Raw genomic sequence first — 60,948 nt, forward strand, 5'->3', positions numbered from 1 at the left:
AGCCCTATATACATTTTGGCCATTTGAAAATAGCCGATCTGCAAGCTCACAATGCGTCGCGATGTGATGCATTGTGAGCTTGTAGATCTGCTATTTTCAAAAGATTTGTATACATTTGAAAACTTGTGAAATGGAACATTCTGCATAATGAGTACTTTCTACTTTTAAGTCCATTTTGATACTGTTGTACTTTTACTTTTAAGTCAATTTTGTATTCCTGACTTTTACTTGTAACAGAGTTACATTGCAGGATTGATACTTTTACTTAAGTAATACATGTGAGTACTTTTTCCACCACGGATCAAATCAATATCATAAACGACACAGAGTCACATACAAAATTGACGGGCTTATTTGTTTATTTTTGGAACACAGTTCTTATATGACTCAATCTAAGATTTGCCTATAAGGTTTCCAATACAAAAAAGAACTGTGTGTCCCAGGGGTAGTGGGAGTGAAGTCAGGACTTCAGTACTCTATTGAATCATCAAACAGTCAGATCATAATGATTGAAGACACCAACAGAGCATGACAAACAAATCATACAAAGGTATATTTTAAATGATCTTTTTTGCGGTCGGGCATTGTATCTACATTATCACACACACAGAGAAGGGCTACATGAGAAAACATCTTGCAACAGACTACGTTATAGCTTCTGGGACTCGTGAAAACACACACACACACACACGTTACAAAACAATGCAATAAAATAACTTTTTGATAGAGAATACACCGCTCCTTTCTCATTTACATTTGTTTTGAATAATTATATAAATTCTCTTCTGGACTGTCTAAAGTATGGGCGTGTACACAGTGAAATCCTGATGCTAATTATAACTCTGAACGAGTACAAATTGACCCATAAAGGGTCCATTTTAATGGACACTCCTGGTGTGTAACTGGCAGTATAACTAGAAAAAACTATGACAATAGCAAATTACAGGCTAAATAATGACCGCCTGCCTATAATTTATATGCTGTCATACTACAGTTTAATAACCCTGCTGAAAAAACCAGCACAAACCAGCTTATGGTGGTTGCTGGTTTTAGCTGGTTTTAGCTGGTATTAGCTGGTCTTAGCTGGTCTTAAGCTGGTTTAGATGGCATACCAGGCTGGACAAGCTGGTCAGGCTGGTCAGGCTGGTTTGCCAGTGTAGTTGGTTAGCTGGTCACTAAGCTGGATTCTGCTGGTCTTTGCTGGTCAGCCAGCTGGCTGGCTGGACTGACCAGCAAAGCCAAGCTGGTAGCTGGTCTTTGCTGGTCAAATGGGTGGACTGCCCAGCAAAGACCAGCTTACCAGCTAGACTTAGCTGGTCAGATGGCTGGACACTGGACAGACCAGGCAGGAAAGACCAGCTTAGCAGCTGGTCAAGTTTGGTTAGATCAGTGGTTCTCAACATGTGGATCGGGACTCCCAGGGGGGTCCCCACGTGATTTGGGGGTGGTCCCCAGATGACAGTGAAGTGATAATTTAAGGACCTTTAAGACCTTTTTAATGCTTATTTGCATGTCATGTAAATGTGTATTTTTTGTAAACACTGAATAATTCCAGTAAAGTATATTTAAAAAAAAAGAAAAGAAAAGTGTTGAGAACCACTGGGTTAGATCACTGTTTCCCAAACAGTTGGTTGGGACCTATTTGTCCCAGGAAAGGTCCCTTTTTTTCCCGTTTCCTACAAAAATATATTATATTATTCTTTCAAAAGATTTCCCACCCACAAATCTAAAATCTTCATAAATAAATAAAATATATTTAAGATTTCTCAAAATAATTTAATTAATAAATAGAAAAGAAGAAATTCCATCAATTAATAAATAAAAAACACACACAGTGAAAATAGCAGATCTACAAGCCCGGGACGCGTTGTGAGCCTTCAGATCTGCTATTTTAACTGTTTGGATCCGGGGAGACATCATACCTGCCAACATTAGACTTTGAAGATTTTCTTCAGTTACAATTGCCCCAACCAGTATATATACAGCATATTATTATTATTATATCATCATTATTATTTTTATTTCTTGTCCTTTTCTTGTGATGTGACACAAATAATATATGTAATAATAATAATTATTATTATTATTAATATTAGTTTTAAAAGGGGTAATAATAATAATAATAATAATAATAATAATAATAATAATAATAATAATAATAAATTATTATTATTATTATTATTATTATTATGACAACATGCATCCAATGACTTATTTACTTAATATGGCAAATGGCAAATAATATGCTAGATTGATTCTAAATAACACTTGGTGACCAAAATGAACAGATCTAAAGATCTACATCTTGTCGCAATTCGACACGTTGTGAGCTTGTAGATCTGTTGTTTGTTTTTTACAAGCAATGCATTCTGGGCCATGAGCAGTGTTGCCATATCTGCTTATTATAAGCGACTTTGGTCTTGTTTTTCTGTAAAGTTGCTTGTAAATATTGGTAGTTGCGGGTTGCTTTTTTGGGGGGGCTTGTTTCTAAAGTGTAGTTATTTGGGCTTGCTTCCATTTAAAACATTTGTTTAAACCAGTTCTCAAACATTTGCATGTCAAGGTCAAGGTCTTTTTTCAAATTAAAGGGGAAATCCACCCATTTTCAATATTTAACTATGTCATTAATATAGCATAAAGGAGTTGTGTGGAAATAAGAAAAAATTAAAAAAAAAATTAACATTGCAAAAAAATGTAACATTGCAAAAAAATTAACATTGCAAATTACACCATGATGAGTCATCACAGTGTAATTTGCAATGTTAATTTTTTTGCAATGTTACATTTTTTTGCAATGTAAATTTTTTTTTTAATTTTTTCTTATTTCCACACAACTCCTTTATGCTATATTAATGACATAGTTAAATATTGAAAATGGGTGGATTTCCCCTTTAATGTATTTTTTCCGCAGACCCCCATCTGTTTCAAATAATATTCCAAATATTTCACCTTTTCTTTTTGAAAACGGCAGATCTACAAGCTCACAACGTGTCGCAAATGCGACGCACGGTGAGCTTGTAGATCGGCTATTTTCAAAGAGCCAATGTGTGGTTTAAAGTGCAGACTTGTTTTCATAGACCTGGCTCCTTATTTCTCTCACACAATCTGGCAACACTGGCTGAGCGCTCGAGAGATTGGCTCGCGACGCACGCAGCGGGAAGATGGGAAGACTGTCTAAAGAAAGTTAGACAAATTGTGTTGCTTTGGATTCATCAAAAGAATTATAAACATAAAAATTTTAGGTGAGTGTTGACACACAGAAATACTATTTATGTAGGCTTTTTAGCCTACTATTACTGTATTGAAGTGCGTAGGCTGCATGTCTGGATCAGAGTGTAGAAAAGAGAGTAACGACACGCTTTGATCTCGCCGCAAAGCGGGCTCCTATGGGCTATAGTTCCAAACATTGGAACTATCTCATTGAGATAGACAGAGCACTTCCGCATTCCATTCTTACAATGGGAGTCGACGCTAGTGTCAGAACTCTCTTTAAGGCTCTGGTCTGGATGTTTTTGAAGTCAATCACAAGTCATCATGACCCAACTCTATGGTCAGGACACATTGTTTAGTTATTTAATTTGTCTTGATAAAGGGATTATGACAATAATTACAAGAAATGATAGTGGGATATACAATATAATTTATGATATAGGCTACTGTCTGTACTGTGTGTGTGTGTGTGTGTGTGTGTGTGTGTGTGTGTGTGTGTGTGTGTGTGTGTGTGGACACACGCTTTCAGTGATGAAGCTACAGAGTGTTTTAATAGCCTATCCCGTGAACTCTGAACATTAATGATTCGCTTATCTCTCTCTCTGTGTGTGTGTGTGTGTGTGTGTGTGTGTGTGTGTGTGTGTGTGTGTGTGTGTGTGTGTGAGAGAGAGAGAGAAAAAAGAACCCAGGAAGAGAGAACCATTATGTGTTTTGCCACCCCCCTCCCACAAAGAGAAGAAAACAGTTTGAAGGTAAAGTGATATTGTTTTGTTAAATGTTAAAGTAATCATTACTTGTTCAGTAACAGGGATCTCCCAGACTCTCCACCTATTTAGTAAGCCGAAAATGCATGTCCAGGAATACCAAATTTAACCAATCAGAACTCATACAGGATACAGGATAAATAAGTGCAATTGGAAGTGATGACACAAAGAAGTGGGCATACAAAATTTGAAACTGAATTGTCTACTTAATTAAAGAGATGGAGAGACCCCTGCTTTAACCCATTTAGACCAGGAACGCATCTGTGTAATTTTTTTGATTTCTTTGGCTATTCAAAAATAGCAGATCTACAAGCTCATAGCGCGACACCGAGTGGCGCGCTATGAGCTAGTATTTTTTAAAGCGAACATTTGTACCTCAAATCTTTTTCCTTTTATGTTCAAAAATACTTTTAGGATTTAGAGAACATTTTTAGAATCGGCCTCAGGTCTTAATGGGTTAAAGCTGCACTATGTAACTTTCCTCTTCTTCAAGTGCTGTAACCTTTTACCATTGAGCTAATAGAGCCTGCCTGCTTGCTCAGGTGATACATTGAATCTTGACAATGAATCAATCTTGACAAAGAGATCAAAATTCATGTCAGATCCTGTCTGTGTCTAGGTGAGAGCAGGGAGACGAAATACAACCACCCCAATTGTATAAGTTATATAGTATTATTTGTATTAACATACTCTAACATACAGATTGTATACGTTATATTGTATTAATATACTCTACGATACAGATTGCATAAAATTACATTTTATTCCACTTAAACTTTCTAACAAAAAAACATCTTGTTTTATCCAAAATATATCACTTGCACTACCTTTACACTCTGACTCGTCTGAATACGGTGGAGATGCTGTTGTACCCCAAGCTATCCACGACGAAATGTCAAGTACAGTCGTACCCAGAAGAAGGCCAAAGAGTTGGACCTGGACCTACAGCATCTTAAAACTAAGTAAGCAATGACAAATTTTAACGAAACATTTGCATGAGTTTGCTCTTCTCTTTTTGTATATATCTATATGTTGGTTATTTGTTCTCATGTTCTTTTTTACTTAGATCTTGACCACAAATGTTAAAAAAAAAACATTATATAGAAAGCATGTTATATGGAGTGGACAGATGCTAGGTTCATTATTAAACTGGTATCCTACTAAGGCATACATCAATTCAGTTTTTATTTTTTATTTTTCCGTACCCTGTTCATGCTTTAAGATGCAACAAATTAGAGATTGCAAAACAGAAACTGGAGGAAGGGCCCCAATATAGCTCTGCAGCAAAGCCTGACGTCCCTGCTGCAGATAAGCAAACCAGTGAGAGCATAGGTGTTTAGACAGTGATACTGTTCTATGGAAAATGGTGACAATGTGTACAATATAAGTACTGTGATACTGCCAAAAGGAGCTTAAATATGATTCTCTACATTTTCAGTTGCAACTCCCTCCGTTTCCTCTTCCCCTGAGTCAGACGATTTGGCATCGACACCTGGGATGTTTGACACCAACGGTGACGAGGTATTGAAGAAACATACTGTGTAGGACAGTGGTTCTTAAAAATAGGGTCCCCAGGGGGTTCCACAGTGTCCCCAGCTAAATAAGAAACAGTTAAGCACAAAAGCACTATTTCAAAAATAGGCAACGTGTCATGATGCATCGTGAGCTTGTAGATCAGCTATGTTTAGCTATTTCTGAACTATTTTTGAACAGTTTTGCCTATGGCATGCACAAAATAGGGATGCCAGGCATAAAGGGTTATTACCAGCTAGAATGTAATCCAATGACAATGTACTGTATAATAATTAATTTAACTCTCCCCACCTACAGTATAGACAGTTGTAGAATTCTGTACTAAATCTAATCCAACAATTAACATCTTCTCTATTGGAGGTCCATGGCACCAACTCTTTTACAAATGGGGTCAACATTTGGGGGTCCTTGACATGAAAATGTCATTTCTTTACAGTAAACTCTGTTTGAAGTGTGCCTGCTTTTGTCCAAAATGAAAGTCTGGGAAATGTCATGGTAAAATGTGTTTTAATTTCTAAAACATGTCTTGTTTTCTTCTGTTTCAGGTCCACATTGGCTCTGGTGTGTGGCTCCAAAAGGAGATCTGGAAGATGGTGGCAGCAAACACCAAGGACTCCCTGTTCATGAAGGAGCTTGCTGTTGCCATTTGGGGAACAAGAACCTGAAGACCATGAGCCTTACAAACAAAGAATGCCCCACTAGCAAGGGCGAGGTCAAACCCTCCTGACCCTAGGACTCAGAGGTATGTTTACTGAGGGGTGGGGGTGGGGGGGGTTTCATTATGACTTGATCTCATAATTCAATCTGTTTTGGCTCTGTGCATGACTGTAGTTCTCTTTTCCAGAAGGTGGAATTCCTGTTAGCGTTACTGTTCATACCTTCATTTGGTTGTCTCAGTGGCATCAATTTCAACCAGAAACACATATAGAGATGTTGGGTGTTTCCAATGTATATCTGCTGCCGAGCCAATCAACTGAAGCTATGAAAAACTGAACGGGAAATGGGAATGTCACCTTCTGGAAAACAGAACTACAGTCATGCACAGAAGCCTATTATTAGTTTATTATGCAAGTCTTATTAGTTTATTATGCAAGCCTTATTAAGCTTATTAATCAATCATAAAAGAAAATACTCTATTGTAATAAAATAATCGATTTTAGGGCTGAAAAAATGCCGATCTACAAGCTTGCAACTTGTTGGACAACTTGTTGTCCATTGTAGCCATCTGGCTTATTGCCTGCCCACTGCCCACCCACCTTTTCCATTCAAATGCATTTTCCATAACTGAAACAGGGGTTTAAAAAACCACTTCACTCCATTTTCAATTCATCTTCATATAAGTGGTCCTCACTAATACACATTTTAAGATGGCACCATTTATGTCTACTCACTCTGTGTTTCATTGATGGTTCGTGGACAGTTTAGAAACCTGCCTACCTTTGACATCATCGGTAGGCAGGTTTGGTCATTTTGAACAACATTTTTAACTTTTTTATTTGTTAATTATTAATGCAAGAACAATGGCTTCTACTTCTGGCATGCAAACTTTCCAGGCAGAGACAAACTGTAGTTTCTATTAGCTTGGCATTTCCATTGGTGATGTCACTGGTAGGCAGGTTTCTGAACGAGTAGACAGAAATATTGCCATTGTATAATGAACATTAGCGAGGACCAGTTATATGAAGATAAGGTTGAAAATGGGTGAAGTTTAAGTTACATTAAAGGATCTACACCATGAATTAAAAAAAAAATTTGATATTTAATATCATATGGTGTATGTCCCTCTGAGCCTAAATCATCACTCAGATATACTCATCCCAAGTCAATTGTCTCTGGCTTATACAGCACTTTCAGCTGCAATACCAAAACGTCCTCTTGGGCAGGGGGGGGGGCTACTGAGCAATTCTGTCTGTTAATAAAAAAAAATATTTAAAAAAAAAATAAAAAAAAAAATAAATAAATAAAAAAAATTCTGCATAAAAAGAAGCATCTAAGAAAAATACAAAATCGGAAAAAAAACACTTTGAACATTTTTGAACAATTCCACCAAGTGTTTGAGGTGCCTGTTTCACCCACTTCCGGGGGGCGGAGCCAAAATCCGAGCCCGAAGTATTTGTTCGTAGACCCCCACTTAGGGGGGGTAGAAAAAGTTTCGGAGCGATTCGGGCACTTTTCATTTAACATTGGGTTTGCCATCATTAATGTTTGTGACATCAGAAACATTTCCATTCTGAGATCGCCTGTTCAGACACGCCCATTCTGGAAATCCATGAAATGAGAAGGAATGACTGAATTTGGGGTACAAGAGACACTGGGGACCCCAAAAAATACAAAAAACCAAGAAAAAAGTGATTTTCATGGTGTAGACCCTTTAAGTTATTCTCAAAACATCACAATTCATACAACTCACCCCATGCATGTCTAAGCTAATAATATTTGTTTTATTGGTGGGGGTTCTTGTTTGTTTTCTTTCAGACTGTTTCCATTGGTGGCTGGAGGGGCAGATCATTAATGGGGAAGATCTCACAAAGAGGAAGAAGGCCATGGGGAGATACATTTCAGAAAAAAATCCAGGACATCAATAGAAAGGACAAGAAATTGTGTGTCTGTGTATGGGGGGGGTGATATGGGGGTAATGCGTTATAGCGCCACCAGCAGGCCGATTTTTGCAAAAACATTTTTGGCTACAACTCTTGCAGATGTTTTCCAAACATCACACAAATCGGCATACAATATCTCCATAGTCATGTGATCAAGACAGATCTGTCAGATTTTTCATATTCTCTCACTCTTTTCCAGTCATTTGAACACTGTGTGTGTGTGTGTGTGGTGTGTGTGTGTGTGTTCCTCAGGTTGAAGTTTATGAATGTATTTGTTTATTTACATAATTATTTGTTATTTGAATGTTTTTTAGGTTTTTTATAAGAGTTTAATAAATTATTGTTATTTATTAAATTGATTCATGATTATTTATTCCTTTGTGGATTTTGCTCACTTTTATATAGGCTACTGTTTTTTAAATATACCACGTGCTGTGGGCACCTGGCTGAAATTCACCATGATCATGCATCCTCTCCAGCAAAGTTGGTCACTGCATATCAGAATACACTTGAATACACATAAATACCAGATAGCAGCTTAAACCAGCTTAAACCAGCTACCAGCTTAAACCAGCTAAACCATCACAAATACCAGCTACCAGCTTAAACCAGCTACCAGCTTAAACCAGCTAAACCATCAAAAATACCAGCTACCAGCTTAAACCAGCTACCAGTTTAAACCAGCAAAACCTACCACCTTAAGCTGGTCAACCACCAAGACCAGCTTAAGGTGTGTTTTGGACGTCCAAAACACACCTTAAAGGTATCATGACATTCATTTTCACTTTTTTTATTTTCAATGTTTTATTTGGGGTTTTATGACCTCAATTACACCCAAAAAACCTGAACTTAGAACATTCAGTGGATTTTCTGTGGTCTGGGGTTTTCTGAATAATTAAGCTGAAAAGTAATCTGAGCTTGGCCCTTCGACAGTGAGGTCACAGTCGATTAATCCCGCCCACTCTCCTCCTCGCCCCTCCCCTCCCCTATCCTTTCCTTTGGGGGGGGCGGAGCAGAGGCGATGATTGACAGGCAAAATCCCTCACCAGCGACACCCGCAGGCAAAGATTTCTTTTTTCATTGCAGTTGAAAAGGCTTTAGAAATGTGAGAGAAAAACACCTGCCATGGATCACTGGAATGGAATTTTCACTTAAAACTTTTTGTACACTTTTGAAGGACCAGGACAAAGACTTTGAATGTGGTGTAAAAGTGAATGTCATTAAACCTTTAAGGTGGTCAACCACCAAGACCAGCTAAAACCAGCTGGTCCAGCTTAGGCTGGTCTAAGCTGTTTTTTTCAGCAGGGAAATCAGACTTAAAGGTGCTGTAAGTGATATTTTGTCTGGTTAAAACTGTTTCTTTGTTAAAAAGTTAAGGATTTATATTCCGATAGTAATCATTGAGTGTTTGTTCAGTAACAGGGGTCTCCTTGCCTCTCCAGCTCTTTAATATACATACATACAAATTTCAGGTGGGTTACAAATTTCATCCAATCAAGAGAGAGTACCCATTTATCAGCCTCAATTTTATATCGTTCCAGTTCCAGTACTGTTACTGAACCAACACTCTATAGCAATGATCACAATATAGAGCAACTGTATGTAACACTTACTTTAAAAATATCACTCACAACTTTAATAAGTGCATTGTGGTCAATGGACTTGGCTGAGCACCGAAGGGAAGAGGAGAACATCTTAGAAATTAATATTGTCACCAGAAACCTTGTATCTCCATGTTTCATCTTGTTTATGTTTTGTTTTGTTTCATGAATTAATGCTACTTAGTCTTATGACAGTGTTGCTCAATAGGAGTTTTTGTAATATTTTGAAGGTGAAAGTGGTTTAGTGTGCCTGTGGATTTTATTTATTTTATCAAACCAATAAAAAGTATTAACAAGAGCTTGTGGCTAAATATGAACTACATCGGATCCATTGGAACACAGGTTCTATTTTTTCCATTTCCTGAAAAGTAACGGTTTTGTACATACAAGGTTTCCACCTGACAGCGACGATATTCTAACAAACACATACAAACATAGTACAGGAAGTATGTAGCTGTATGTCCCCTCAAACTGGACTTAAAAGTGCAACGCACGACTTTCAGTAGAATAATTAACATATCGTCGCTGTCGGGCAGAAACCTCGTATCTCCATATTTAAACATTTCATTCTTTTCCCTTTTTTTGTGAATTAATGCCCTCGCAAAAGTAGCAAAATTCGACAATTTTTTATTTATTTTTTTAGAAGTGAAAGTGGTTAAAGGTAGTGTAAGTGATTTGCAAAGTTTCAAATAATTGCAAAATGGGTATATGTTCTGATAGTGCTCGTTACTATAGAGTGTCCTGTCCATATAAAGAGTCTCCATGTCTCTCCAGCTCTTTATAAAACAGAAAATGTATTTTGTAGTTTTTTTTTTTTTTTTTGTAGTTTCATTTCCAATTTTATCCAACCAGGACAGAGAACTCAATCAGGACACAGATTAAACAAGTGAAATTGGAAGTGATGACACTAAGAAATGAGCATGCAAAATTTGAACTGAAAACTATACAAATTAAGCTTAAAAATGGGTACTTTCTCCTGATTGGCTGAGATTTTGACACCTACCGAAAAATGTATTTTCTGTTTATTAAAGAGCTGGAGAGACAGGGAGACATCTGTTACTGAAAAAACACTCTATAGCAATGATTACTATCAGAATATAGTATTTTAACCTTTTAAAAAAATACTTTTTGTTTTAACCAAAAAATATCACTTACCCTACCTTTAAGTGTGTGTGGGTTTTATAAATATTGAGCCAATGAAAAGTATTGGTGGTCTTGCGACTAAATAATAACTATATTGGATCCATTGGAACACATGTTTGTTTTTCCCTCCATTTCCTGAAAAGTAACAGTTTTGGACATACAAGGTTTGCACCTGACAGCGGCGATAAGGAACTAAACAGTCTCCTTTCAGAAATTAGTTTATCAAACTCACATCTCCTCATCTGTATTGCAGAGGTCACTTTCTGAAAGCACCATAATAAATAGGCTGGCCAAACAAAACAAGAACAAAGTCAAAGTAAATCCCATCATGTTTCTGCAATTTCTACAAAATACAATGTTAAGGAATGCAGTCAATAGTATTCTGTCAATAGCAGAGGCATAAATAGCCTAGGTATAAAATAGGTTAATGTATGTTTTATAATCTAATCATTTATATCTAGAAAGTAACTAGTAACTAAAGTTTTCAAATAATTGTAGTGGAGTAAAAGTACAATATTTGCCTCTGAGATGTAGTGGAGTAAAAGTAAAAGTAAAGACAATTGGAAATACTCCAGTAAAGTAAAAGTACCTCAAATTGTACTCAAGTACAGTACTTGAGTAAATGTACTTAGTTACTTTACACCACTGGTCCTCACTTATGCTCATTCTAAGCACCATGTCTGTCTACTCACTCTGTGTCTCATTGGTGGGCTGGGGACACTTCAGAAACCTGCCTACCAGTGACATCATCGATGGGGATTCCAAGTTAATAGAAACTACAGCCTTTCTGTAAAGTTAGCATTCTGATTCATGGAGCATTGGAGTTTGGAAGCACTCGTTGGAAATGACTCAATGGTCCTGCGTACCACCTGTTTCTAAATGTCACATAATGCAGGAGGCAGCAGGACTTTGAGTTATTGAAAACGAGCGCTTCCAAACTCTGACACAAAATAATCACCTGCACAGAATGTATTGACATACTATATATATATATATATATATATATATATATATATATATATATATATATATATATATATATATATATATATATATATATATATGTGTGTGTGTGTGTGTGTGTGTGTGTGTGTGTGTGTGTGTGTGTGTGTGTGTGTACATTATTAGTGACGGGCTTAAAAGAGCCTCTTGTACAATGTCAATGAGGAGCATATTTTAAATTATCAATTTCAATGGAGAAATTATTTTTGACCAGCTAGATTGCCCTTTAAGCATACTGCCACGGGTAACGGCGACCCCCGTCACCGCAACGGGGACCCCCGTTACTGCCGCGGGTAACGGCAACCCCCGTCACCGCAATGGGGACCCCCGGGCCCGTTGCCGTCGCGGGTAACGGCGACCCCCCGGGACCCCCGTTACTCCCGTCACGTGGACGGCACTGCAGATATATAGCCTACATAGATGGATTCCATGTAATCTCAACATTGCATGCATGGCCCATATAATAGCATTGTAGATTAGTAGGCGATATTCACTTAAATGTTTAAACCTAACATAATTATATATTTATGGACTATATATATAAATTGTATATATTTTTGGACGACTTGTGCATTTAATTTGTTGGCAATACTTTGCCACGCTTCCTCCCTGGATCTATTTATTGCGGCCATGTTTCCTTTCTTGCTTATTATACATTTTACTTTCTCGTATGATTCCGGGGAGACGTCAAATTTCTCTTTTGGGTCTTGAGTCTTGAGACTTAAGACCCAAAAGAGAAATTTGATGTCTCCCCGTCCCCGGGATCCTCTGTCTTGACTCAAGACTCTTTTGGGTCTTGAGTCTCAAGGCCCTAAATGTAATTCCTGGGAACGCCACTGTTCCATGAGCTGCTGCAGTGCTGCTGTTCAGCCACAGAGAAGAGCGCCGCTCTGGTTTTGGGCTCCATGATTGGTTTTGATTGATTGATGTAGTTTATTTAGTAAGACATGAGAATAGTACATGACAGTACATAACAGTACATGGAAGTACAAATTCACAATACAAGGTCTACTAAACTGGAAACCCTCATTAAGCACTAAGCTTGTTTAAGATGAGAACCCCATGCACACAAATCATGATGAAATATAAGAGGCAGGCAGATATACACACTACTATACAGAATGTCATACAATCAGCTTTCAGGTTACTGGTATGACGAGAGAAAAAAAAAATATATATATATACAAAAGAGGAAAATGAAGGAGGGGGGGGGTCAAGTTCAAGGATTCTGCTATCGACTTTCATGGTCTTTTATAGGAATACGCGTTCATGGAACGGAACCAGGCGACTGTAAACCCTATACATCAGCTATTTGAAAATAGCTGATCTACAAGCTTGTTGATCAGCTAGTTTCAACCAATCAGACCCTTGAACTAAGCTAAACACTCTAAGGAGCATGATGATCAGTGAGTATGTTTATGAATCATTACATTTGTCTAACATGGACTGTTGTTAGCTTTAAGCCCAAGCTGCAGGTTACAGACAGCCCAGTATTCCAGTGGGGCAAGGCAGCCTACTGTAAGTCTTAAACAAAATATATAAAACATAACCCTAACCCTCAACAGTGGGATAAAATCAATATGGTAACGTCCTATGCAAATGAGCCATGCGGTCGAATGTAAACAATCGCTAGTGCAGTCTGGATCTGTCATGACCATCATGGATGAACTTCAACCTGGTGTTTGCACTTTCTCTATTTTTGACCTGTTCATTCATCTACATAAACGTTCTGATTTCAAATATAAAGTTTTTGACCCTGGCGAGGGTGGGAAAGTGTGACTTCTGCTTATTATGCGGCTGCTCTATCCATAGCTCAGTCGGAAGAGCTCTTGACTTGACTTCAGACCACACTATAGATGTAAAAATTACCTTGGCACTATACTTACTGTCAAAGCTTTTATGACAAGCATTCTTATATTGCCAATGCATTACATACATTATGATACAAAATAATAATACATGTTCTGAATCAGAACAATAATACAAACAAGACAAACATAAGCAAAATTACATTAGTCTATTAGTAGACTTATAGTATTCACCCATTGTCTCTGTCTCTGTGTGTGTGTGTGTGTGTGTGTGTGTGTCTGTCTCTCTCTCTCTCTCTCTCTCTCTCTCTCTCTCTCTCTCTCTCTGTGTGTGTGTGTGTGTCTCTCTCTCTGTGTATGTGTGTGTGTGTGTGTGTGTGTGTGTGTGTGTGTGTGTGTGTGTGTGTGTGTGTGTGTGTGTGTGTCTCTCTCTCTCTCTCTCTCTCTCTCTCTCTCTCTCTCTCTCTCTCTCTCTCTCTCTCTCTCTCTCTCTCTCTCTCTCTCTATATATATATATCTGTCTCCATGTCTCTCTATCTGTCTCTGTGTCTCTCTATGTCTGTCTGTCTGTCTGTCTGTCTGTCTGTCGGTAAAAAATAATTGGCTACTCTAAATTTAAACAATAAATAAATAATAATTCACAAAAGGAAGATTATATCATGAATGTATCAACAATCTATCATTATCTACACATTAAGACATGTTGAATCACACTTCTGTTGTCAGTGCTTTTATACTTTCACCATAATTCACACAATGAAGATTTAAAATGTTAAAATAGGACGTTAAATATTGTAAGCAGAATGACTGATGGTAGATTGAACCATGCATTGAACTGCATGGTTTTACTGCCACCTTGTGGATAAACACGTTAACTACAGTCTGGGGCATTATGGTATAGCAGTGATTCTCAAAGTGATCCAGGGGTCCTTGGAAGGGGGTCCCTGAGGGTCCCCAGCTAAATGTGTTAATATAGGGGGGTCCCTAGCACAAGGTCTTTTCTATGGGGGTCCCTGGCACAAGGTCTTTACTATGGGGGTCCCTGGCACAAGGTCTTTTCTATGGGGGTCCCTGGCAAAAGGTCTTTACTATGGGGGTCCCTGGCACAAGGTCTTTACTATGGGGGTCCCTGGCACAAGGTCTTTACTATGGGGGTCCCTGGCACAAGGTCTTTTCAAATGAGGGTCTTCGGCAGTGGTGGAAAAAGTAATCACATTTTTTACTCAAGTAAAAGTATCAATACTGTAATGTAGAAATATTCTGTTACAAGTAAAAATCCGGATTTTTAATTCAGTAAAAGTACCAAAGCATTGGTATCAAAATGTACTCAGTATACAGAATGTCCCATTTCAAAAGTTTTCAAATGTATAAAAGTATTTTGAAAATAACAGATCTACAAGCTCACAATGTGTCGCATCGCGATGCATTGTGAGCTTGTAGATCGGCGATTTTCAAATGGCCTAAATGTATAGGGCTGAAGTGGTTAATGTGTGTTTTATAATAATAATCAAAATCTACAAAAAGTAACAAGTTATTAAAGTTTTCAAGTAATTGTAGTGGAGTAAAAGTACAATATTTAACTCTGAGATGTAGTGGAGTAAAAGTAAAAGTATTGGAAATTGGAAATACTCAGTAAAGTAGGCTACAAATGCCTCAAAATTGGACTAACGTACAATACTTAAGTAAATGTACTTAGTTACTTACTTTACACCACTTGAAATGATCATTTTGATCATTGGTTGTGATTTTTGTGTCTAGAATTTAGAAACATGATCTCAAGGTTCTGAAACTATAGAGTCAAAGAGATGGAAACATAATCATTATATTCACCCTGTGTGTGTGTGTGTGTGTGTGTGTGTGTGTGTGTGTGTGTGTGTGTGTGTGTGTGTGTGTGTGTGTGTGTGTGTGTGTGTGTGTGTGTGTGTGTGTGTGTGTGTGTGTGTGTGTGTGTGTGTGTGTGTGTGTGTGTGTGTGTGTGTGTGTGTGTGTGTGTGTGTGTGTGTGTGTGCGTGCGTGCGTGCATGCTCGTATAGCAGCAATTTTGCATGTAGAATATAAATATTAATATATTGTCTGTCGGGCGGAAACCTCAATATGGCCAAAACTGTTACTTTTCAGCATAAACATTCTAGAATAGCAAAAACAGCAGATCGACAAAGCCCAACATAATTTGGCAAGACACATCACCTAAAAAGGCGTCCGCCCACTTCGCGCAGATAGCTACGCAAGATGCGAGACTATGCAGATACGGGAAGTAAACCGAGATGGTGTGTCTTGCCGATTTTTGTTGCGCGAGTCTTGTTTGTTTTTTCAGGACTTTCAAAAAGCGTTAAGCATTGGTTCTCAAAGTGGGGTCCCGGGACCCCCAGGGGTCCTTGGGGGGGTTCCAGGGGGTCCCCAGCAAAATGTTATTATTAAATATGGCTCTTTTATTGCTACTTTTAACTTTTTAATGGATCCTATGTAAGTAAAGCCTGATAAAAGTGTCAAACTCCCAAAATCCACCAGAATACTGGAAATTACATCTACTCTGTTCAAAAAGTCCTGGGGGGGGGACCCCAGCGTGGTCAAGAGCCCCCCCCCCCCTGGGAAAAAATATCCTGTTATCGGACGGTCTGAGGTTGGCAGGTATGGTCAAGAACCAGGGGGATTTGAACCTACAACCTTCGGATCATGTAGACACTGTTCTAACTCAGTGAGCTATCATGCCAAACTCAGTTTTCCTTCTGTTTTAAGTAACAACAAACAATGATACAAACAAAATGCTTACAACATATTCCATTGCATTTATTTTAATGGCAGCCCTACTGGAGAAAAATGCAACAGCCATCACTGCCTGCAACTCACCCTGTCATTTTCGCATGCACGCCCACCCACCACACACACACACACACACACACACACACACACACACACACACACACACACACACACACACACACACACACACACACACACACACACACACACACACACACACACACACACACACACACACAGCCCTGAGGAAGGGTCAGGCTCAGCTAAGCTTGATTCATTGCAGCCAGTCCCACTGCGGCCACCCACTATCAAAGTCCAAATGATTACATCGACTGGCTTTAATGACGATTTAACCTGGCAAAAAGCCACAACGCTAAAGGGACTGAAAGAGAAAAGTTAAAATCATTGTATGGAAACTATTTACAGAGTCCCCCTGCAATCATGGAAAACCTAGAAAAGGCATGGAAGTTTAAAACTATAGTTTCCAGTTATTTATTATTAAAAAAAAGGTTTTGTACAATCAGCCGAATCAACAAGAAGCCCAAACCTCAAATGGCCTGATTATAAAATGCCATATTACATTTTTATTCTAATCTGTTGAACCCTGCATTCACTGTATTATACTTGCCTGTGTAAAAAGAATATTTTAATAAGCAGATAACAAAGATAATGCCAAATTGACAAGGTGTCTACCGGGTTATAGGGTAGACTCTACCCTATAACTCAATACTCAGAATCAATACTTTAAAAGATGGAATATTTGAACACAGACACAACAATATTATTAATGGCATTTGTGTTATGTTATTTGAAAATAACCGATCTACAAGCTGACGACAGGTGGCAATGTGAAGCGCTGTGTGCTTGCAGATCTGTATTTTCAAAACAATCTCGAAAACATATAATATTTTCAGACGGGTGTCTGCGGCCAAATGCATTTTAATTTGGGGGTCCTTGACATGAAGAAGTTTCACAACCTCTGTAGCCTAGGCCTACTAGTAAAGAATGCTAGCTCACCGTTTAGTGCCAGGCTGAGTTGCACTGCACTGCACTGAAGTGTGTCTGGAACAGAAGTAGCCTACCAGTGGTGGAAGAAGTATACTCAGATATTTTACTTAAGTGAAAGTAGCAATACCACAATATAAAAATACTCTGCTACAAGTAAAATGTTCAACACGTTACTTGAGTAAAAGTACAAAAGTATTGGCATCAAACTATACTTAAAGTAACAAAAGTAAAAGTACTAAAATGTTTGAAAATAGCCGATCTACAAGCTCACAATGCGTCATGATGCGACGCGTTGGGAGCTTGTAGATCGGATATTTTCAAATAGCCTATGTACGTATAAACTAGGGCTCCAGTGGTCAATGTACGTTATAAAATATTATAATCTATATCCGCAAAGTAACTAGTAACTAAAGTTTTCGAATAATTGTAGTGGAGTAAAAGTACAATATTTGCCTCTGAGATATAGTGGATTAGAAGTAAAAGTACTGAAAACTGGAAATAGTAAAACAATTGTACTTAAGTGCAGTACTTGAGTTCCACCACTGAGAAGTACCACAACTCTGACACACTTACTACAGGAGCTTGCATGCCCATGGCTACCAGGCCTAGAGACAGTTACGCAAGTGGCCTTATTTATATCAGCTCCAACGGAGCGTCTCTTATTCTCATGTGACTCCCATTGCGTTGGCAACCCCCAAGAGTTGGCTGTGGCCCTGTCTCCCACATGCACCTGCTCGTGCTTGTCACCTCTCCATCGTCATCTCTCTAGGGTAGTGGTTATCATCAACACAGGGTCCAGGGACCCTCAGGGGTCTTTGAGGGGGTTCCAAGGAGTTCCCAGCTAAAACGTTAGGAAGTAGGGACCAAATGGACCCCTATGGATCTGTAACTCTTAGAGTTGGGGTCCCAGAGATTAAAACGTCATAATACAAAAATAAAATCATAAATTGGGGGTCCATTGCCCAATAATGCATATCAAACTGGGGGTCCTAGAAAAAACTAAAACAACAACAGTCCATTAGTGACAGTCCTGTCAATCTGTGGGATTGTTCAAATGGGCAAAGTAGTTCCACAAGGAGAAGACCACCATAAACACATAGTGAAGTCCATTTGGGTCAACTGTTACACTCTCAGAGCTAAATTCACACTGAGGATTTTACTGTGTGTACTCAGACAGTATAAAGGATTAGAAACGTTTACTACTGTTAGGATAAGTATTTGTTGACAAAACGATAATGCTTATTATATAAACCAAAGCCTCTGAGGAATGATGAACTTCATGTTTTACACATGAAGTCTTTATTGAGACATGCACTGGCTTCCTGAGTAAAAATATGGAACTTAAGCAGAAAAGCATTATTTTCACTAATAAAGTCATGCAGTCCATCATTGGGGAAAATTGACCATAAATATCTAAGTAGTAGTGCACTACATCATACATGCAGACAGTGACGTTCACAGCTAGGTTGCTAATAAAATGCAATTTCATGCAGTGACAAGTTGGGCAAACAGCTATTAAGTCAAAACCGAAGCGGTCACTGGCCTTCAACACAAAAAAGTGTTCATGTAGTTCTGAAATGTTATAAAAAGTGACTCTTGTAGGTCTGAGGTAAATGAACAGTCAGGATTTACATAGTAAAGCTTCCCTCTCCCCACCTCTTCCAAAACATAGCGCCAACCTTCCAGTAGTCCAAGTATTTCAGTGGTAGTGAAAGCAAGCCAATCCGAAAACTGTGTGGTGCCAATACATTTACCTCGACACTCAAGTAGGCTGTCATCATCTACTTTGGCATTATGTGGCAGCCTGACCCAACCAATGCTTAATTTATACACCGTAGTTAGTACAACAAAATATAAATCAGCCCTCAATATGTTTGACAATGAGGCAGCCAGTGCCACTAATGGGGCCGGAGTTACATACCTTTTAAAAACAAATGTTTATATCATGTAATGCTTTATCATCTTTAATTCTATATAGTATCTACTTCCATTTTTGTTTTGTTTTGAAAAAAATGCATTAGCTTATGCATAGCTATGGTGGGAAAATGGATTTTGTCCTTGAGAAGTTTTCCATTCCCTCACTCTGTAGTGTAGGTCAACGAGCTGTTGGCTCGCTTTTATTAGCACTTCATTAACATTCATTAATTGCTTCCCTTCTCCTGGGCGCAGCCACAATCGAAACTGGAACTGATAGAAAATAGATGGAAGAGGAGGACCCGCCTGCTGCTCCAGTTTTAATGCTTAATTTATATAGCAGCTCTGCAAGCTCATGACACACCGCGATGTGGCAGCGTTGAGAGCTTGTAGATCAGCTATTTTCCGATCAGGCTCACACATGCTTGGATGGCTGTCTAGTTCCAACATGTTCTCACCTTCCCACCCGCCTTCTGTGCGCCATGCAGAACACGACAAGCATGTAGAGGAGACACTTCACCACCCTAAATAACATTACCAGGCCAGAGCAACTTTAAAGAAGTAGACGTAAATTTTATTTACTTGTTCTGTACATAAAGGGTCCATACCAGCACGGGTGTTAACCATGGGAAATATTAACACATGTAAATGGTATAAGAAAATAAAAAGGCACAATTTTTCCATTCTTAAGTAAAAGACAACACAGAGGCTTTCCTAGAACATGAGAAAAAACAAAGAGCACTGTAATACTGTTAATGCCTTTACAAAACATATCTGAAGCATGATGGAAGCAGTCCACCTTGAGAGCGAAATATTCAGGGTGTATTGCTTAATTAGTGGGGTTTGTGAGGGTTGACAAGGAAAAAAAAAAAACCCAGACTGGTTTGATTTCACAGACCAGGTGGCATTAGAACAGGTCAAACTTTTATTTTAATAAGGAAATAAGAAATGACATAAAGCAGCATTTGGCCAGGAAGAACCATCGTCTCCCAGACCAAGAGGTCATGCACAGAGGCAACCAGCAGGCATTCGTTTCCCTTTTGAAAAAGTCACCTTTCGGTCAACGTTCATTTATCCAACAACAGTTTTATTTTAACAAAAATGCTTGAATCAACAGCTGGCTACAAAAAAAAACAAAAAGAACAGAAACCTACCCACCCCCTCCCCAAAAAGAAGAAACAAAACTGGGATGCGACTGAAGGCTGAACATTTGCCCATATTCACAAGGCCACCATTTTACTCTTACGTAATACTCGTCATCATAACCCAGCCCATCCGCCCCGCCCCGCCCCCCCCCCCCACACACACACACACACACACACACACACACACACACCCCTATGACGTAAGAGTGAAATGGCCGGTGTGTGAATATGGTCAATGGTACGTATAACTCAGAGTGAAAGGCTGAGCAGGGCCTTGAAAGGAAAGCACTTAAGGACAAGACGCAAGAGGAAGGGCAAGTGATGAGGTTCAAGGGTTAAAGGGCCATCCACACCAAGAAAGAGCTATAAATAAATTGTTCAAATAATCATTTAAACCTTAGTGATTGCCGAGTTCACACCAACTATGACGACAGTGGTGAACGATATCGTTGGGATCACTTTCAGAGCGATTTGATTAACAATAGAAACATTGACAGCCAGTCAAATCCATCCAAATGTATAGGGCTTTCAACGTTTACAAGTTTAATGTATATAGAATGTCATCATTTATCAGTGTGGATGCTCACATCATCATTGGCATGGACGGCCCCTTTACACAGTAGAATCCTCAGTGTTCTTTTAGCTATTTTCATAGTGCAGCAGAGACCCGGGATGCACATCGGCACATGCTGTTCCATCCGCTGCTTCCAAATATGCAGATGATCCAATCGTTTCTAAACGAGTATGACTGGAAAAGCTTGACACTTCACCGTGGTGTGCTGGAATATCAATTAAAAACATTTGTAAATAAAAAATAAAATCTCTCAGGCATCACTCGTGCATATCAAATTCACACAACCTCATGTGTGAAAAATGCATTATTTGAAAGCAACATGGGATGACGGGATCTCATTAGCTGGCTGCAACCTTTGCCCTCCTCCCCTGACCTATATCATTGGATGCTGGGGATGTGTACAATGTGTGAAATCCCACTAAGCCTGATTTATACTTCGTCGTACGATGGTCACGTGCACCAAATATAGAAGATCTGCCAGGTAATTTTCGGTGCGCACCAATATAAATCAAGCATTAGCCCCTCCCCACGTCCACTAATATAAGCTAGCAGCGCTAAACAGATGCTTGCGGGAGGCCATGTCATCACGATTACGGCTGCTTACCGATTATTGAATACCTGCTTGAAGCATAGCATCTTCTTGTGTGTGCAAGAAATCCAAATATTTGTCATCTTTGACTTGCCGCACTCTGGAACCAAAAGCATATTGAGCTCCAAGCCATGTTCTTATTGGCAAATGTGTAGACATAGCCAAGTGCCCTAAAATGGTTCATCTTGAGTGTTCATTTAACTTTGAAATGGTCCATTCTACTATACTTCTGCTTACTGACAGAATTTGTTTTTAAATAAGACTTCCATCTGCACTGCTGATCATATGGCACAAATAATACAAAGATGAAATCACATACCGGCCGTTTCACATATCGTCTTGGGAAGAGATAAATATGACAATGAAGTCTGTTTCGGAGGCGGTGATTGGATAGGCTCTATGACACAGGTTCTCAAAGTCGGGTCCGGGTACCACCAGGCGAGTTTGTACAAATGGAACCAAATGGACCCGTAAAGGGTTCCATTTGTACACTCTCAGAGTTAAATTAACACTTAGAATTGTACAGTGTAGATTGGGGTCCCAAAGACAATGGTTCCATTTTCCATTTCTCAGAGTTACAGATCTGTAAGGATCCATTTGGACCCCTGGTGGGGCCCGGACCCGACGTCGAAAAACCGTGCTCTGATGATGTCATGTCCATTATGGCGTACCACCCCTCTTCAGCCTCCGTCTCTGGCCCAAGTCCGTTTCTGTCAGTCATGCGACACTGCAGACATTAAACTCTGTTGACCTGAATTCCTCACGGCCAAGTAAAACGTGTGCATGCGTGTGGCAATATTTTAAGTAGAACAGTGACTCGATTGTTTGGAGAAATAACAGTTGACACAGGCTGATTAGCTCCTCATTGCCTCAGTGGTATCCTTAGTCTAAAGGGATATTGCCTTTTTCCACAGTTTGTCGTTCAAAAGAAATCCTCAAAACCAACACAAAAATCACACCAATGCTTTCAAAATCCCCTCAAATTTAAAATGCAACAAAAGATCCGGTTGTGATGCCATGTGGCAAGATCCACGATGAAGGTATGTACCTACCACACACACACTCTCACACACACACGCGCGCGCGCGCACACACACACACACACACACACACACACACACAATGCCCAATGATCTGGAAATGGAAGGACACTAAGGCAAAAAAAACACTGCCCAGCCTAGAACCAGGATGAGGAAGAGGGTACCGAGGGAGAGGTGAGGGTCAGGTTTTAGTTGGGAACCAAAGTCCAAAGCTGTAAACAGTCAGAAAGCCTCGCGATGGTTGGCGGGACAATATAAAAGGGGCATTATCGTGGTACAGCCCCCAAGCAGGCAAGCACGTAACCGTGGTGACTCCGGCGGTGGGGCGGTAACAGCCAGCGGGTTGGGGTGTAGGTTGACACTGAAGAGAAGTCCAGGTCCAGGTCAGTCACTCTCATCTGGATTCTGGGGGTCCAGTATTTTGACATGGGTGAAGGGGAACAGACCCCTTCGGCCGTTCACCTCTCCCTCCCACTGACCGCTCATGTTCCTTTGCAAAACCGTGACAATATCGCCGACCTGGGGAAAGGAGGACAGGGACAGAGTCACTTGAATGCCCATGACGGCTACAATAGAAGCATCTTCCATATAATGTTGGGAAATATGACAGTCCTATGGTAAAAATAATTATAACCACAACTATGGATTTTTTTTTTAAATATACAAAATGGCAATAACAGCCTCAAACTCTTCTTCAAATGTTTTGAACGCAGTTCCACACATTTAAACTATACTTTTACAAAGCTCAGGGTAACCATGTTAAAAAAAAATTTAAAAAGCTATTGGCTCGACCATCCAAAAGCTTCTTTTTACACAGATCCAAATGATAAAACTAAACTACTTTTAGTTTCAGTTGTATGGAATTAAAGTCGGAGTCATTCAGGATCACAAATACAAAATAATGCTGTCAACTCTTGCCAGGAATTAATCAATACACAGGCTCTGATCTAAGTCTCTCTCTATAGTCAAGTGCACACTGCACACCTGGCTCTAAACAATGTGATGAGGTACAGTAGCTAAGGGTTATTGAGAGCAACTGTTGTGAGCAGGTAACAACTATGTTTTGTTGTGAGGGTAGTGTACTAGGCCTGTCACAATTATTACATAATCAGTTTTTTTATTTTGGAAAATGTTCATACATTTTAAAACATTTCAAAAAAATATTTCCACTACTTTTAAAATATTAATACAATAAATGTGTCAGTAATTTATTTGTGCATTAAATGTGTTCAATCTGCCCAGTGCAACTTTTGTTTATGAAGCCTAAAAGCCAAACAGAAAATGGAACACATTTAGGCAATGTGTTCCATTGTTCAATACCAAACACACAAATGTCAGGTGACAACCCTAGAGGGTACACAAAGTGGTTCAGAGAAGGTGTACAGAACACCTTCCCTTAACCACTCCCCTTCTATGTGCACACTCGGCACTAATCAAATCAATAGTTATCAGTATAGACTTCCCCTCCATTTAAACTTAGTCCATAACATCCTGCCAGAATGGGTTCAAAAATAATAAACGTCATCTGTAAGATTTCCATTTCATTTCACACATAACTATAGTTTTAACAGCTGACAGAAGAGGAGAACGTCGACTTTGCTCAGATGCTTTGCGACATTGTGTGTGACCGCAATCTGGTTGGACCATATGCTCTTCATCAGGATTAAGAAGAGAAATGTTGGCATTGACGTAGAACGTGATTAAAACCTGAATGTGGAGGACACACTATTTGTAGCTTAAAGTTCAGAACACGGCCTCAAGGACATTCTTTATCTGTGATGATAATCCTTTGTCCCTTACTGAAACAGGGGAGAAGACCATTAACTATATGAATCCTAGCGTCCCCATTCTGGGGAGAACGTTTTTGGTGAAAATAGCCTATCCACAAGCTCGCGACACGTTGCGAGCTTGTAGAGGCTATTTTCGGTTAGGAGACCAACTATAAAGCCCTGGGGGACCCCAGGCAACCATAGGGTTTAAGTGGTTAAAGCCTGAGTTATACAACATTGTACGATGATGTGGAATAAAGAAAATAGCTGATCTACAAGCTCACAACTCGCCGACTTGACTTATTATGGCGTCGTTCAGCGGAGTATACATTGAGCATCAGTCACAATAGGAGTCTGTGGAACAACAATATGCATCTGTGGAAAAGGTCTGGTGGAGGAAGTATGATGATCTCTGCTTGACAATATTATCATAATGAGATTAGATAAGTGTGTCAAAGGTCGGGGGAAGGCATGATCCACTTCACACAAATATAGGTATGATGAAAAATATGAAAGAAAGGGCTGCTTTGTAAGGGCTATACAATTAATAGCTCAGACACACATGAAGAAACGGCATTGTTCAAATTCCTTGCAATAATTAGTAAAATCCCCACAGAAGATAGAAGGCTGGTAGTCAGTGAGGGTAGGTGGTATGTAGGTACTGTATGGGCAATGTTGCTATGCAAAATCACAACTATGTGAATTATTATGATAAATTACATTTAGCCTTGCCTGATAAAGCTTACCTTTAGCAGAAAGCTAAGTTCAGGCCCAAACGGCCTACATATCAAACTCTGGTGAGAGAACTTGACTTCTCCAGTTGGAAATAGCCTCTTTCATATGTCAAATCAATAATTCATTTGAGCTTATGCTTCCTAAACCCAAGAGCCCATGCCACTACAATGCAGGGTTTTGGCTTTAGGCCATGATCTGCTCTGAGCCACTGACAGAGAGAATGTTGGGGAAGTTACTTTTAAAATGCATACATTTAATAGATTACTCATTACTTTCAATTATAAGTAATATGGAACAACACTTACTGTGCCAAGTAATGTTATATAGCTTGTGTCACAGAAAACCCTCAAATGAAGCAGCCTCGAATTAAGCACTATAAAGAACAGCTTCTGAAAGTAATGCATTACTTGACACAGCAAGGGATTTTCTCCAAAGGTTTGCCTTACTATGACATGCCCAGAACTGAGGCGCGAGGGTTCGTGTGGTTTATGTGTTACCCACAACACTGCAAACAGATGAAACATATGAAAGACATGGGGGGGAAGTGTGTGCTACACCATAACAACCAAAAACACAAAATCGTCATGCCATGTGGAACATGCCATAGTACTACTGTTGCTTCAATTTAACCCATAAAGACCGGGAACTCATCTGTCATTTTTTTTATTTCTTTGGCAATTCAAAAATAGCAGATATACAAGCTTGTAGATCTGCTATTTTTGAAAAATCGTGAAAATGTGTGCAAATCTTTGAATATATATATATTTTTAAAGCGAACATTTGTAACTCAAATCTTTGGTGGAGGTCCCTGGAACAAAATATTTTATTTAGGTCCGTGTCCAAATACATATAATTTTGGGTGGTCCTTGACATGAAAAGGTTTGAGAACCACCGATATTTTCAAAAAATAAAAGATTTAGAAGACAATTTGTAGAATCGGCCTCGGGTCTTAATGGGTTAAAACGGCAACTGAACACTAGGCCAGTGGTTCTCTGCTGTGCTGCCTTTGGCGACCGAATTTCCCTTGCGGGATCAATAAAGGTCTTATCTTCTCAAAGTGTGGGTTGAGGCACCCAGGGGGCCAATGAGGGGGGAAATAAAATAAAATCATAAAAAGGTTTATGAAACACATTTGTCACATTAACCACTTTCATCTTGGTGTTCCTATTTTGGGTAAGTCATTATTGTAAAAACTCTACCCGAGCTGGTGAACACATCTGAGACCATTCTATTTATACTTTTATGTTCAAATGGTGACAAACATTAACTACATGAACCCTAGCGTCCCTATTCTGCGGTAACATTTGGCGAAAATCAGATCTACATGCTCACAATTTTGTGACAAATTTGTGAGCTTGTAGATCAGCTATTGTCCAAGCGATTTGGTGTAGACTAGGGAGTTAAGACCCAAGTATAGACCCTTGGGGGACCTCGATCAACAGAGAACATAGGGTGTATGTCCAAGTCCTAGATGTTACATTGTGAGTTGTGTACATTCAAATGGTGGGGGAAGTCCTACAGAGATACGCAACCCACTGTGGGTTCATGGACGACGCACAGGCTGACGCTAACTGAAAGAAGATGTGGTTAGGGGTTTCTTTAGAAGTCAATCTCTCAGGCTACAGCTAACCAAGCAGCAAATTTAGGGGAACTTTGAGTGTGAGTCAATGTGAGGAAATAGCCCCCCCTCCCCATCCACCAATTAACTAGATTTCATTTAAAAATAATTACAATTCTGTGTTCATTGATCAAGTGTAGAGATGGACCGACTTTCAGAGCTGTGTACTGCTCACAGCAGTTCAAATTCCCATGTTAGATTTGAACAAATGACCTCCAGTTTAGTAGAGTGAGGCCTCAACCCTACAATCTCAGTGGTTTATGAAGGAAAGAGGCATCCCAAGCCAATGGTGTAAACTCCACCCGGTTTTGGTTCTGCGTCACAACAGGAAACGTGCCACGGAAGTTTGCATCATCCAAGCATATGGTCTCCTGAAAGCCTAACTTCAATGATCTCATGGCAACTAGAGCTGTCACGATCATGACATTTTGGTTGATGATTCATTGTTGCACAAATAAAATTGTTATAACGATTTAACTGTGTTCTTTTTTTTGCAATGGACATTGGAACACCTACTGTAAATCAAACTAAATATCCGTTCTTTCAGGCTTTGTAAACAATTGCATAGGACAGAAATGACAAATAACTTATATTGCTCTGTGCAATATACTGTACACAGAAATGACTGACAAGCAGCATGCACTGCTTTGGTCGAATTACTATCATAAAACACCCTCGACCCTCCCATTAACCAATTTTAATATAGGCTTGAGCCGTAGTCACACCACTAATCAAATATATATTTTTGCAATTGATTGTGCATTCCCCCTAAAGTCACAGATTATGCTGGTCTCGATATTCTTTTTTTGACAGCCCTAAAACCAACCCACGCTACAAGTTTAATAAAATAGCACTCGAGCAGGAGATATTTTCCACGCAAACAGCAATTTCATATAATCTGGGAGATTGTGCTGCATCAAATTTTCCAAAAACATTAAGAGGCAATTAAATACAGTACTATAGTTAAAAGCTACAAAGTGCCTTTACAAGATTTACGCTAGAGGCCAAGTGCTACCAAAATCAGCAGGGTTTGTCCTGCAATCTGTCATATTATGAGATCTTGTGTGCAAAGTTGTCATTTTGGCTAGAGGAACGGCCAGGTGGTCTCACAAAATCAACTCTGTACCCACTGTCATGAGATAATCGCAACACTTGGGTGTACTATTGGCCTACACAAGACAGAAAATCCTGGTTTTCATTTAGGCCATCAATTTAGGTCTGACACCAATGTACCCCTGCTCTCATTGAATAGTGACAAATACCCCCAAATAACCGAAAGGGAACTAAATGATTATAGTATCCAAGTCATGCTCCCTGATTTACCCTTCAAGTCTCCATAAAATGTAATTGTTAATACTGTCAAAGACAACATTTAATAAAAAAAATCACCAATGGGCTCGCTCATAACATAGTACCCCTCCCCGTAATTCTGACTAATCTGTCTCGCCTTCTCCATGTTATTATACAGTATCAGCATCTTTGAGCACAACACTGAACAGCCTCATGAATTAATCTATACCAGGGGTCTTCAATGTTTTTCAGGCCAAGGACCCCTTAGCTGAGAATGATGAAGCAGGGACACCCACTACATATTGTATCAAATTGTGTTGCAGATTAAACTTGATCAAAGAATTCATAGATAGTTTCATAGACGTTTTTGACAGCACTATCAGCAGTGTTGTGTAAACTTGTTTTTTGTTTGCTAGTTTACACATTATCTTTTCTATTAATATGTTGGAATCATGTTCACGTGTATTATTGTGTAGGCATTTAACCACAAACCCTCAATACTTATTACATGGCTCTGCACTTGGTCAGCTTTTAATCTCCTCTATACCAAACCTCTTTGCCGAAAACAGCCGATCTACAAGCTGACAACGTATTGTTCTGTGACATGTTGTGAGCTTGTAGATCTGCTATTCTTCTATTAAAGCAATCAATAGAATATCGCCATAGTTGTGTACCTAGTTGCAGTGCCATTAGGCTGCCAGATTGGCACATCGTACATGAGCTGCTGCAGTTTAGCCGCTGCTGTCCTTTAGCTGTGACCCTTGGGATGGGTTTGACAAATAGCACACACTTCCAGAAAGCTCTGACAGCCTGCCCCCGATTACTCAGCATTTTCTACCCAGACAAAAAGCTGACTACTTAACATTTCTTCAACAAACGAAAAAAAGAAAAAAAGAATCAACAGACTGATTAAAGAAATCTATATTTTTCGTCTAGGAAGGAACAGAGGGAGTGGAGGAGAGAACGGATAAATGAAGAAGTTTCATTATCACGGAACTTGCCAAGATGTTCTTAGGAATTAACAATTTACCATACAAATCTGGTTCTAGGTAATAGATTAAAATATGACTGAGCAAATCAGATCTTGCAACAGATATGGGTACCTAGAAGTTAAAGGGATATTTCACTTTCAAAAAAACTTTGGGTAATTTTATCGTCTACTCAGGCTTTTGTGAGCCCCCCAGACAGTTTTTATGTTGCTTAAGTGTTTTTTCGATTACTTTTTTCATTTATTATTATTTTCTTATTTATTGTATTAATTTTTTTTCATTTAAAAATGTTTTATATAAAAAAGAAATGAAAAAAGTTATAAAGAAAACACGGCCCCCTCGCGTATTAGGAGGGCAGGGTGAGTCACGAGAACCAAGGACGGGTGTTTTTGATGAATCTAACATGTTAAAAATGGAGTTTGAAGTTATAATTGGTTTGTATAGGAAGGGGGCGTGTCTGATAAAATGAATATCAAATGTCTAAATACTGAATCAAGCAACTTAAAAACTGTCTTTGGGGCTCACAAAAGCCTGAGTAGACGATAAAATGACCCAAAGTTTTTTTGAAAGTGAAATATCCCTTTAACCCATTAGGACCTGGAACGCATCTGTGTCACTTTTTGATTTGCGTAAAAAAAAAAATCAAATGTGCGCAAGTCTTTGAATATATATAGTTTTAAAGCAAACATTTTTTACTCAAATCTTTGCTTCTGGGGGGGTCCCTGGAACAACATATTTTGAGATGGGGGTCCGCGGCCAAATACATACACATTTTGGGGGGTCCTTGACATGAAAAAGTGTTGAGAACCACTGAGATAGCAACATAGGTTTTTTTTTCTTAGGCCTCAGGTCTTAATGGGTTAACAGCAAAAACCAACACATTTTCAGTTTTCATTTAAACTTTCATGAAAATGTTTAGTTATTAGTTTAGACATTTTGTTTACATGTGCAGTTTAAGTTTGCAGCTCAGTTTGACTGTGCACTATATCAGTGGTTCTCAAAGTTGGGTCCAGGGTCCTCTGGGTTCCTTGATGGGGTTCCAAATGGACCCTTTGGGGGTTGTTGAAATCAAAACGTTTTTAGAACCACTGCACTGGATCAACTCTTTTCATTTACAAACGAAAAAGGTATGATAGGACTGCCACAATTATTACATAATCGTCTAAGCGCTATTATTTGAGATAATCGCAATTATTTTTGTATAATCGTCATCATCCGTTTCCATGTTAAAAATACATTTTCAGATATTAAAAAAAACTAGTAGCTCTACAAGCTTACATCGTGTCACTTTGTGTATATATATGTATTCATATGTTCCAATGTTCAATGCCAAACACAATTAAAATCATTAATCGCAATTATTTGAGTGACAATTAATCGTCAACTTGATTTTGTAATCGTGAGAGCTCTAGGTATGGATCCCATTGCACGTAGGGCCAGTTTCACTGAGTTTTTGTTGTTATATGTTATATAACACTTGTTATATATAAACACGGGTATTGCAATCACTCCTGTTCTCGTGTGTGTTCCTAACAGCCGTAGCTCCTGAAGTTTTGGTTAGATGTTCAGCATTTTGTAACTCCATGTTCGTTCTATCAATAAAGTTACTATTATAGTTTTTTATTTGGATGAAATAGGCACACTGGGGCGCTTGGGCGGCGCAGTGGTAAAGTAGCTGCCCACCACCGCAGAGTCTCAGGGTTCGAATCCACCGTGGTGCGTCCGGCTTTGTCGAGCGTCTATACGAACGCAATTGGCCCGTGTTTGGGGGAGGGAAGTTGGACGGGGAGGGTGATGTTTCTCACTGCACATACTCCTACGGGCTGGGGCGGCACCTGTCAGCGGAGAGTGGTGGGTGGGAGGAGTAGGACGAAGGCTCCATGTCCTCCCGGTGGGGGCCCCTCACTGGTAGGTGAGCCAGTAGGATAGTGAGCCAGTAGGATACAACAGCAGTGACAACACACAGAACTAACAGTATCTGCTAAATGCTTTGCTATGACTTCATTTATTTAACCTTTTACTCAGGTTTTGAATGACAATGACATCGTGTATTAACAATCAGACCTGCCAATAACAGTAGCCATGACCACATAATTATGTGCCAGGTTACCTGCCTCAAATGTCCATATAAATTGGTGGTTCGCAACTCAGTAAATCTGCTTTACATGGTTTACAAATAGCCTGTGTAATAATAATCGCCAGACTTTAACAACTGACTTGAAGCTGAAATATAAAACTAAAGACACAAAAGGAGAGACAGAAAGGATATGCTACATATTCATAACAGACATGCCTTTCTGTGGCTAAATAAAAGATATCCATCTAGACTTGCTCTGTAGTGTGATATATCGACATAGTCTGACAAACTGACAATACATTTTAAAAGAGGGGAACAAAACCACTACTATAGGCCACTCTTGTGCCAATTTTGCAACCATCTTTTAACGTTAAAAACCACCTTTAGATGGCAGCTAAAGCTAGCAGCATACAACAACATAACAAAACCGTGTTATACTCAATGCGGCCCTGCTTTGGGTTCTTCTGAACGTTAGATCAGCCCACTATACAAGAAATTGTTTTTCTTTTTTTTATATACATCTCTGCTGTTTGTTTACATCAACCTCAGACATGCTTTGACATACCGGTAATTTATTTTTGAGATTTTGCGGCACGGTATTAAAGTGTGTGCTATCTCTCTCCATTAATTCATTGCCATCTGGTCGTGTTTGTAGTCACTCAGAGAGGGTTTATAGAGGTTTGTACCATCTAACCTCCTCAGACAACTGTCCATGGTACACACGGATTAATAAACGGTCAAATTGTAATCTGCGATTTGTGAAACAGCATGAAAGGAGTCCGCCACACTAGAGACGTTTTCTTAACAGTTAGCGCAATATGTAGAATTGTGATGTTTAGGTATTATCATGCTAAACCTATGTTCCTGCTGTTGTCATACAACCAGTTGAAGAAATTGCAGATCAAGGCTTCAACCTTTGCTTTTATGAAATAAAACACAAACTAATAAACACACAATAGCTGATCTACAAGCTCACAGTGTGCGACATGCTTCCATAGAAGACATGCTGGCTACTATGGAATCCAAATGACTGAAATCAGTCGTGGCGACTGAGAACTTTAATCTGTGGGTACGTCGCAGTCAGATTGCGGATATCTCACAATATAAATCGCGAGCACATCGAGTGTCTGAAACACCCACATAGGCACTGCCAAAGTTCTTTTCCTCCACTATGACATATCTTATTGATCTGCGAAGCAAAAAAAAGGTTCTAGTTCTTTTGGAGTATGCTGCAGCCCCAACTCATCTTTTTCTCCCTTACAAGATAAAAAAAAACATACTGAATTTGAATTGTTGTCCTGCTGGTTCATTCACTCTCACCAGGTCTCAAAACCATTCTTTGAGTACCTGTCATACACAAAAGCGAACAAAGTGGATTCTTCCAATATACGTAGGTGGAATAAATAAGTAATACATTGCTATATTTAGTAATAGTCACTGTATCCCCAAAAGGTCAGAACATTGTTTGAAAATAAAGCAGGGAAAACAGTGGTTTTGTCCTTTAATGTCTCAATTGGCGACTATAGATCCCATGGCCCAAATGGATGGAGGCACTGTGATCAGCTAGTTGGATGCCAGACAACCACTGAACTGTAATTGCTCTGTTTATGGATATAGACTCAATCACTCTGATGACAATATTGTCCAGGTACTGAGGTTTAGCTAACTAAGCTATTACACCATTAGCAAGTGCAACCGTCAAGTTGTTTAAAACCAGTAGCCTTGGGAGATGACCTGTAATAAGTATTTTGCCATGTAAGAGTGGGCAATGTTTATTACTGGTGGGGAAGAAATCTCCACCTGGTCAGGACATTCCATTTAGAGGACTTGAAGTCATTTTTCATAGTACTTTCAAGGTTATTTTTGCCACAATTTTGAACTGGAAAGGCATATGAAGGCGTCATGTGTGTTTTTCGGTTCAAATCTGCTGCCGAGCCAATCAAACAAAGCTATGGGAAATTGAACAGGAAACGGGTAATGCACCCTCTGGAACCCAGGACTACAGTTATGCGCAAAGGATATAGCACTGACAAAGTTCAGTGTTTTCAGGTTTCTGAACTCAACATTGGCCGGGCTATTACGTGGGTGGAATAGGCTCCGTCTCCCTCTCTCACACAACGCTCGAGCTCTGATCTGACGTCACACATAATCTCCCCTTCGCTGCTGACATCACGCATAACAGAAACCGTTGCCTAACAGCAGCAATTTGCGCTGATGTCAACCACTGCCTCACAACACCAATTTGCACCACTGAATTCATATTTTTGATCTTAGCTGGAAACAAGACCAGGAGACTTGGTTCTGCCAGACCCAGACTTCACATGACGTGTCAGCCTGTGTCTATGCCCATGTATGGACGAAAGGGGGACAGACTTTTATGGCTGGGGCCTAAGGACAAAGTGACCAAAACCTGTTTTTTGCCCATGTATGGAGAAAACAGGTACAAAACATGCCCATGTATGGAAGAAAGGGGGACTAAGGGGGCCTAAGGACAAAGTGACCGAAACCTGTTTTTTGTCCATGTATGGAGAAAACAGGTACAAAACATGCCCATGTATGGACGAAAGGGGGACAGACTTTTATGGCTGGGGCCTAAGGACAAAGTGACCATGCCCATGTATGGACGAAACAGGTACAAAGCCTCATGTAAGCCGACCCCTTGGGTCTGGCAACAAAAAAACTGATGAGTGTATCACTCAGTAATAAAACTAGGCTAGTGGTCAACAAAAAAGATTTCTGTGGTTATCACGTAACGTTGCATTCTTCGCCATTTGGTGGCAATCTATCTCTATCAGTGTGCCTATGTGTCTGCTAAGTACTCGGCTACAGTGGTTATTGTATAATCGAAGGGACATGCGTTCCCAACGGGCTTAGCACTAGTTAATGTTAATCTGTTGATACCTCACACCTGAAAAGCCCTCAATTTTGTTTGTCAGATTAAGTATGTGAATCTCTGGATCCACATGGGAACAGCGCGGCTCCAATGTGGATCTGGGACTTCTCGTGGCCAGCCTTGTTACTTCAGTCATCTATGGCGTCAGTCACCATCGAGCAAGGTTTCAGCCTGATCAGTCACATTGATTTACATTAGACCGGGAACCCCTATATGTAACTATACCTTTCAATCCGGCAACCCTTTTTGGGGTAGTTGTTGCCATGTACAGTATATAGCAACATACTTTTTTTCCCCAGAAAACTTTATTTAGAAGGCGTTTTTAGAATTGGCCTCAGGTCTAAATGGGTTAAAATTTAAGTTTAATATTTCAAGTATAAAACATATGTGGAAAAAAGACCTGGTACAAAGCGGTCCAGTGGTTTGTGAGATTAGCTCTGGACTCACAGACAGGGCCTTTTATATTAGGCAGCTAGACTCCTGCAGAGCCACGCCGTTAAAATAATAATAATTCCTTACGAACTATATGACTTTCCATGACAAAAATGCATTGTAATATAGCAGGTGTAATATTAACACACAAGTTAATGGAGAGAACCGCTACAACCTACTAAGAGTTATAGTGCCATCTCGGAGAGAGAAAGTTGAACAGTGGGACCTGGAATAGAAACAAAGGGAGGGGATCGCAAGCTTCGTTATTCATTACCTCTAGAGCCAGAGCCGTTTTGTCGTAGGCACAGGGCACTCTTTTCTGGATGGCCTTAGCCATGACGGGGCCGTTCTGCACAGACGCCAGGTGGTGACTGATGACTCCAGGTGTGCCAGGGGGCAGTGGAGAAGGGGTCTGGGGTTGAGCGTATGCGTGAGCTGGCTCGGGGATCCCGTAGCTGTTGGAGTTCCGAGAGCCGTGGGCAGGCTGACCAGGGTGGGTGGGAGGTCTCACCACCTTCTCCACGTACGGCACGGGGATCATCCCCACGCGACCCTCTTTGCTCTTGGCACTCCACCACTGCTCCTCAGGCTTCTCTAGGATGATCAGGATCTCGCCTTTCTTAAATGGAAGGTCCTCCGCGTCGCTGCCGGTGAAGTCGTACAGAGTCCGCACGTACTCCAGGTTCTCCTCTGACCCGACCATGGGCTGGATGGGACCGGTGACTGGGTATCTATAGGCAGCAAGATGCATGGTAATGAGGCAGAGGAAGGAATCTGGAGTAGTGGATTATGAAAATGTAGACTGAAGACGAGCGTGTATTAAGAAGATTGATGGGGCCCATTATGAATTCAAGGAGAAGCTTCCTTAAAGGATATTTTATTACCACTTATATAACTACTTTTAATCCAGTGGCCATTATTTACATCTGTCAAAAGAAGAGCCTTCTGAGGGAGAACCTGTAGAAGAATTGATGTATTTGTAACGCGGAATCTGGTGTTCAACTTCAAACATCAGTGCCTTTAATCCAGGGATAAAATGTACATTTTTATTTTAAATCAAGCGGCACATAAAATAACTAAGGTCAAAGATGACTTTGGAACACTCACACATCAATGCTTCACTGGCACTAACTCTCATTAAAAAGCCACAAAATAAACCAATTTACTTAAGTAGATTTTTTAATTAATATTATTATTGAATATGGCTGGCCTCTAAATAGTTATTAATAGTTGCATGACTAGAAGGTAGAGTTTTGTTTTTTTGTTGGTCGGTGTGGTTTCCCCCAACTAAAAAGGTAGCTCATCTGCATCCTGTACCACCCTTTCTGAGAAAAAGTTACTACAGCAATCTGTATGGTGATCATGGAACCGGCTGGCCTGTCATCAACTACACAACTAGGCCATTTGACAGAAGGCTGTAGAGTGATTATTTCAGCACTGTTGCCATCGTGGACTGTACTGCCAACATAGGAATGTAGGTTAGTGCCTGATTGAACACAGACAGCTCCAACATCCAGGTGTATTTTAAATATTTGCTAGTAAATTTGTTTTATTGAAAAGCCAGGAGATTTTTTGATAGTGTTCATCTCAGTTTTGCCTTTATTCTATATATGTGTGTGTGTGTGTGTGTGTGTGTGTGTGTGTGTGTGTGTGTGTGTGTGTGTGTGTGTGTGTGTGTGTGTGTGTGTGTGTGTGTCTCTGACAGACAGACAAGTATGTCAACTGTATTGTATGTAACAATGTTCTGCCTTATAGGCACTTTGTAACTGGCTGATTTCTTATTGTCTGACTGCACTGGCAGTGTTTATGTCCTTTTACAAGGCATTCTTGTACTTCTGTGGACAGAAATACATATTTCAAGTGTGTGTGTGTGTGTGTGTGTGTGAGAGAGAGAGAGAGATCTCATACCTAGGAGCCGGTTCTATCAACGTAGTCGTATCCAGGTAGTGGATCTTGTAGAACTCCAGGAGGGCGGGGAGGTGCTCGAACTCCTGGTCTCCGATCTTAAACCTCTTGCTCGGCAGAGAATTGATGATATAATGGGACACTTTGGAGTTCTCGGACACCGACAGCACATAGTCGCCCGGGCAGGTCGACGAGTCTCGCACCAGGAACATGCCGTGCCTCTGTCCGTGTAATCGATTCTGTGCCTCCTGTCGCGACACGGGTCCGAAATACCAAGCGGACCGATCGGACGAATCAAACCGTGCGGTTGACATGATTCGATCGGAATAAATAAAGCAGCCTACAAAAAACTAAAATACAAATAGACCTAACAATAAATTAAAAACGTCTTATGTGATCAGCCGGGGCAGGCAGACCACAAGTGATCGGGTGAATGGATGTTTTTTTTTTTAAATCCAAGGCTGGGCATTCGTCGCCCCGAGGCTCGATCTACGACTGATTTCTGGCCAAAAAAGCTGCAGGCACAGCCGGAGACAACAGCCAATAAACACACCAAACCAACCCGGCCACACACAGTCCGCGACTAGGTGTGGATCCAACTTTGAAACATAATGCCGATTCCCTCCAGTTTAAGTCAATGGGAAATTGTTAAAGAGGAGCCCAAACCTTTGAACAGAAGAAAATACACCGAGCGATCGGGGCGAAGCAACAAATGATCAATCAAAAGGTTCCCCTTTTCGTTCCTTCCTCTGAGAAAAAAAAGTAACCAACCCCTTTTTTTTATAAAACAATGTATCTACAACCTACTGTCAGCTACGAGGACGGAAACGCTGCTCTTTACTCCTGCCTCACCAGAACAATCCTCATGTCGATACAATGTTGCAAAAAAAAAAAACGTTACTTTATATCTTCCTCGGTCTTCCTATAAAAGGCACCGCGCGTCACGGAAATGTGTGTTTTTTTTTAGAGCCAGGTCCCCTTTCTTGAGTCGGAGGAGCAGCAGACTTTTTTTTTTTTTAGGCAGTAGCAAAAATGGCGGCCTGCAACACGTCTTCACAAAAAAAAAATCCACAACCGAAGCGACTCACCTCCTCCCTCCCATGCATGCATGAGAAGAGTTCTTACAACAGCATGGTACAATAGGGTGTCGCGCGTTGTACCAGCTCGCCGTGAAACGAAACTGTATTCGGTATTTAATCCTACTTTGCCTTGTTTCTGTCGGCCCCCTCTCTCTCTCTCTCTTCTCACACAGGCAGACAAACCCAGTGCACTGGTGGTGGTGCGAGAGCCGAAAAATGGCGACGGGAGGGCAGGTCTACTGTGCTGCGCGCGCCCTGCTTCCTAGCCGCACGTCACTCCCCCCGGCACCCCGCCTTGTGCTGCCAGTTTGACGACGGGACTCCCATTTTGATTTGGTGTTTCGCCCAGGTGGGCGCGGTTTGGAGGTTAGGTTAAAGGAGTAGTTCACCCAAAAAAAAATACTTATTTTCTATCGATTAGTCACCCCATGGAGACGTGGATTTTAATATGGATATTTTTTTAGACAATACTTTGACGAGCAGCAGTTGTTCCGGTAGGGAGACTCTGAACTATCCCTTTAGGCAGTGGTTCCCAAACAGTGGGTCGGGATCCATTTGTATGGGTTGCGACTGGCAAGTAAATATTAATATCCCTTTTTTTACTTCGTGGATTTTCGTTTTCGTTTTCAAAAAATCTATATTCCATTAAAAAATACATTTTTATTAAATGTATAGCTGATCTAGCTAATTGTGAGCTTGTAGATCGGCTATTTTCACTAGTTTGGGTCCCCGGGAACACATCAAATTTTTCTTTTGGGTCACGACCAAAAAAGTTTGGGAACCACTGGGTTAAGGCCCAGTCTATTCACCTGTTTCCTAGGCTTTCCACTTCCTGTGTGTTTTCCACTTTCTGTCGATTTGATCCAATGAAATCCAATGAAACTGGTCAGATGACTAATGATATCCAATGAAATCCGACAGGAAGTGGAAAACACACAGCCTAGGAAACAGGTGAATAGTTAAGGCATACATTTCTGTGAGGTTAGGGTTAGGTTTAGCAATATAACCACGCCCACCTGGGCGAAACACCAAATAAAGAGGGAGTCCCTCTCTCTGACAACTGGAGACAGTTAGTTTCCGCGACACAGCCCCGGTCATAACGAAAGCACTGCAGTGACACATTATGAATTAGCTGGGATGGAATTCATAAAAGTCGTACACTTGGTGACAAGTTTTTGATTTTTGGCATGGTGTTAGGTAATAGGTAGCCTATGGGCATAAGGTTTTCAAAAAACATCCCAAACGATTTGGGCTCGCCCCCTAGTGGTCCGTTTGCAATTACTCCAATATTAGATAGGTGTGGGTATGGTTGAAACCCCAAATCATTGATAAGAAAATATTTTTCAATGGATTATGTTACTATTGGGCATGCTAAATAGCATACTAAACATTTGGAAAATCTAACTTCTGGAAAGGCATAATTTTCAAGATGACTGCTGTGAGCTTAAAATCTCATTCATAACTCATTACTGTTTTTTGTGTTTAACCTTAGGTTTCAGGGCTCAATGAATGTGACTGAATCAGTACAATTACTATCAGTTAATTATTTATTGCCAAATTAAAGATGGCGTACCAGGTGATGTCCCTAGGGAATACGTAAAAAATCATTAAGATTTTAAGTGTTTTCTTAAAAAAAAGTTTAATCTCTATATTCTGAATTCTGATGGTAATCATTTCTGTGTTTCTGTCTGTTCATGTTCAATAACAGGGGTCTCCCCATCTCTCCAGCTCTTTACAGAATATGGTTTTTCAGGTGGGTCACCAATTTCATCCAATCAGGAGAAAGAACCCATTATCATCTTCAATTCTATAGTGTTCCAATTCAAAATGTGTCTTCTCATTCCATTATTTCATCACCTCCAATTTCACTTGTTTATCCTGTATCCTGTTTTGTATGAGTTCTCCCTCCAGTTTAGATGAAATTCTCCCGGCTTGAAAATGTTATTTTCGGTTTACTAGGACTGGAGAGACAGTGAGACCCCTGTTACTGAACAAACACTCTATAACTCTATAAGTAGCCTAATCATTGCAACAGACTCAGAGTCTATAGCAATGATTACTATCACAGTATAGAGCTATTTAACATTTATTTTTAACAAATTATTAATATCACTTACACCCTGTTTAACCTAAATAAATATAATTATATCCCTCCTTCAACACCAACATTAATAATAATAATAATAATAATAATAATAATAATAATAAGGGTAATAATAATAATAATAATAATAATAATAATAATTAAAGACTACTGTGGTATTCTACAGTGATTTTGATTCTGGGCTGAGCCATCAGTAAAACCCCAAAATAAACATCTGTGATAGGATTTAATTAAATACATACAATCTCAGTGTAAATGTATGCATATGTAACCAAAATAGTTCCATTTAATGGATCCCTATAGTTCCATTTAGTTACAGTTGTACTCCCTCAGAGGTAAATGAACACTCAGGATTGTACAGTGTACAGTAGGGGAACCATAAGTCAGCTAGTCAGCTATAAGACTTGCCTCCCTGGCTAGTCGCACATTTGTTCAGTCGACAACTATTTCAGGCCTCCGGTGAACAAGCATTACACATTTCCCCATTTTCAATTCCTGTTCATGTCAAACTTCCTCACTTTTCAAATCTAGTAATAAATATAAACTGTGACACATCAGTTTGGGGTAGTCCCAAACGTACCCATCCCATAGCACAATATACTGAAAGGCACAGGGTTACATTTAAATGCAGAGGACACTGCCTCCCAAGTAGGCCTAGAGAGAAACATCCTGAGTGTTAATTTATCTCGGAGTGTAAAAATGAACCCAGCTCTCCCGAGCATTAACACTCTGGATTTTGCTCCGTAGCCACTATAAATAGGAATTCAAATGAGAAAACAGGACAGAAAATGCTGACTGGACACAAGGGGTGGACCAATGTGGCAGGAGAACTTCTGCTCAATGATGGAAGTAAAATATATAGAGACAGAGGTTCTGTTCCTCTGTTTGGCTGTTGAGGTTTCAGTTTCTTGGTCTCGTGCATGGGGCTGCCTGCAGCTGGTACAAACCAGCTCTCATCACCGCCACACTGCTTGAATGTTAATAGATTTGCACCCACTGGTTCTTAATGGTTAGCGTCTGCCAATTTCCCACATTCCCACAAAGGCTCAGTGATGCAACAAATTGGATGAAAACAAATGGAAGGGGGTGGGGGGGGAGAAGAATTCTGCTGGCTTGTAAGGCTATATTCAGACATGCATGAGTCACAAGCTCAATGTATTTCATAGAGAGAGAACTACTGTGGTTTGTTTTGTAATATATTCTGGTGTATGCCACAGACTGACAATTTACTGTTGTGTGAGAGAATTGAAATGCTTAACCACTTAAGCCGTACTTTAGACTTGGGCTATTCGAAAATTGCCGATTCAACGCATCATGATGTGACTCATTGAATCAGTGAATTTATTTTTACACCTATAATGACATGCCCAAATTAGGGATGCCAGGGTTACTATGGTTAACTCACATCTACAGTTTGCAGGTGAGTGATGGACAGTGTGTACACAATAGTGGGTGGTGTGATCATCCTCAAACTGAAAGCACCATGTGCTAAAAAGAAAACAAACTTTTCTTTCTTTAAAAAAGAAATGCTGCAGCGCAAGGTGCTTTCTTCATAGATGACTTCCCTTAAAAAATTTATGGGTCAGTACTGTAGCATCCCATGGTCAATGCTCTCAAAGTAGGCTTATACTCCTTCGCAAGCAACCCCCTCTAGTGGATGAGCATGTGAAACAACCTAAAATGTGGTGTAAGTGATATTTATTTGTTAAAATAAGTGTTAACTCTACATTCTGATAATAATCATTGCTATAGAGTGTTTGTTCCGTAACAGGGTCTCTCCGTCTCTCCAGCTTTTTAGTAAATAGGATACCACTTTTATCCATTCAGGAGAGAGAACTTATACAGTGTACAGGATAAACAAAACAAGTGACGTTGGAACTGATGAAACAAAAAAAGAGCAGATAAAATTGTAGCTGGAGCAACACTATAAATCTGAAGCTGACAAATTATCTTTGTGAGGTTCTCTCAACCTGAATGCACTTGTTTGTTTTATGTCTGTTACACTTCCCCGACAGATTTTCCATCCAGTATATCAGATGGAAACCACAGTTGTATAACCATCAGGTTTCCAACTATACAACCAAAGCAAATCCCAGTTTTCCATCACGCTCCGTACATAGGCAAATAGGACTTTTGTTTGTGCAATCATATCTCTGTTGTTACTGTACTAGCACTGTATTTTATATCAGTGAACGCCTGTCCATTAACAATGAAGTCCCGTTTGTAATGATCATGCATTTATGGGATTAGCAGCACAGCTCATCAGGCTGTGGCTGTTGTGAACTTCTCTCAGTGCACTGTCCTTTTCAATCTGCTTCTTTGCATAGCCTGGGTCCTCTTCTGTCTGTCTGTGATGGTGGAGCCGAGACTCTGTTTAAGAGCTGGTAGGATGACCCCATCTGCCACCGCAGCATGAGATGGCCCAGACCTGTCCAAGGACAAATGGGAAAATTAGACTCAAGAGTTTTAGGAAAAACGTTAGACGTCCTGAGTGACACAATGTAATGTTTCTTTATCCAATGTGCACTGTGAATCATGGAATTATATCTAGCCTGCAGTGGTGTAAAGTAACTAAGTACCTTTACTCAAGTACTGTACTTAAGTACAGTTTTGAGGTATTTTTACTTTACTGGAGTATTTCCAATTTTCAGTACTTTTACTTCTACTCCACTACATCTCAGAGGCAAATATTGTAATTTTTACTCCACTATAATTATTTGAAAACTTTATAGTAGATTTGGATTATTATTACAAAACATACAGTAACCACTTCAGCCCTATATACATTTTGGCCATTTGAAAATAGACGATCTACAACTAGACTGGCCCCAAATGGCAACATAAGATACAAGATTATATAAGCTAAACAGCAGCAACACCAGTGAGAATGAAGCACAGGGGAGGTACAAGAAGGAAGAGTCAAGAACCAAACCAAGATAAATAGGAGAAAGCATAAAGATATAAAATATAAAGATAAAATTCAATAATGAGGTTAGATGCTGTCTGCAGTGGGTCTCTAAATGAGTGATTATGTAGCAACACATCTCATGTAAAAGAGTGAACAGGCATCAGCATTGTCTTTGCTCTGTCAAAGAATAAGTAATAATCCAGTTTTTAAGGTTCGTTTTATACTACTCTTTTAGATGCCGGTTGTTTGATCTATAGGCCTACATTTTAACATAGTAAAACATCTTAATTACTGGGTGTTCGGATCTGTCACTGTCACCAACAGCGTCACCAACCAGGAGGAAGTCACGGCTACCTAATTGCTTACTCGGAGGCTGATCCTTCAAAGTAGGCCAGTCTTTATATAATTGTGCCTTTAACCCATTAAAACCGGGAACGTATCTGTGTTACCACTTAAACCATTATTTTATAATTTGGCTATTCAAAAATAGTAGATATACAAGCAAGTAGTGCCACGCTACGAGCTTGTAGATCTGCTATTTTTGAAAAATCTTGAAAATGTGTGCAAATCTTTGAATATATTTTCAAGCAAAAATTTTTAACTCAAATATTTGCTTCTGGCGGTTCCTGGTACAAAATATTTTGAAATGGGGGTCCGTGGCCAAATAAATGAAACATTGACATGAAATAGTTTGAGAACCACTGATATAGCAACATTCAAAAAACTGTAGAAGACATTTGTAGAATCGGGCCTCAGGTCTGAGTGGGTTAAGCCTTGTTCCATGTAGGACCCAGTAGCAAGTAAGTAAGTAGCAAGTAAGTAAAAGTACAAAAGTATTGGTATCAAAAAAATTCCCGTCTCCTTAAAGTTACTTAAAGTACCAAAAGTAGAAAGTACTCCTAATGCAGAATGTCCCATTTAACAGGTTTCAAATGTATAACAATCTTTTGAAAATAGCCGATCTACAAGCTCACAACGCGTCCCATCCCGACGCGTTGTGAGCTTGTAGATCTGCTATTTTCAAATAGCCAATGTTTAAATAGGGCGAAGTCGTTAATATATGGTTTGTAATAATAATCCAAATCTACAAAGTAACTAGTAACTACAGTTTTCAAATAAATGTAGTCGAGTAAAAGTACAATATTTGGATCCGAGATGTAGTGGAGTAGAAGTAAAAGTATCGGAAATTGGAAATACTCAAGTAAAGCACAAATACCTCAAAATTGTACTTAAGTACAGTACTTGAGTAAATGTACTTAGTTACTTTCCACCACTGGTCCCGGGTTTCCACATATTAAGTTTTCATGTGTGTTTCATGGTTCAAATCTGCTGCCAAGCCAATCAAACGAAGCTATTGGAAATTGAACCGGAAGAGGAAACGGGTATGCCGCCTTGTGTAAACAGTTATGCACAGAGCCTATAGTACTGTACATGTTTCTAACACATCACTCTCCCCCTACGATGCCTGCAGACATTTCTGTCATTTCTGTCATACCTTAGGTGCAACTTGTAAAGATTAATGTCTCAGATTCCAGTCTCCCTGACACCAGTAGTGGAAAAAGCACTCAAATGTTTTACTTAAGTAAAAGTATCAATACTGCAATGTATAAGTACTCCGTTACAAGTAAAAGTCCGGAATTCAAAATGTACTTGAGTAAAAGTACAAAAGTATTGGTGTCAATATGTACTTAAGTACCAACAGTAAAAGTACTAAAATGTTTGAAAATAGCACAATGCGTCGCATTGCGACGCGTTGTGAGCTTGTAGATCGGCTATTTTCAAATAGCCTAGGTATAAAATAGGGCTGAAGTGGTTGATGTATTTTTTATAGTGTAATATATGTATATCTGCAAAGTAACTAGTAACTAAAGTTTACAAATAATTGTAGTGGAGTAAAAGTACAATATTTGCCTCTGAGATGTAGTGGAGTAGTAAAAGTACTGACAATTGGAAATACTCCGGTAAAGTAAAAGTACCTCAAAATTGTACTTAAGTACAGTACTTGAGTAAATGTACTTAGTTACTTTACAACACTGCCTGACACTGAGACATTAGTCACTCTTCAACTCATCTTGCTCTAACTTGCTCATACATTCTGAACTGTGTAAAAAGACCCAAGGCTGACACTGCTGGTACCCTGAGTTGAATGACTCGTGCTCTTAGATGTGCTTGTCCTGCAAGGGCAGAACGCGAATGGAAAAAGACAACTAACTAAGCTTCACCAAAGTGACACACAATAGTGTGCTGTACTAATTAAAGTCATACTGTGTAACGTTATCAATTTAACAACAGTTATTTTTTATGTTTCACTGGTATATTTTTCACAATAACCTTTGCTTTTTCCCCCTGCCGATTTACAAGCTCACAACACGACACATCGTGGGCTTGTAGATTGCTATTTTTGCCGATTGATTGCCCCGAATAGGACTGTTAGGATTCATATGGTTAGATTTAAACATGCAAATGTGCAACCCCTGCTAAAGAAACCTAACCTAGACCCCAACAACCACAACGTACAAGACCCAAGCTACCATCTATCTCTAAGATTTGGGGAAAAGTCCTCCTCTACCTGAAAACATTCAAAATGGTCTGTTTTCAAAGCTCTGCATGATAGAGAATTTGCTATGCTGAAGGTACATAGCATTTGTCTCTCTGCCAATTCTGGTTATTCTTCAGAATAGGGAGCTGTTATTCTTCCCCGGCCCTTGTTAAGTGTAAAATTCCCCATGGACTATAATAGGTCCCCAATAGGGTATCTTTTTATTCTCATTATACATGCCTCCCCTTGGCTCTATCTAATTGAACTGGGAACCTTACGATTCCCAAGCGGCCGCTCTACCTCCTATGCCAGTGGTTCTCAACCTGTGGGTCGGGATCCCCAGGGGGGGTCCCCACAAGATTTTAGGGGGGTCCACAGATGACAGTGAAGTGACAATTTAAAGGGGTGTTTCACTTTCAAAAAAACTTTTGGTCATTTTATCATCTACTCAGGCCTTTGTCATTTTATCAGACACGCCCCCTTCCTATACAAACCCATTGTAACTTCAAACTCCATTTTAACCATGTTAGATTCATCAAAAACACCCGTCCTTGGTTCTGGTGACTCACCCTGCCCTCCTAATGCGTGAGGGGGCCGTGTTTTTTACTTTACTTTTTTCATTTATTTTTAATATTTTTTTTAGAAAATGAAAAAAATAAAATACAATAAAAATAAATGAAAAAAGTAATATTGGCCAAATTGTCAGATAATATAACAAAAATTGTGAAAATAGCCGATCTACAAGCTCACAACGCCACGCAACTATTTTCACAAAATGTATCTGTGGAACCGAGTCAAACTAAATGTAATGCCTCAGTTCCTACAATTCCAAGTGCTTGTCAGGGTGGGGGTCCCCATTTAAAATATGATTATTTTGGGGGGTCCCCAGTTCAAATATGATTATTTTGGGGGGTCGCAGCTTGAAAAGGTTGAGAACCACTGTCCTATGCCACTGCTGCCCCATGTAGAGTTCCAGAGACAATCTATGCTAAGGCACATTGAAGGTGCTCTGGTGGTTCTTGGTGACCCAGCCAACACAATTTACAATTTAGGCATTTGGCAGACACTCTTAATCCAGAGAGATTTACAGTAAGCAAGGTAAACACAAGATAATACATCAAATGCATAGAAATAGTAATCTAGGATCATAGGTAAACCAAGAACCTATCATCTGTCTAAACAGTATATATTAAAAAAAGAAATCTGTACATTGAAACTATACAAACTATAGGATGCCAGGTCTACAAATTACCTGGCATCTGTCTACATAACATACAATCTAAATTACATTGGAACCTTTGCATAAGCCTGAAAGCTCGTCAAGGCTAGGGCATGTGCTACGGCAAGTGCTACGAGCTGGAGTCTGAAGAGGTGAGTCTTCAGATTACGCCAGAAGATTGGGAGGGAGTCTGCAGTTCTAACTGCAATGGGGAGATCATTCCACAGTTTGGGAGCCAGAACTTGAAGGGAGAAGAGTCTGGGACGTGTGGAGCGCTGTCCCGGATGTTTTAGGGAAGATTTTGTCGGGTCAACTTGACTGTGAGAACACCCAAAGAGCGAGTGATATCAACCATGTTACCAGAGCTTTAATCAAATGGAAGACTGATTAGCATTTCAAACGATTCACTTAATATAACGGAAATAGACAATTAATATACATACGTTTTCTTTGGAAGGGATTGGAGTGCAAGTTGGGGGAACTTCTCTACCTCTGACACTTTACTGCAAGGGAAAGAAAAATGAATTATTTACCACATCATCTGTAGTAGTATCTTAATTGATAGACTTGGCGAATGGGTGTCAGGTTTAAAAATCGGCACAACCGTACCGGGAGCCATCAGCGAGGTAGGCCTTGGTAAGGATGTAGTTTTCTGGGGTGATTTTCTTGTTGAATACGATGTCTCTCAGCAATGCCTTCACACGTATAATCTACAGTGGAGAGATCCATTATTATTGCAGTCACTATCTTGACATTGATTTAACTACTATTTTATCTGCCTTATAAACACTATCATCACATGATTAATGTTTTGCATTTCAACAAATTCTAAGAACGTGTGCTTACTTCTTGAGACTGCATGCTGTTGGCGTTGTATAGCTGTCTAACGATGACTTCACACTCCTGTAGAGTGGGTGCACGAGGTGGGTGAGCAGGGCTGCTGTGAATTCGGAGAGGTTGCAACGAGGTAATGAGGCCCCCGCTCAGCGCTGGCACACAGTCCTGTCTGGAAGATCCGAGGTTTTCACTGCATTCTCCTATGCTTCTCCCAGGTGGTCGATACAATATCGATTGGGGAGGAGCACACACATATATACTGCTGTTTAGTTCAATGAACAAAGCCTCTTGTCTGCACTCAATCCCAATCTGACAGCTGGTACTGTAGTGTCCCATGAGGCTTCATTTATTTTACAACTTAACCACTTAAACCCTATATACTTTGTTGACCAGATTCCCCCAGGGATCTATACTAGGCCCCTTATATTTTTTTCCTTCAACACAAAGGGCCATATTTTCGCCGGTGCGTTACCCATTATCCCTAAACTTCTTTGCCATTTTTAAGATTTCTGAAAACATTTTCAAATAGTTCAACTAGCTGATCTACATTGACACGTTGTGAGCTTGTAGATCGGCTATTTAAACTATTTGAAAATGTTTTTAAAAATAGTAAAAACTGGCAAAGATGTTTAGGGATAATGGGTAACGCTCCGGCGAAAATAGGACCCCAAATCTCTTTGCCGAAAATAGTCGATCTACAAGCTCACAATGTGTCATGCTGGAACGTGTTGTGCGCTTGTAGACAATTTTCACCAAATGTTCATCCCAGAATAGTGATACTTGGTTCAATATGGTTAAACAATAGTAATACATTTTTGTATTTGCAAAACGAAACATTTCACATTTGGGTCCTGGGCTGGCCATGAATATGTTGCATAACCCAGGCTGTAACCACACATACACAGTAACTCAAGTAACCATTCACACAAATAAAATGGGATGATGTTGATCATAGACGAATCTACAGAACGGCATTCATAACTGCGATGTCAAGCGGCTGCCGCTCTGTACAGCGACACCGCAGCTATGGCAGTGCAGTGCCAGCGCTCTTGTGGATTCGCCTCATTTATTCATTGTCTCCGCCAGGCCGAAAGGCATGGCGAGAGAGTATGTTTTCGCCCCTGTCCGTCCGTCCGTGTGTCCTGTCTGTGTGTTACCAGCTAATCTCTGGCACCGTTGGCCCGGTCGCTCCGAAACTGTGCACACACACTCCCTGGATGCCAATTCAGAACCTCTGCCCCAATTTTTTCACATGGGCCTGTTATAGCGCCACCAGGAGGCCGATTTGTGCAAGACCCATTTACTCCTACAGATTTTATCCAAACATCACGCAAATCGGTACACAGTATCTCTATAGTCATGTGATCAAGACGGATCTGTCCGATATTTCATATTCCATCCAGATTGGCTAAGGTTGGCTTCCAAAGTTTGCAGGATTGGTCCGTTTTGAACAAAATGTCTCAAATCATGAACACAGCGTGCGATTTCCGTGAAAACTTGCACGCACATTCCCACTAGGCCGAGGAACTAATGCCACCCTTTTCACATTGGCCTGTTATAGCGCCACCAGCAGGTCTAATTTACCAAAACACATTTTTGCAACAAAATGCCTCAAATCATGAATGCACGCACATTCCCACTAGCCCGAGGAAGAAATGGCATCCTTTTCACATTGGCCTATTATAGCGCCACCAGGTGGCTTCAATAACCTACCTGACCTGGCGGAGACCTGTGCTCCAAGGAGCACTTTTTCTAGTTTAGCAGAGAAAAGCTTGCTTGAGCTATATGTTTGTGTACCATGTGTGTCATCGTATAATAAATACATAGCAACATTATAACTGAGACACTTTGCCAAATCATCAATTTACAGTGCATGCTGCTGTGTTTGTTGTTGTTGCTAGAAAGCTGACTGCAGATTACAGGACAGAAACCCACCTAAGTCCCTGATCCTGTGAGCTCCGTGTATCCTGTAGAGCTTGCTCCAGGTAGAAACCTCTGTGGGCCTCAACTGTGGGTGGTCTAATTCCTCGCCGACTAAGTGTCAATACTAAAGAGGAAGAAAATACATATTAAGGCTGAGATGGTTTTTTTTTAATCATTCAATTAAAGATAAAAGAAAATCCTTGCTGACAAGGTTTCATGTAGATCTTGGCGTTGAGAAGAGCAAAAACTATTTTAAAGAGGCTGTCTCTCTGTGTGTTCACAAATGTGTCCACCAGAGTGTGCTGAAACCACAAAACAAACTGAAACATAGACATGTGGCTCAACTGTGCACACCTAGGTTTCTTCATTTGCCTAGTATTACAGCAAGCTGGATCATAGCCACTCATTCTGCCAAGATCTGGACCTGAGCCCAAAAGTGATACAAACGAATAATCCCCATCAGACTAGCACCTATGGCAAATCATGCAACCAAGGTAAGGGCCCACTATCGGAATTAGAGTTTACCTTTTCTGCTCGACTTGGGGGGATCCATGATCAGTTTATACTGCAGCTCTGCAACATTAAAGTTAAGACAATTTTCAGCACGTCACCTTCAGGAGGCACATGAGCAACAGCCAACAACATCTCTTGTTACACAGCCCAAGTAAACAACCCCAATGTGCTGTATGCATGTGACAGTGTGGGGGACACATGACCCATGGACATCAGGACTAGGAATCTCTTGGCGGGTGGTCAGATGTGGAGGTGATGTGGAACCGCTTGTGTCCTGCTGAAGCGATACAGGATCTCTGCTCACCCCCCCACGCAGAAACCACTCACCATCCATTTTCCTCATTTAAAAACCTATTGAATTGCCATGCAACCACTGGGCCTAGATTGAGTGTCTCTCCCTTGTCAACACCCCAGCCTCAGTCAGGCAGGCCTTTGTGAATGTGTCATGGACTTTAATTAATTAGAAACAGTCGGAACAGTGATATGGATTCAGAGAAATCACATTTCGGTCAAGTGGTAACCAACTTTGATGAAGTGCAAGTGTATCTATCTTGTATTGTTGTATATGAAAAGAAATGGTGTGGTGCATGTCCCTCACATTTGTAAACCTCTCTGTACAATGCCAAATGCCAATGCCATGCTGCAGTTAGAGCCAATATGTTATAAGTTAGTGTTCAATTACCAACAAGCTTTTTTTTGTGAGTAATTAAGAAAGGAATAATTTTACCAATACCAAAAAGGGAAATTTTCAGACATAGATTTACATACAGACTCAGAGTCAGACACAGATTCATACACATAGCATACCTCATATATATATCCAGATAGATACACAAAGCCTACATAGATTGGCATTATACAACTAGACTTGTCCATGCAGACATCGATTTACACATATAGCCTCGACATAAATAGATTTCCCCACTAGCCTTTATTCTCCCGTCTGAGGTCATCGATTTCCGCATGGAGCTTCTCAAGAGTCTCCTTGTGTTGCTGCTGCAAGAACGTGATATTATTCCGGAGCGATGCGACGCGGGTGTCCATGTCTCTGATGTGAGATGATGATGAGACCCCACTGTCCTTAGGGGGAGGAGGAGGAGGAGGAGGACGACCGGGGCCGGACAGAGCCAGAGGCCGCAGGGTAGGAGGACCACCGGGACCGTCGGCCAGACGCTGCAGGTGTCTGGTCGGTAAAGGTCGCGGAGGAGGAGCAAAGTGCTTGTCCAGACGCCCGACTCTTGACCAGTGCGGCAGGTTCCTCACCGGTGGAAGGTTGTGGCTGGACATCGTATAGCTTTTTGCCAGTGGTGGAAAAAGTACTCAAATGTTTTACTTAAGTAAAAGTATCAATACTGCAATGTAGAAGTACTCTGTTGCAAGTAACAGTCCGGAATTCAAAATTGACTTGAGTAAAACGTGCAAAAGTAGGCCTATTGGTATCAAAATGTACTTAAAGTACCAAAAGTAAAAGTAGGCCTACCGAATGTTTGAAAATACATATCTACAAGCTCACAACGCAATCGCGACGTGTTGTGAGCTTGTAGATCTGCTATTTTCAAATAGCCTATATATAAAATAGGGTTAAAGTGGTTAATGTATGTTTTATAATGTAATCATTTATATCTTAGTGCAAAGTAACTAGTAACTCAAGTTTTCAAATAATTGTAGTGGAGTAAAAGCACAATACTTGCCTCTGAGATGTAGTGGAGTAAAAGCAAAAGTATAGACAATTGGAAAATTAAATACTCCAGTAAAGTAAAAGTATACCTCAGGATTGTACTTAAGTACAGTACTTGAGTAAATGTACTTAGTTACTTTACACCAACCACTGACTGCTTTACCACCCCACCACGGCTATCGACGGGCTTCAGCTTGTCGGGGGACCCGATTGAGCAGGTTCGGTTGGCGTTCGACACTATTCTAGAAGTCCCGACCATCATCTACAACAGGTTGTCGGCAAGAGACGCTTTCCTTCGGCCTTCCATAGTAGAGAGAGAGAGCTGCCTTTATAAAACGACTTGTTTTGCAGCTGCAGACGTTGCAAAGCACATGCAACTTGTTGCCACTAAACGCCACATTTTACAAAGCACTGCACATAAATCGATCTAAACAATATGTAACGGAACAATGGAGCAACGAAACGATGTTGCGGATCAGCGGACATTTGGTTGAAAAAGTCCACAGTGGCCAGTGGGCTAACAGGCTAACGCCAAAGGATTCATGTTCACTTTTACTGACATGCGCTCCTCCACAATGCACACACGGTTGCCCCTGACAACGGACTCTCCAGTTCCACACTGGGAGCGCAACCCAACCTGAACCTTTCAGTGGTGTAAAGTAACTAAGTACATAATATAGCCTATATACAAAAATATACAGAATGTTCCATTTTACAAGTTTAAATGTGTGCCTACTCTAAAATGTATTAAAAATATTTTGAAAATAGCAGATCTACAAGCTCACAGCGAAAGTAATTAAGTACATTTACTGTACTGTACTGTACAGTACAATTTTGAGGTATTTTCTACTTTACTGGAGTATTTCAAATTTTCTGTACTTTTACTTTGACTCCACTACACATCTAACATCTCAGAGACAAATATTGTACTTTTACTCCACTACAATTATTTGAAAACTTTATTTACGAGATACTTTGTAGATTTTGAATATTATTACAAAACATACATTAACCACTTCAGGCCTATTTAAACTCTGGCTATTTGAAAATAGCAGATCTACAAGCTCACAATGCCTTGCATCGCAAAAGGATTTTAATAATTGTTATACATTATGATACCTTGTGAAACCGGACATTCTGCATAATGAGTACTTTACTTTTAGTACTTTAAGTATATTTTGATATGCGTCACTTAATTAAAACAAATTTAGGGACAATTTAGGGACCTTTAAGACCTTTTTTTTATACCAAATTGTCAAATATTATGTAAGAAAGAGGCAAACATTGTGAAAATAGCCGATCTACAAGCTCACAACCAGGGCCGGATTACCCATAGGCCGTTGGGGGCGAGTGCCCTGGGGCACCAGCCAATAAGGGCATCCAATTTTTTTTTTTTTTTAAAAATAAGAATTAAATAACATAACCTTAACATAACCCTAACCCTAAAACCGAAATAAAGTAACCGAAAAGAAACTAACAAAATCCGCCAATTTTGCGCGCGGGCGCACAGGGGGCACCTCAACTTGAGGTCGCCCTGGGGCACCACATAGCGCTAATCCGGCCCTGCTCACAACGCCTCGCAGTGCGAGGCGTTGTGAGCTTGTAGATCTGCTATTTAGATCTGCTATTTGCTATGTCAAACTAAATGTAATGCCTACAATTCCTTGTGCTTGTCAAGGTGGGGGGTCCCTAGTTCAAATATGATTATTTTGGGGGTCACGGCCTGAAAAGTTTGGGAACCCTTGGATTATAGACTGGTTCATTTCACCTTTTTTACTTGGTTTAGACAGACAATGGTTTAACCAATTTAGACCTGAGGCAATTCTCAAACGCATTCTAACTAAAGTTTTCTGATAAAAAATAATAATAAAAAAAATATAATGATTATGTTGCTATGCTATGTTGCTATATATATATATATATATATATATATATATATATATATATATATATATATATATATATATATATATAGCATAGCAACATAATCATTATTCTTTTTTTTATTTTATTTTTTTTTATCAGAAAACTTGTTTTATATATATATATATATATGGGGGGGTTTCACTGTTTTAACCCTGCAACCCTATGTAAATTACGCCATTGCTGGAAAGCATCCCAGCCCAAACATTAACATAACTAATAATTGGGCCGCGCGACACGGAAATGACTGTAATAATCCTAAAACGGGAGCAAAAGTATTTAATATTTTTTTGGGTGAACCACCGGCCCACTCGCCCAGCGGCCCACCGGGCATATGCCCGGTATGCCAAATGGCCAGTCCGCCCCTGTCTCACGGTTATGTGATCTCATTACATTTTCAAGCATGTAGAAAAGGCATGCTGGAAAACTAGCATCCTCCATGTGATGGTTTGTTCACGTATAGCCTGCCCTACACAATCACTATAAAGAAAACTATATATTTTTACTACTGCGACCTGTTGTGTTGCTATAAGCATTAAGACAAAAAAGTAAAAAGTAGCTGTTATGTAAATGTTTCTGACTTTATGCGCCTCGACACAGCAGCAACGACAAAGATAATCCCAGTCTGACTTTACCAGTAGCAACACTTTTCTCTCATCAGACCATACAGGAGCGGGTGTGCAATCAATCACAAAGTACATTAATTAGCAATCATTCACTGTAGTAATTATTCTGCTGTAAATGATGCATCCTGCCCTGTGAGGAAGGTGAACTAGTCACATCACCCCAGTCCTCCTCTCCACCACCTTAATGTGTGTGTTTGTCCCCTCCAGCTGCTGAATATGTGTCAGTACCAGTGATGTGTCAGGACTCCATGCTAAGCTGGACAGGGAGAAAGAGGTGATACTCAACTTTGTTTTCAGATGGATTTCTTCATATTTTTGTTTCTGTGGATTGATATATATATATAGCATAGCAACATAATCATTATTCTTTTTTTTCTTTTCTTTTTTTTTATCAGAAAACTTGTTTTATATATATATATATATATGGGGGGGTTTCACTGTTTTAACCCTGCAACCCTATGTAAATTACGCCATTGCTGGAAAGCATCCCAGCCCAAACATTAACATAACTAATAATTGGGCCGCGCGACACGAAAATGACTGTAATAATCCTAAAACGGGAGCAAAAGTATTTAATATTTTTTTGGGTGAACCACCGGCCCACTCGCCCAGCGGCCCACCGGGCATATGCCCGGTATGCCAAATGGCCAGTCCGCCCCTGTCTCACGGTTATGTGATCTCATTACATTTTCAAGCATGTAGAAAAGGCATGCTGGAAAACTAGCATCCTCCATGTGATGGTTTGTTCACGTATAGCCTGCCCTACACAATCACTATAAAGAAAACTATATTTTTTTACTACTGCGACCTGTTGTGTTGCTATAAGCATTAAGACAAAAAAGTAAAAAGTTGCAGTTATGTAAATGTTTCTGACTTTATGCGCCTCGACACAGCAGCAACGACAAAGATAATCCCAGTCTGACTTTACCAGTAGCAACACTTTTCTCTCATCAGACCATACAGGAGCGGGTGTGCAATCAATCACAAAGTACATTAATTAGCAATCATTCACTGTAGTAATTATTCTGCTGTAAATGATGCATCCTGCCCTGTGAGGAAGGTGAACTAGTCACATCACCCCAGTCCTCCTCTCCACCACCTTAATGTGTGTGTTTGTCCCCTCCAGCTGCTGAATATGTGTCAGTACCAGTGATGTGTCAGGACTCCATGCTAAGCTGGACAGGGAGAAAGAGGTGATACTCAACTTTGTTTTCAGATGGATTTCTTCATATTTTTGTTTCTGTGGATTGAACATCAGAGTGCATTCTAGCTGATTTTATTTAGGTTGCAGTAAGACAATCCAGTAATCTATTTTTCTATCACTGTGTGAACAGACAGCTACCACTAGGACACTGGTGACTCATACAGTAGTAAACACCTTTATCTCCAGCCTGGACTCCACTGATGGTCAGAGTGGAGTCAGTCCCAGATCCACTACCACTAAACCTGGATGGGGTTCCTGACTGAAGGGTCTTTGCGCTACGAATGAGGAGTTTGGGAACTTCTCCAGACTTTTGTTGGTACCAGGACAAATAACTGCCGTAAGGAGCACTACTTGGTCTGCATGCTAGACTCACTGAGTCTCCTACATTAGCAGTCTTCACTGAAGGAGTCTGAGTCACACTGACCTGGCCCCATGTTTCTGCAAACAAACATATACAACATATTTAATCAGACAGTATTTTATATTCGAGTCGCATATTATGTTTTAAGCATGATCCGTTATCCTTTATTGATTTTTTATTTAAAACAATTTGAAGTTCCATAACTTCATGTCTTCATGTCAAACAGTGTTGAATTCTATCTGATGAAATTATGTGAAGACCATTTTGATTTAATAATAGATTAATAGAAGATTTGAGATCACAAAACTAAAAACAACATTTATATCGGATTCGGGTTAGGAGATTTATAAATGTGTTAGTCTTACCTTGAATGCAGATAACACATGTCAAGATGAAGATGCTGGTCAAAGACATGGTTTTGGGAGATATTGTTAAGAAGAACACGCTTCAGTCATGAAGGATTTAACTTGCAGGGCTATAAACTCTCCCTGAGCACTGAAGTATGTCCTTGAAACATAAAGTCTCCTCTATGCAAAACATCTTCCTGAGGAAACTGCTATTACGTCCATTACTACTGTATGTGGTTCGTGGTCAGCTGCCAGCCACCTTACACCTCTGTCTTTGACTGAAAGAAGAATAAAATATGTTGTCTAATTAGATTGAAATTTGAAGTTATCTTAATTTTATAAACTAATAGACTTAATGCAATACATTTGAAAACCTTGAAGTTTTATTTACTGACTTCTCATAACATTGATAATATATTGGAAAAACACAATGACCAAAATGTAATCCCACATTATTAGACTGATACATAGAAAGATGGGTGGACAGATGGAGAGAGAGACTGTATCACTGAAGTGCTATACTGTAGGCGTAACAACAAATGATACTAAGACAGTAAAAGTTATGTAGCACTTTTTCCACACTCAAGGATGCTTTACATGGGTGACTATGATGAGTATAAATTAGTTACAGAAATTAATATCAACAGATGAATATGAGGGAGGCTGCTGGAGGAGGTGGGAGAGATAAGTTATCCAGAGCCTTGAAAAACGGTGGTGAGAAGGATATTTTACTTTTATCTTGTTTGTTATTGTTTGTGATATCAATTATGGTTTATTTTAGAGCTGTTGAATTGTCCTTGTTATGAACACTTACTGCTGTTAAATGTATGTAGAAGAAACAGAGAAAGTTACTATGAATAGTGTTACAGTTGAACATATACCTTACGTAATAAACTGTTTTCTCAAAGACCATTAAAGACAGCCAGTAGTAATGGAGGTAATAGCAGATGAGGTTCTTCGGGAAGACGATTTGCATAGAGAGCAGACTTTATGTTTGAAGGACACACTTCAGTGCTCAGGGAGGGTTTATAGTTCTACAAGTTGAGTCCTTCATGACTGAAGCTTGTTCCTTGTGACAATACCTATCAAAATCATGTCTTTGACCATCCTCTTCATCTTGACATGTGCTGTCTGCATTCAAGGTAACGCTGACACATTTATAAATCTCCTATACCCTGATCTAAATGGTTTGGCTTTAGCTAGAAGACATTTCCATACTGTCTGGTTATATATATTTTTTGTTTTGTTTGTTTGTTTGCAGAAACATGGGGCCAGGTTACTGTGACTCAGACTCCTTCAGTGAAATCTGTTAATGTAGGAGACTCAGTGAGTCTAGCATGCAGACCAAGTAGTGCTCCTTACGCCGGAGCTTATTTGTCCTGGTACCAACAAAAGTCTGGAGAAGCTCCCAAACTCCTCATTCATACCGCAACTACCCTTCAGTCAGGAACCCCATCCAGGTTTAGTGGTAGTGGATCTGGGACTGACTTCACCCTGACCATCAGTGGAGTCCAGGCTGAAGACAAAGGTGTTTACTACTGTATGAGGTGGCATAATAGCCCATATGCGTTCACACAGTGATACAGAGTCGTACAAAAACCTCCCTCAATAAAAGAAGAAGTGACTTGAACAACTCAACAAGGGGGAATGTAACAGCATGTTTGACAATTGACATCACAACCAACCTTTTTAAGAGCAATCGCAACTGGTAAAACAAGGATGATGTGGTTTTACAGATTTCATTTTGATGGAGAGCTGAAGGAAATGTGTCTATCTGAACCTTGGATTGGATTCTACACTGGATTTACCAAAGCTATTACTGTACAAGGAACCAGGACCCAGTTCTCTTTGCTGACGCACCATGCAGGCATGGATCAGCAGAGGGTTTGGGATGTTATTGGACCTGTCTATAGGAGCCAATATGGATGGAGTTTGTTCATAACAGCCTGGCTGGTGCCAGCTTCTTTAGAGCTGCCTGTCTATAAGAACGTTTATTCAGGATGGAAAATGGACCAGGAACCCAGATGTTTCCCATTTGGTTTGATGATGAGAGTGGTGTTTTAACCAGTCTGTGGTCCTGGATGAGACTGAATTTGTATGTCTAGATAAAACAGTTGAGGAACCCTAAAGCAGTTTTGTGAACCAACTGATTGATGGACAACATGCTGCTGAGGCCTGAGCTCCTTAAATTTATGATCAGTTTTTTTATTTAGATCTTGGAACACAATCATAACATTAGAACAATATTCTCAATGAACATCTTCCACAAGGAAATCCTGGTTCTGAAGTTGTGGAGTGTTTATAACTCTGTATGTTTGCTGTGTGTTATGAATAGGCTACATATAAATAACATTAGATGACACATAGAGTCATGATCTTTTACAGTATGAAGTATTTCACTGACTGCGTGAACAGTCATATGTATTTACAAAGTAATAGATCATATTACGTAATATAAATTACAGGTATGGTTCCTTATTAAAGTGTTATTAAGTAATTTCCAGTGCTGTTACAGTACTGTGGGCCGTTCACAAAGTGAGTGAAGTCATTCATGTGGAAAGGAGGTTTTTGTACGATGGTTTAACCAGAATGGATCACTGTGGTGTACTTTCGGTGGAGGCACCAGACTCGACATCAAAAGTAAGTACTGATTTATTCTGTTCCATTTAACTTCATAGTTTCTTGATGTGACCTGTGTTAGGATTTGTTCTAAAAGTTTGTTTTATGTTTTATTTTAAAAAGGGTTAGGTTATCATTTTTGTAACTTAATTGAATAGTGTAATATCACCAGCCTGAACAAAAGCTCACTTGTTAATTGGATGATAGAATGTTCTTATTTGATTTGAAAGATTGTAGTATATCTGTATTTCATGTTCTATTATAATGGTATATCATAATTAAGGAAATAGTTATATTGCATTTCTTATATTCATTAATTTAAAATACAATCCATAATCTATAGCCTACAATTCTAATAGCTTGAAATTAAAATATTATGAGTTAAGTAATTAATCAGTAATAACATGCTCAGTAAGTAGTAAAGTATTTCAAAGCCACGTTAACTAGTTACTGTAGTTAACAGTCTTTCTCTGGCTCTAATCTACTAGTTGTACAGTTAATATAATTGACTGTCTCTCTTTATTTTTTTTACTATTTACTGGTCTGTCATTATATAGCAGAATATAGTCATGTGCAGTAGATGCATGTGTTACAGTAGATAGATAACATATTGAATGTTCAACGTTATGCTCTAAATGTCTTAGTTCTGTGTACTAATAACAAACTTCAGTCACTGTGTCTGTGTGTTTGTGTGGTTGTACGTACAAATGATTCAAAACTATTTGTGCATACAAAGAAACAAACTTGAATTCATTCTCTTTTCATCTGTACTCTATTACTGTATGTGATTGTGTGATAGTTGTACGTACAAAGTCAAATGAAGTTGAAATAATTAATTGTCTCTTCTACAGTATGTATATTGTACTCTATGTGATTCTATGCTGTACGTACAAAGTCAAATGAAATTGATAGAATTCATTGTCTCTTCTCACTTGTATTACTGTATGTGATTATATGTTAGTTTGACGTATAAAGTCAATTGAAAATTGATCAAATTGATGGACTTCTTTTCTGTACAGCTGGTGTATCGGTCAGGCCCTCCGTCTCTCTGCATCCTCCGTCATCTGAGCAGCTCTCTGCTGGGGACTCAGCAACCCTGGCATGCCTGCTCAGTGGCTACAACCCCCAAGGTACCCAGGTGAGCTGGGAGGTGGACGGGAAGGAGGTGACGGCCGGGATCCTGACCTCAGAGGAGGTGGAGAAGAACGGCCGTTACGGCCGCAGCAGCACCCTGACCCTGAGCAAGGCACTCTGGGAGCAAGGGGACGTGTTCACCTGCAAGGTGAACCATGAAGGAAACACACAGCCCACTGAAATCACCAGGACACAGTGTGGGAAGTAAATAGACGTTCATACAGTGCTTCTAAAAATGTATAGCTTTATAGAAAGAAAGAAAAATGTAATCAAATCATATGATGTTAAGTAATGTCATTGTTTGTTTGTCATTAATACTTTCACAGTCTCAGAGGCAAAGCTTCTTATGTTCAGTCAGCTTTAGGAAACTAATGACACTCAATAGACTGTCTCCATTGTTCAGAAATGATTAAAAACTAAAACAACAGGATAGTGTTGTTTAAAGAATGTCTTTGTTTGTCATTAACGTACACTTACAGTGTGGGCTGTAGAGAGATGCTCTGACTACTGGCTTTTCTCAATGCTTATGAAAATGAATTGCCTTTATAAATAAAAAGTAAATAAAAAGAAATGTTGATGAAGTCAGCTTTTTGTTATTCATATGTATAGAGATACTTCATCTGATTGGAAAATTGCTTCATCCACCTAAAGATGTATGCCATGGGTTTATAAAATGATAAACATGTTAAGCGAGCATGTTTGTCATTAATGCACTCACAGTGGGATGAGGCAGAAGAAAATTAAGTTGATTAACAACTTCAGCCCTACTGTATTTGTCATTGTACAATATATAGCTGTTGTTTATCCCTATGGATGTTTTTTATCTTGACACTGTAAAGCACTTTGTAAACACTGTTTTCGAAAAGCGCATTATAAATAAAGTGTATTATTATTATAGCTAAAATAGCCGATCTAGCTACAAGCTCAGAAGAACACCTCACATCGCCGTTGTGAGCTTGTAGATCAGCTATATTCATAGATCTGCAATTTTCACAATAAATTATGGATGCCAGGGTTAATGTGGTTAAAAAATGTCATGGTTTACATGGAATACATGTGCATTATTTGAATAGACATTCAGTCATACATCAAATATAGTGGGTTGTAAATTACCTTTTGTTCTAAAGGGATTGACAAAGCAGTAATCTCATTCCATGTAGATAAACATAATCCTATGGAAATACTAGATTTCCTATACCACACATTCAATAAATTACATATACACATAGTCCTGTATTAAAGTTGTTCTTTGTCTGCAACCCACACATGGTGATTGAAAATAATAATACATTGACATATCAGAACAGTATCTGTCCCATGCAATATTAATAGGATGTTTCCTGTGTTTGCAAATGCAGCGTGAGTCTCTGGGGGACAGGTGAACATCTGGGAACAGTGATGCTCCATTCTGGTCAGCAGCTCAAACCACTGTACCATGACTATGTAAATCAAATCACTGTACCATGACTTTATGTAAACCAAAGACTAAAGGGGAAATACTGCATCATTTATACGTGATTTATACATGATTCAGC

General features: G+C 39.7%; 2 protein-coding genes and 2 long non-coding RNA genes across 4 annotated transcripts; 2 read left to right on the plus strand and 2 right to left on the minus strand.

Annotated features, from left to right (window-relative positions):
* Positions 1–4,807: 4,807 nt before the first annotated feature.
* LOC308078698 lies at positions 4,808–8,251 on the plus strand. The gene is made up of 4 exons (XR_013932562.1): positions 4,808–4,936; positions 5,413–5,495; positions 6,053–6,249; positions 7,983–8,251. It is a non-coding gene; the product is annotated as an uncharacterized lncRNA (long non-coding RNA).
* Positions 8,252–20,650: 12,399 nt separating this feature from the next.
* crkl (v-crk avian sarcoma virus CT10 oncogene homolog-like) lies at positions 20,651–37,677 on the minus strand. Its single transcript, XM_080419982.1, has 3 exons — positions 36,403–37,677; positions 34,769–35,225; positions 20,651–23,210 (listed from the first exon to the last, which is right to left on the minus strand). Exons 1-3 carry the CDS (start codon positions 36,711–36,713, stop codon positions 23,076–23,078), a joined length of 903 nt encoding a protein of 300 aa, XP_080276108.1. The 5' UTR covers positions 36,714–37,677; the 3' UTR covers positions 20,651–23,075.
* Positions 37,678–41,871: 4,194 nt separating this feature from the next.
* Positions 41,872–50,808, minus strand: ccdc74b (coiled-coil domain containing 74B; the record flags this gene model as incomplete). The annotated part of the gene is made up of 7 exons (XM_080420191.1): positions 41,872–42,010; positions 46,692–46,751; positions 46,858–46,958; positions 47,095–47,254; positions 49,021–49,132; positions 49,534–49,581; positions 50,451–50,808. 7 exons carry the CDS (start codon positions 50,806–50,808, stop codon positions 41,872–41,874), a joined length of 978 nt encoding a protein of 325 aa, XP_080276317.1.
* A 5,878-nt stretch (positions 50,809–56,686) lies between these two features.
* LOC308078700 lies at positions 56,687–59,962 on the plus strand. The gene is made up of 3 exons (XR_013932564.1): positions 56,687–56,802; positions 56,922–58,300; positions 59,299–59,962. It is a non-coding gene; the product is annotated as an uncharacterized lncRNA (long non-coding RNA).
* The last annotated feature ends 986 nt before the right edge of the window (positions 59,963–60,948 follow it).

This window comes from Gymnoscopelus braueri (genome assembly GCF_963280865.1).
Source record: "Gymnoscopelus braueri genome assembly, chromosome: 22".
NCBI classification, from domain to species: domain Eukaryota; kingdom Metazoa; phylum Chordata; class Actinopteri; order Myctophiformes; family Myctophidae; genus Gymnoscopelus; species Gymnoscopelus braueri.

Coding starts and splice junctions, on each gene's coding strand:
- crkl (XM_080419982.1), bottom strand. CDS start 36,713: ATGTCAACCGCACGGTTTGATTCGTCCGATCGGTCCGCTTGGTATTTC. Junction 35,226..36,402: donor TTGATAGAACCGGCTCCTAG/GTATGAGATCTC, acceptor TGCTGCCTATAG/ATACCCAGTCACCGGTCCCA. Junction 23,211..34,768: donor AAACGGCTCTGGCTCTAGAG/GTAATGAATAAC, acceptor TCCTTTCCCCAG/GTCGGCGATATTGTCACGGT.